The sequence below is a fragment of the Gallinula chloropus genome (genome assembly GCF_964237585.1).
Source record: "Gallinula chloropus genome assembly, chromosome: 4".
NCBI classification, from domain to species: Eukaryota; Metazoa; Chordata; class Aves; order Gruiformes; family Rallidae; genus Gallinula; species Gallinula chloropus.
The window spans coordinates 90484909-90538970 of NC_140088.1; the positions used below are offsets into that span (position 1 = coordinate 90484909).

General features: G+C 43.8%; 2 protein-coding genes across 2 annotated transcripts; one reads left to right on the forward strand and one right to left on the reverse strand.

The window, feature by feature from the left end:
* Positions 1-1297: 1297 nt before the first annotated feature.
* Positions 1298-10970, forward strand: LOC311190765 (uncharacterized protein; the record flags this gene model as incomplete). Its single annotated transcript, XM_084262788.1, has 8 exons — positions 1298-1825; positions 4568-4654; positions 4870-5103; positions 6502-6524; positions 7134-7279; positions 7870-7964; positions 8060-8161; positions 9103-10970. The coding sequence occupies 8 exons, from the start codon at positions 1298-1300 to the stop codon at positions 10873-10875; spliced, it is 2988 nt and encodes a 995-aa protein (XP_084118914.1). The 3' UTR covers positions 10876-10970.
* Positions 10971-14679: 3709 nt separating this feature from the next.
* Positions 14680-53674, reverse strand: DDX60 (DExD/H-box helicase 60; the record flags this gene model as incomplete). The annotated part of the gene is made up of 37 exons (XM_084263291.1): positions 14680-14782; positions 14875-14937; positions 16464-16615; positions 17554-17696; positions 19755-19902; positions 21866-21987; positions 22617-22755; positions 24607-24711; positions 26027-26227; positions 27159-27259; positions 27886-28042; positions 29535-29679; positions 30266-30421; positions 31534-31661; positions 32485-32613; positions 32698-32802; positions 33439-33548; positions 33732-33874; positions 34391-34506; positions 34931-35026; positions 36009-36128; positions 37094-37243; positions 38196-38348; positions 40164-40327; positions 41089-41341; positions 42283-42446; positions 43497-43612; positions 44316-44418; positions 45327-45488; positions 46302-46443; positions 46897-47055; positions 47930-48091; positions 50303-50410; positions 50824-51165; positions 51300-51477; positions 53120-53189; positions 53299-53674. 37 exons carry the CDS (start codon positions 53672-53674, stop codon positions 14680-14682), a joined length of 5484 nt encoding a protein of 1827 aa, XP_084119417.1.
* Positions 53675-54062: the final 388 nt, after the last annotated feature.

The window sequence follows — 54062 nt, forward strand, 5'->3', positions numbered from 1 at the left end:
GGAGTTCCCTAGTGGTAGGGAGCTGTGCACCTGCACATGAAGGCTGACTGGTGAAGCGCTCCCCAGAACACCAGCAAACGCAGCCTGTCAGCATCTGGTGACAGCCTGTACCCCAGGAAGGCAAGGTGTGAGTGCCCGACCTCAAGTCCTCATCCCCCAGGCCAGCGTGACATGGCTTCTGAACACCCTGAGTCTACTCAGCACAGCCCGTCCAAGGCACTTGCTACCCTTTTGCCTCTTGCCAGTTTTATGTTTGCATAAAACAGGCTTGAGGGAAAAATCCTGTCAGTACTTACTAAAAATAAACACCCTTTGTTTTTCCCCTGCAGCTACAATGCTTCCAACTCAACACACATACATTTCAGACAGGTTTTCTTTTAAAAAAAGGTATTTTCAGTACCATAAAAATAGGTATTTTCAGTACCATTGAAAAAAAACCCCACTACTATAAAAACATACAGGTATGTGGTTGCTTTTATGCCATTTGCATCTGCCCAGTTCATGAAGACAACGTGGTTCTCAGAGCTACCTTGCCTTTGCAAACGCTTTCTGTCACTAACCTGTTCATTTACAATAAAGTTAAAACTCCATTCAGGTCCCTCTTGGGAGTCTGGCCACGTCTCACGGCATTTCAGGCGAGTCAGGCCTGCCGAAGGCACAGCTCTGGATGGAAAAGCAAACCAGAAGGAAGAGCAAGGAGGCGGCGAACGCTATCCCAACCTGTCCGCAGCAGCAGAACCTCAAGTGTATGCCCTGATCTCACGGCTGCGGTCAGGGGCAGCTAGCGGCAGCCCTGCCTCAGCAAGGCGGGGCTGAGCCGGCTTCAGCCGCCCGCCCAGGGGAGCGAGGACACCTCACAGGGGCGAACGCCCGGCTCACGCGCCGCTTCCCGCCTCCCGCTCGCAGCGCGCCAACTCCAGCCACAAAATGGCGGCGGCGCCAGCATCCAGCACGCGGCCCGGGCCGCTCAACAGGCCGGGAAGGGCAGGTCCTAACGCCCTCCGCCTCGCCGCGCCACCCGTCACGCACGGGCCGCCCAGTGGCAGCGCCTCACGCCCCCCCGTCTGCTCTGAGTGGGAGACGGCGGTGTCAATCTCGCGTACTGGCCAATCCGCGCCGCGTCCCTCCCTGCTCCCGCCCCGCGGTGCGGCGTCCCACTTCCCAGGAAGTTGGCGGTTGGGGGTTTCGATTCCCCGTCGGCTCCGGCCCCTGGGCGGCGGGGCTCGCTGGAGGCGGCGGGACGAGCCCCGGACGCCCGCCCTGTCCGCCCGCCAGCTGGGGCCGGGAGCGGCGGCAGATGGAGGCCAGCCTGACGTGCGCCGTGTGCCTGTCCCTCTTCGAGGAGCCGGTGACGCTGCCCCTCTGCTCGCACAACTTCTGCCGGGGCTGCGTGCTGGAGTGCCTGGCCTCGGCTGAGGCCACCCGCCTGCAGCAGCCGCGGGGCCAGGGGCTGGCCCGGCTGTCCCGAGGCGGCCCGGGGCCGAGCGGCGGCGAAGCGCCCGGCGCGCGGGTGTCGTGCCCGCTGTGCAGGAAGCTGTGCCCGCTGCCTCGCGGCGGGGCCGCCGCGCTGCCCGTCAACACCACCCTGGCCGAGGTGGTCAAGCTCTACCGCTCCGGGGCGGCGGGGGCGGCCAAGGCCGAGGAGGCCGAGCCGGGGCCTGGCCCGCTGGCGCTCGGGGAAACCTGCCAGAAGCACCCGAGCCGGCTGGTGCAGCTCTACTGCCGGATGTGCCGCCAGGCGGGATGCGGGCAGTGCGTGTCCGAGGAGCACCAAGGCGTCTTCCACTCCGTCAACCTCATAGACACGGTGTACCAGGAGGAGAAAGTAAGCGCGGCGCTTCCCCTCGCCCCGGGGTCCGCTCGGGAGGGCAGGCTGGCTGCCGGGGCGTCCGTCCGTCCTCCCGGGCTCTGGCTGGCCCAGGAGCGCGGGGGGAGACGCAGCGCGGGGGGCAGGCGGGATGGAGAGCGCTGCCGGGAGCCGGGGTTGTTTGTGACCTGCCGGCCTGTGCCTTCCCCCGATGCCCTCAAACCTCGCCTGCCGCGTGTCGTTCCAGTATTAACAGGTCTGACCCCAGCTTACCAGAGCGCCTGGGGAGGAGAGGGTGGGTGTTTTGGTTTTGTGTTCGTTTCGTTTCCTTTAATAGAGTGACTTCCAGCCTTTGCTGGACAAGCCCGCTGATGTATCCTACACCTGGAACAGGTTTTCCAGGCTCAGAAAGGTGCCAGTCGTGCTAACAAAAGAGAAAACCCCACCCCAGCCAACCCCACAACTAAACAAACACACCCACAGATGCTTTGTTGTGAGCCTGGCCGAGCTGGCACGGGTAGCTTGGGTCACAGATGATTGCATGCTTGGGAATAGATGTTTAAGTAAGTACTGGCTCAGTGAATGTAAAAGTAGAACATGTTCCTCTCCGCCTGGAGAAAGCAAATGCCTGGCTGCTTGGCAGGCTGCAGCGGTGGCAGTTGTGGCTGTTGCGTGGGTGGAATGGGATTCTCGTGGCCGGTGGGATCTGGGTGCAGAGCAGTGTGTCATACAGCAGTTCTGCTGCATCATGGTTGAAACGACTCTGAGCAGTGAGGAGTACGGGTGTGAAAGTTTCACTGCAGCACTGACTGTTCTTCAAGCCAAAAGTTGCCTTTGCACTGATTTCCTTCCCACCAGGTTTCCCCCACCAGGTGAAGGTGGATGAGAAACTGAACGTGAGGCAGCAGTGGCTCTGGCAGCTCTCAAGGCCAAGGGGATCCTGGGCAGAGGGGTGGCAGCAGGGACAGGGAGGGGATTGTCCCTCTCTGCTCTGCCCTGTGAGGCCCCAGCTGGAGTCCAGAGCTGGGGCCCCAGGACAAGGAAGATGTGGGACTGTTGGAGAGGGGTCAGAGGAGCCACGGAGATGATCAGAGGGCTGGAGCAGCTCCCCTGTGGAGAGAGGCTGAGGGAGCTGGGCTGGGTCAGCCTGGAGAAGAGAAGGCTGTGGGGGGACCTCATTGCAGCCTTCCAGTCCCTGAAGGGAGCAGAGGAACAGGAGGGCAATCAGCTTGTTAAAGGGCAGAGACTGGCAGGACAAGGGGGATGGAGTGAAGCTGGAGGAGGGAAGGGTTACATTAGATATTAGGGGGAAGTTCTTTCCAGAGGGAGTGGTGAGGGACTGGAACAGGCTGCCCAGAGAGGGGGTGGGTGCCCCATCCCTGGGGGTGTTCAGGGCCAGGTTGGATGGGGCCCTGGGCAACCTTGTGTAGCTCCAGGCCTGGAGGTTGGTGTCCCTGCCTGTGGCAGGGGGTTGGAGCTCTGTGATCCTTGGGGTCCCTTCCAACCCATGCCATTCTATGATTCTATGAGTGTTTCTGAGGAAGCCACAGGAAAATAGTCCTTGCACTGGACTTTCTACCTAAAACTTACTGTTGTGAGGCAGAGGAAGAGGAAAAACAAGTGATAATCTTAATTTAAAACCAAAGAGGAATAACTCAGTTACAGATAGCTTTTGTTTTGTCAGCGTGAGGCATAAACAAGAAGTGAATATCCCACAGTTGCTTGTCAAACTGGGATGGTAGCATTAAAACTTAATGTTGGGAGAGACCTTATCTGTGAGAGGAGAGGGTAAAAAGTACTTTTAAAGTAACCTTAAAAGAGTTTTAAAGTAAGGCTGTAGCCATTCCAGCAATACGCATTGTCTATGAACCTGAAAATGTTACCCTGAGCTAGAGAAACGGCACAGGATGCTGTGCAGTAATCCAGGAGAGTATTGGGGGTGTTTGGAAGTGATGGAAGAGCTCTGTGGGGAAGGACCTGGGGTCCTGGTAGGTGACAGGTTGGCCATGAGCCAGCAGGGTGCCCTGGGGGCTGAGAGAGACAATGGGATCCTGGGGGGCATCAAGAGGTGTGTGGCCAGCAGGTCACAGGAGGGGATCCTCCCCCTCTACTCTGCCCTGCTCAGGCCCCACCTGGAGTGTTGTGTCCAGTTCTGGGCTCCCTGGGATAAAACAGACAGGGATCTCCTGGAGAGAGTCCAGAGGAGGGACAGAGATGCTGAAGGGCCTGGAGCATCTTTCCTGTGAGGAAAGGCTGAGTGAGCTGGGGCTGTTCAGCCTGGAGAGAAGCAGCCTGAGAGGGGATCTGATCAATGGGGATCAACAGCTGAAGGCTGGGACACAGGGGGACATGGGCAGCCTCTGCTCAGTGTCTGTGGGGACAGGACAAGGGGCGATGGGCTCAAGCTGGAGCACAGGGAGTTCCCCACCAATCTGGGGAAGAACTTCTTCCCAGTGAGGGTGAGGGAGCCCTGGGACAGGCTGCCCAGGGGGTGTGGAGTCTCCTTCTCTGGAGAGATTCCAGCCCCGTCTGGACACTGACCTGTGTGCCCTGTCCCAGGGACCCTGCTCTGGCAGGGGGCTGGACCCCATGGGCTCTGGAGGTCCCTTCCAACCCTTATGATTCTGTGATGTTTAGAATCACAAGCTTTGTTCCATATGTTGTACAGAGCATCCCGTGCTGGGGTTCCAGGTAACCAGCAAAATGTGTGTCTCTGTAAGAGTGGATCAAGTGGTAATAAGCCTCTCAATTGTCTTGCAGTTAAACTTCTTCTGCAGTCTGAAAAAAATGAGACTGATAAACGAGAAGCTGATGAATGAAATTGCAAGTCAGCCGAGTGACATGGATGTGAGTTGCAGCTGCTGGATATTGTTTTATAAGTGTTTACATACCCACATACCTGTATGTTTACCTGTGTCTTCGTTTCCCTTCTCATGGTAGGATGGAACATGTGGTATCTGGATGCTTCTCATGGCACAGTGTGCTCTGAGTGTAGTCAGGGAAGTGGCTCTGTGGACGTTGCTACTGCGGTTTCATCTGCCCTTTTGTTCTTGTGCTTCTAGATGCTGCTGAACAATGATGCAGCGACAATTGAACTGGAATTTGGAGAGATCTTTAAAACTCTGGGAATGAAGAAACGCCAGTTGTTGGAAGAGATTGAAAACCAGCGGAGTAAAAAAGAGAAAGAGTTTCAGATTTGGAAGAAAATGAAGGAGACCCACAAGAGGACCATTGAGAGCTTTTTGAAGGACTGTGAAAACCTTGTCCATGAGTGTGATCCTCAGCGGTTCCTGGAGGTGATGGACTTTCTGTCATTACTAGTTGTTTGCTAGTACTGCCTTCAAAACTCTCTCACCTTCTTTTGGGTGTGGTTTTCATACCAATTTACAGATGCTTTTGTGTATTAAGTACTTCCATTGCATTTTTAAACTTGTAAGACCAGTAAAAATGCTTTGGGGGGCAGAATTGGAGCCTGAACTGGTAATGTGTCTGTGCTGTAGAATGAGCACTGTGGTGGGGTACCTGAGGTAAGGGGCTTGTACTGATTTTGAAGCACTGAGGTGTGCAACAGAGATCCACCAGCTGATTTGAAGGCAGCTTAGGTACTCCTGACTTGCACTGAACTACGTAGGGTGTGTGTACTTGTGTATCCAAGGCCCTGAAAGCCTTTCTCATCCCATTTAAGGGAGCTGTTTCTGATTTAGAGGTAGGTGCTAGAGGAGTCCATGACACAAGCTTATTCTTTGCTGTTACCAAAGCTGCTGTAGACCTTTTCATCTCATTTATGCCAAACACCATTGCTTTGTACTTCCCAAGCACATAAATAACTACTGAATATTGCGTCACCTTGAACTTCAAGGCATCTGCTTTCCTAAGAAACCACAGCAGACCGCTGTTCTCTGCAGCAGGTCTCTTTCCTGCCTTCAGACAGCCAAGAAAATACGTAGTTTGACACAGTTTCTGGTAACAGTTTGTTAAGGAAAATGTTTTTACCCAATGTAAAAGCAGCTCCTGCTCTGGGGAGAGATATTCTGACCCCAGTCAGCAGAGTGCTTTGCCCTTGGCACCTGCCTGCCTGCGCCCCGTAACCATACACAGCTGCTTTCAGTGAGGTGAGGTTTTGCTGCTGTGTTAAGAGTCTGGTGCAGTGAGATCACAGGGGTGTCTAGTCTGTAATCCAGTCAGTTTGTTACTCCTCACCACCCATTCTTTGGGCAGGATCGCCCCACTGGGGCAGTGCACTTCATACTGCCCTTGTCTGGCTGACTTCAAACTGAAAGAGCGTATTTTTTTTGTCATCTCCCTGTAATAAGCATCCTGAGAGCAGGCAGCAGAGGCTGCCCTCCCTGAGAAATGCAGAGCAGCCTCTCATTTGAATGTTTACAAATACCACACCAGCGGAAATGGATGAGATAACCATGTGGGTCATGAGTCATGGTTTGGATGCCTTCACTTTGCTCCCAGGGACTTCTCGTTTTTTGTCTTCAGCACAAAATGTCACTGTCCCAGGCGTGCTTTTTGTAACATATATCTGGCTGTTCTTCTTCCTTCTGTTTGAGTGTTAACAGGTTTATTTCCCATAGTTCTGTGAAGTGAAGACAGGGAGCTCAGTCTCTGAAGTGTTCTGATAAAGCAATAATATCTTGAGAGTTGTAGTAAAATTCATATCTTACGAATTCTTCTTTTATTTATAGGTGGCCTGTGGCTTGAATACAAGGTATAGATATTTTTTTTTTATGCTTTGTTAATTCTCTAATATAATTTTAAGATTCAAAACGTTGGCTATGGTCGGATATAGTAACTTAATATTTAGTAATTAAGACAGCATAATGCTTTCAGACTGTGGATGCTCCACATTCCAGATTTTTTTTGGAAGTGTGTCAGGAATTTTGGTGACTTACTGCATGGGGTTAGGGATAATCAGTCTGCTGAATTGGATCCCTGACTAAAAGTGAGCGAAGGAATTTTTAATACACAGTGATTGGGAATTGTACATATCTTATTTAGACTGGGGAATGCTGGAGCATGCCTGGAGCTCTTACAGAAATCTTTAGGAGTGTGCATGGAGATTGTGCAGTGCCTTCATTTTTGTGTTTGCAGTGCACATACCCAGCTTATTTCTTTCTAAAGATGCTTAGTTAGGTTTTTTACCATTTTTAAGCAGAGTTTAATAAAGAATATTGGAAATAGGGTTCTTCAAAATACGTTCAGACTGATGTTAGTAATACCTTCTGAAGAAACAGGCTAATTCTGATTCAGGAATAGCACGAGGCCCTAAGAAAAGTGTTAAAGTTTGACTCGGGGCTTTTTTTTTCCTCTTTTCCAGAATGAAAACTCAGCTTGACCTGATGAGTATAGCGTCCAGCTATGAGAAAGCACCTGACCATACCCAAAAGAAGATGGATATCCAACCTGTTGTCAATGAAATCTCGGCTTTGAAGTTAGTGCCTGTTAATGTAGGCAGTGTTAAAGGTATGGGAGAGGCACTTAATAGAGGGTGAGATTCAGGAAGTTGCTCTTAAGAACCTACAACTTTTGAAACTAATTGCTAGCTACTAAAATGCTAATCACTAAACCCTTTGCATGACAAAAGTATGCAAATATTCAGAAGCTGAGCACATTAATGGATGATAAATTCATCAAAGGCCTTTAAAAGCCTTTTGTGAATGTGATTTCTCCACACAGTCCCCAGGCTGTGTTTTTGGAAGGTGGGGGGGAAGTATCATCATACTTTTCCCATATGGCCAGTATTGCTGTTCCTCTACTAGATGGGCAGCAGCTGTAGCATTACACAGCCATTAGCTACAATCTTAATTATGTGCTTTTACCCCTTAGGGGGAAATGATTGGTATTGTGTCTGGGAGGCCTCTCCAGGCATTCTGGAAACTTCTGATGAAGGCATCTTGCTTTGTATCACAGAAGTTTGGACGAGTAGCAGGGCCTTGCTTAGGGCTATATACTTCTGTTCTTAATTGGAATCTGTGTTTGGATGCATGGGAACCTTTCGGTATTCCCCATCCTTAATATGCTCTCCATCAGTATTCTTGTATCCTTTCTAATAGATCTGCCTTCTGGAGGAAAGGAGGACTCAGCACAAAATCCTTTCTTTAACAGCACCACAGATCAGTGGCAGAAGAACATCCCCAGCACCTTTCTTGTAAGTCCCTGAGCAGGGGGCTGCGAGGCCCTGCTGTTTGCTTTGGTTTCCCTTATCAGAATGAACAATAATGTCTGCTGCAAAACATCTTTCAGCCCGTAGCAGGCCAGGAGGAGACGCTGGCAGACGGGAGCAGGGTCTGTACTCGCCTGATGTCGGTGTCGGGAATGGCAGCGTTTCAGAACGTGAGTCACGAGGTACGACTGAGCATCTCTTGACATTACACTTCAGTTACTCTTCGGTGTGGCATGTTTTTCTAAATAAGCTTGTACAACCTTTTGCACCTTCTAATTGTAGAATGTAAACCTGACTAGGTTATTAAAGCTGTCAGGATTTTACTCTCATTTTTTCTTCGGAGAACTGGAATTTAATCTTACTACTCATTTCAGATACTTAGATTTTAGTGTGGCTTTTTGAGTCACATCTGTAGCTTTCTAATCCAAATAAGCTGCACTGTTGCCCGTTTGAAGGGGAAACACTCTGCCTGTGTTCTGTTTTCTGAAGAATTCACTCTTCTAAGACTACCTAAATTCCAGATAATTTGATGTGAAGCTGAATCCAATTCTTTTTTGTTTCATTTCCAACAAACTTGATGGGTTTTTTCCACTAAATAGCAGCTCAGCGTGGGTGGCTGAGTGAAGATAGGCAGTTGGTTAAATGAAGGAGTTGCTTAGGCCCTTTAAATATAGAATTATTTTTCTTCTGCTGTGTTATTTTGGAGAACATCTAGTTTCTATTCCCATTGAGAACACAGTTTATGTAGTTACTGCATCTAGTAAAAGAACAACCCTGCCACCTGACTGAGTTCCAGATGGTTATTTTTTATGACGATTAGAGAATTTGTCACTTAATGCCTAAGGTGGTGTTTGCAGCTATTTCTGGTTTGGGCAATGATTTTAAGTGGAGTTTTCTGTAGTCTCCTAGTTGAAAACCTACCTTGCCATCAGGGTTCAGTTGCTTTTGAAGAACTTTCTCCATGACGTGTGTTCCACCGCTTTCTAGCAGCAGTGGAAATGTAATCAGGAATGCTATGGAATAGACAAACACTTTTCTTCAGCCTTAGGATCGTATTTGAGTTCTCTGACCTCTGAATCCACAAATGCCCTTCTGCTTAACGGGTGTTTTGCTGTGATTGTAGGAGTTACGTTACAAATACTACATGGGACGTGAGAAGCTCCCTGATGAGTTGAAGACACAAACTTTACATGCAAATAAAAAGCATAAATTTGTAGCTGCTGAGGCTTTGAATGACAGGCCCTCAGTAAATCCTTTTCTAGCCTTCAGCAAAGCAAATGACACCGATAAAGTCAAGGTGGGAACCCTGCAAAAGTCCAACGGCGTGGAGAGGGGCTTTTCCAGAATGAGTCACCACGGCGTCCCACCCACAAATACAAACCCTTCTGAAACAAATGGTGACTTCAAATCAGTTCACGAGAGAAGTTCCCAGGAAGTAACAACTCCAGCTTCATCAGGAAACTCTAAAGACTCAGCGATTAGAGAAGACTCACCAGTGCAGGCATCGTCAGTTATTTCCAGTGAAACAGACAAAAATTCTAGCACATCAACCGACTTAAAACCAGCAGCATCCGTAGCTGCTGCTGCTTCGAATTCAGATCTTGTGGGTGTTTCTGCAGAGAGGCGTTCTGCTTCACCTTTTGCTTTCAGCGCATGTGACGACTCATTTCCCGGACCCATTAAAGACACACGTGGATTTTCCTGTAAAAAGAAAGACAGGAAATATGTTTTCCCTCAGTTTTACCTGGGAAAATGTGATCGTGCGGATAAAACAGATAACCAGGATGAAAGCAAACCTGGAAACCAGAGTCCTGTAACCAAAGCCACAGTTTCTGATGCTTCAACCAGTCCTAATGTAGACTCAGCAGACAGCGAGAAGCCAGGCCCTTCATTTCACTCTGGCAGCTCGGAAGGAGGCTGCTGGGGGGGGCTGGGAGTCACCAATACCTTTGAGGTTTTACCGTTGTCCTCATTTGCCAGGCAATCTGAGAAGCCATCCCACAGAAACACGTCATCTCGTGCGAGGGGGAAAACCCTTCCTGCCAAGGAAACTGCAGGATGGGACACACAGAAACCATCTGCCTTGTGGGAACAAAAAGCAAACACCTCCAAACCCAGCACGTCTCTAGCTTGGGGCACTTCAGAAACCACCAGTGCAGCTGGGGGGAAGGGGTTCTTCCCCCCTCTCCTTTCCCACGAGTGTTCTACGTTTACCTTTGGAACTAACCCTTTGCAGTCAAGGTTCTCATTTGGATGCTCTGTCAGAAATACCTCTGACTCGCTGATTTCCTCCGTGTTTCCGTTTGGAAATGGTACCAACACAGCGGAAGAAGAGCCGGTGAGATGTCATGAAGCTCCTCTGAACCTGGGGAAGGCCACGTCTTTGGAGAGCACAGAGCCTGCTTCTAGGAGTAACCACCCACCCTGTGAAGGCTCACCCTGTCCCGCCAACTCAGCTAAGGCACCGGAAAGTGCTGACCTGGTTGCTGATGGTGATTTTTATAGTAAGTCCTTAATTTCAGTGATTCGTGCAGTCAAACAGGAGAGCGCTCCTCCCCCTCAGCCTGTTGCTGAGGAAAAAGAACCAGAAGCAAAGGGAAAAGATGAAGCAAGCAGAACTGTCGCTGAAAACAGCTGTTCCTGGCCTGGGCAGGGAGATGAACCGGCATCCATCCTGCTCCAGAGCACAGCGTGTCCTGGCCCTGGCGTGAGCGTGGATCCGTCTGCAGGAGGTTCGGCGCTCTCAGTCCCTGAGGCGGGGGGAAGGCCAAACGACAGCGATCCTGACACTGAAGAGCTGAGTCAAACCTCTGTCTCCACCAATGCCAGCAGCACCTCGGAGTATTTTTCTGTTGCCAAAGATAAAATAGCTACTAGAAATAAAACAGAGGCGTGAGGAGAGAGAGAAATGTAAGATAACTATACATTAATAAATTGGAGTTAAATAAATACCACTTAATTAAAATTATGTGTTAAATAAAAGCGACTTAAATCATGGGGGTCGCTGTGATATTTACTGCTGGCGCTCTCCCTGCTGCTTGCTGGGTGAGGTGTATCGCAGAACAGAGTACTACAGTTCGTTTCTACTGTGAAAATGACTGAAGAAACAACCAAACCTGAGGTGTCTGGTTAGAAAGGCTGATGGTTGGCCACATGTGCTGTATTTTTAAGAACGCAGACTGTCTGTGAAGTGCCACTGGGGTAGGTGTGGGTGGTGGGGGACTCTGGTGTCCTGGGAAGCAGGGGGAAGAAGGATCTTGGTGTTTGGGTATAGCAGCACTTGCACTTGGGTTAAAGCCACAAGGAGAGTTGGGACAACACCCTTCACCTCCTAGGCAGGGAGGGAAGCAGAGCCCCAGGGAAAGCTGGGGCCAGTGAAGGGCATAACCAAAAACCTTGTATCTCACTTTGGCTGTTTCCTTTTTTGGTGGTGTTTGTAAGGTATATTGAAGGTGCAACATCTAGTATACATTCAGTAATTTCTCTTAAGTGTTTCAAACTGAAAAATCCACCTCAGTGTTCTTGTTACACGCTGCAGGAAGGTGTCAGCTCTGCTTCCGAAACGTCACCCTCGTGAAAAGTAACCGGCACGATTTTCAGTCCCTCTGGGCAGCAGGTGCAGGACTGGGTGGGCAGATATTAACTTGCTGTTTTGATGGAAGCAGTGGGGGAATCTAGCTTTTACAACACCATCTCATTTCAAAGCACTTCTCATCCTTTCAAAAGAAGGGGAAAAAGCACTTCTCATCCTTTCAAAAGAAGGGAAAAAGCACTTCTCACTGGAAGTAAGTGTTCACAGGCTAGAGCTCATTGGAGGCTGTTTGAGAGGTATGATGCAAAGGGAGGGTTAAGACCAACCACCTTTTTCAATTTATTAACTCTTTTGTTGTATCAGAGAGAATTGTGCATTCTTGCACAGTTTCAGATTAAAGTTCTGTTTCATTTAGCTTTCACTCCAGGAAAAGCTGCTGCCAGATTTTAAAGTAATCCTGCATTAGATAACATATGTCAGCAAGCAAGTATTAGATCAGAATGCTTCATACCCCTTTCAAATCGTTCACTGGCAACTGGAGACACAACTCTAGCCTTTTTTTTTTTTTTTTTACTTTTTTAAAATTTCCAAAATATCTTTAACTTCATAGGAGAAATACCCCAGTTAAATCTCTATGAGGCTTCACCAATCCACTTACTGTGAGACAATACTGTTATTCTTGGTTCAGGAAGTGTTGACCTAATTTTAATTTGATTTCTGTTAAATTCTTGGCCTCTGTTTTTCTGTGGTAATGCATTCCTCTCTTTAATCTGCTGAAAAACAGTCTCTAGGATTTACAAAGCTTCCTAATCTTCCCTTTGCACCTGCATTATAGTAAGGAAGGTGGTGAGAGTTCTGCTTTACTGTATTCTGGTTTTCTGCTACTGGTTCTGCTTTTCTGTCTAGGCATTTTTTGCTCTCCTGGTGTGTTTGAAAGGTGTTGAGTGGAATTTCTGGAAGGCAAAGGCCAAGCGTGATGTAACAGCTGAGTGTGTCATAGATTGAGGTCGATCTCACTATAATGAAGATGAAATGAGACCATTTTAGAGAGAGAAGGCATCTGTACAGTCTCTTGCCAGAAGGCTGTGAAAAATGTTTTCTGCTAGAGTGACACAAACCCTTCCTAGTGAGTTAGGGCTGCTCAGAAACCCTGCGGAGGTCCTTAAAATTGCTTCTTTTTGACCGATCTTCATTCCTTGTAGTGTTTCATGACAGCTTGATAAAGTTAAACTTCAAAGCAGATACTTCTTTCATTAAACAGGCATCATTGTAAAATGGTACACTCCAAGCAAGAATTGGTGGGGGTGAGTTCAGTACAGGCCTAGGACAGCTTTTTGGGCATTGCAGGCTGCTGTCAAAGGGCTTCATAGCTCAGTGTTAAGGTTTTACAGGGGAGAGGAGCAGCAAGCAGGATGTTTTATTTACAAGAGAAAGATGAGCACCAGAGCTGATGGGAGGAAATGGGATTTGGATTTGTCCTTGCTGCGTGTTTTGCTCGTTACCCATGGAGAGTAGCATCACCATCTTGGTCATCACTCTAAAGCCATACGTGGGCATGAGGACTGTTGTCATCACAGCCTCATTCATAGAATCACAGACTGGTCTGGTTTGGGAGGGACCCCAAGGTCCACCAACCTCCAGGCCTGGATCTACACAAGGTTGCCCAGAGCTCCATCCAACCTGGCCTTGAACACCTCCAGGGATGGGGCATCATTGCCTTAGGTTACCTGAGTGTTGTGCTGTGTGTATCTATATTTTTCAGACAAATAGACTAATATTTAGTGCTAAACTGAGGAATTTTCAATAAACTTTGCTCTTTCCAGGAAAGAAAAAAGTAAACTAAATTTGTATTGTAAAGAACTTAGTGATGTGTGTGCTAGCGGTGTCCTGGACCTTCTGACTCCTAAGGATGCAAGAGGTGACAAATGAAGCAATTCTACGTACGGTTGAAGTATTTTATTAATCAGATTTCACTGTAATAATGTAAAATCTTCTTTATACTCAAAATCTTGTAAAGTAAAATTGCAGACCAGTTTAAAAGCATCTATAAGGGTTCCTGAAGGTAGTATGTCATAGCTTAAAGCAGTGGAAGATAATCAGAACAATACATTTAATTATAATTACCAAAGTGATTTCTGAGCATCCTTCACAAAGGGGCTGGAAGGGGAGGCTGATCCCACCAGCTGCCAGAGCTGTGCCATTTGGTGAGGGCATTTCTGAGAGCTGTCCTGACGTGGGTATCCCTGCCTCAGAAGTGCAGGGGGAAGAGGGGTGCAACAACCTGGGTTTGGAATCTACTGGAAACAATTATTTAGTTGACAATGGAGCTACTGAAATGTCCATGAGCAAAGATTAAGTAAGTTTTGTGTTACTAATATTGGATATTACTAAAGCTGTATTATGAAGCACATCTGATGACTCAGGTCTAGGCCCTTCCTAACTGACAAGGCAGCTGATCCGTGCGGTATTTATATAGGACCTGGGGGTCCTGGTGGGTGACAGGTTGGCCGTGAGCCAGCAGGGTGCCCTGGGGGCTGAGAGAGCCAATGGGATCCTGGGGGGCATCAGGAGGAGTGTGGCCAGCAGGTCACAGGAGGGGATCCTCCCCCTCTGCTCTGCCCTGCTCAGGCCCCACCTGGAGTGTTGTGTCCAGTGCTGGGCTCCCTGGGATAAAACAGACAGGGATCTCCTGGAGAGAGTCCAGAGGAGGCTACGGAGATGCTGAAGGGCCTGGAGCATCTCCCCTGTGAGGAAAGGCTGAGTGAGCTGGGGCTGTTCAGCCTGGAGAGAAGACGACTAAGGGGGGACCTTATTGTTTATGAATATCTTAACTATGGGACACAGGGGGACATGGGCAGCCTCTTCTCAGTGTCTGTGGGGACAGGACAAGGGGCGATGGGCTCAAGTTGGAGCACAGGGAGTTCCCCACCAATCTGGGGAAGAATTTCTTCCCAGTGAGGGTGAGGGAGCCCTGGGACAGGCTGCCCAAGGGGTGTGGAGTCTCCTTCTCAGGAGATATTCAAGACCCATCTGGATATCAACCTGTGCAACATGAGCTAGGGACCCTGCTTTGGCAGGGGGTTGGACCCGATGATTTCTGAAGGTCCCTTCCAACCCCATGAGTCTATGATTCTATTTACATAGTGCTGCTCCTCTTCCCTGCTCCCTTCATCTGACAGAATTCAGTTTCTTCTCATAGATTTCACCCAGCTGCTGAAACGCCAGCAGAACGTGATCGTTTGGATCATCACACAGTTCACTCAGCGATGTTCTGTTTAAAGAAAAACCCAAAATGTTTCATTTCAAGTTGTTTTAAAGACAAAATAATGTATCCTATATTAAAAAGCACAAGTTTTATCATACCCAATAGACTTGATAAGGAGTGAGAAGTCCTTGAGTGAGTAGTAAGCATCGCCTTCGTTTAACCTAAAGAAAGAAAAAAATCCAAGTAGCTGGGCACTGTAAGGCTCTGCTTTGCCTTTAGTGCCCCCTGGCACCCGGGTTGGGTAAGGACATGGGGAGCAGGGTTCCTGGCCTCAAACGCTGTTAGCTCAGTGGGAAGAGCTGTGGAGTAACCCTAAGAGTGAAATAACAATGCTGGCGAGGCACATGTTTCTATAGTGATGCTGACTGTGGCAGCCTCGCCAGCGGTACTCGGAAAGGCAAGTTACTGGTGGGGGTTTTGGGAATGCGGTTTCTGCTGGACCTGTCACACTCCCCGCAGCACTGAGCAGGACACCCCATGAGCTTCCTGCAGGTGAAGAGCACCCTATGTTTTGCAAAAAGAACTAAACTCCACTCCTAGTAATGACAAATACCATGTTTGTAACAAATTACCATCAGTTTTGTGTGGAAAGGAATATAGTTACAGCCAGTTTGGGGCTGGAAGGGACCTGCCGTGGGCAGGGACATCTTCCACTAGACCAGCTTGATAGAACCCAGGAACATGTTAAAGTCAGAGAGAGAGTTTACTCAGCTCTTGGTGGTGTGGAGCTCGTGCCAGACTCTGCTGGTGTGACCGTTAATGGTGCATGGACTGTGTCATCTAATTGTTCCGACGAGAATCTTCCCGGAAGAGCTGACAGAAATGTAGGTACCACCCTGTGCGCCCCACAGCCCCCTGAGGGAGTGGAGTGGGGTACTGCTCAGGTTATTTGGGGGTCTGTCAAAGGTCTTCAGAAGGTTTTGGGTTGTTTGGGTTGGTTTTTTTTTCAGTTGTTTTCCCAATCAAAAAGATGAGGCAAGTCCCTAATGTGAGGGATGAGGGATTTCAAGGACTTGGTCAAAAAATAAGCACAGAAACAGCTCAAAGGAGGAACTGATGAACAGTGGTGAAAGCAGCAGGCAAGAGAGCACAAAAGATAAGATTAAAGCTCCAGCCCTGGAAAAGCCAGACTGAAAGTGATGCAGGAGCCCATGGTACGTGTGACTTTCCTCTCTCAAACATGAAAGTGTGATGTGGTATGGCAGCTTGGGCACAGGTTTCAATGGGTGGTTTTGTTTGTTTTTTTTAAAGAGACATTCTAGTGTCACTAAATTACCAGGACAGGTTGCTAGGCGCTTATAAAAGTTGAGGAAAAGAGGAAGTATGGAAGCAATGCTGACACAAATACTGAATTGCTGGCAAATTTTGCTTTGCTGCTGTAAAAGTCAGGTTTCTGAGGTGACAGGTCTTCCTGCACCAGGAAAGAGGTGATCGTTTGCATGCAGCATGCAAGGAGAGCGTTTGAGATCACACTGTCACACATGATAACCTGTGCTGCTGAAGTCAAGACTTCCCATTTACAGTGCCATTTTCAATGCCCAATTAATACTTGTGCTCCGTGTTTGACCCTCATTAAAATACTCGGTCTAATCCTATTTAACAACTATTCCATCCCTAAAATGTGGGCTTTAAAAAGATGTCCTAATGTACCTCGTTGTAAACAGGGCTGTGGTTAGACCGTACGTACCAGTTGTCGGTTGTCAGTGCAGTCAGACAGCCGTGCTTATAGAAGTCCAGCGCGTACGCGTTGAGCGGCTGCCTCCTGCCTTGGTTATCGTACTTGTTCAAATAAAGAAGGGGGCAGTTGGTGATGTTAACTCCCAAGGAACGGAAGACAGCCTGAAAGAAAAGACAACCACCACCAGGAAGTATCTGCTGAGTAACTAGTGTGGTTTTGTTTACGTGTCTGTTTGGTCAAACCTGCGCTTTTATCCCCACAGCTGGAATGTTTCTCGCTTCTAATCCTGGGCCACTCCCAAGACCTGCCCAAATCCATGGACGTTAGAGACACAGAGGAGAGTTTGTTCACCAGGTGCCTGCCAGTGCAGCTCGGGGCCATCCTGAGTACTTTAAAGCTTGATTTCTCTTGGGCTTTAGACAAGGATCCTTCCATGTACATAGATTGTGTGTTCAGACTCTCGGTGATGCTCTGAATGTATTAACAACCCTAAGCATGGAGCACTGTAGGCGTGAAGGTGAATTTCACATCACTAGTTGTAGGATTGTTTTCTGTTACAGGGTTGTGGATAAATCACAGATGCCACAGAGCCAATGTAAAAGATGGCAGGAAAGTGCAAACTGAGAGTAAGTGTGTCAATGTATATCACAGTTACACTAATTCACACGCTGTGTAGCATCATCGCTGAAGTCCTAGCTGAGAAGAAATGATCAGTGCCATCATGCATCCTTTTGCTAGGATCCTGGAGGCTGTATGATTGATTTGGGGGAAAATCAAACCCAAAATGAAACTCCCAGTGTGGAGAAAAACTGGGGCATGGGGTTTGTGTCTGAAATCTTAATTTACTTGTCTCTGAGTCAGCAGGACCAGAGGCCTCGCAAGAAAGCAAACTTCTTACAGATAATCTATTCCTGCATCCATTCTGATTCTTGTGCTGTGGCAAAGGGTGCTATTCAGAGCTGATGATTGGGTTATTTGAGCCTCAGAGCTGTCAATTTACAGAGAAACAAGAAGATTGTAATAAAATAAAAAAAATTACTGAACTGTAATAAAATCCTACACCCCCCCCCCCCCCAAAAAAAAAAAATCAAACACTTACTTTATTAATGATCTCCCCATGAAACAGACTGTTGTCAACCACTCCAGCTAAGCAGGCGAAAGGCGAGATGGCAGACACGCGCTTGGTGGTGTCTATGAAATGGGATGCTAGCTGGGAGCCGTGCCAGCTCTTGGGTGTGAAGTCTGGGGAAGAAGGTTTGGGTACAAGGTAAGCTGAGTGGGTCCCAGCTCCCTTTGCAGCTCAGCAGGCAGCAATAGGAAGAGGAGTTAAGCTAAACATAAATCCTTGATATGTGTTTGTGTCTATTGTTCATAGAACCTTTATGCAACCGAGCCCAGTGTTTCCAAAAGCTTTCTAGTGGGGAGAATCATTATACCCCCACAGCCCCACTTTAACGTTTCTCCTTGACTCATTGGTAGCCACAATTGCTAGCACAGTGTTGTCCCAAAACCAAAGGCACTGTTACTACTGTAAGTCGTATTTTACCTCCACCTTTTACTCTGTCCACTGCTGAAGAAAACCTAGGGGTTTCAACCTGTAGTCACAGTTCTTGGTAGCTTAACATCTGTTGGTTTTGTTCCTAGCCCCTGGACTCCCAGGCAATCTTCTTCTGGAGATGTGGGGCTCTGAAGAGTGACTCTGCTACCTAAAGGCCATTGCTGGGGCTTAAGTGTGAGAGCTGTCACCAGCAGAGGACGCATTCCTGCTCTTACCTCACCACAGCATTTCAGTAGGCTTATGTCACTTCATTCACCCTCTGTACCTGTGTAGTCCCAAAGTCATTTGAACTTTGGATTTTGCTTTTCTAGATAGAAAGTTTCTCTTTCTCTCTTTCCCAATTATCCTTAGGCTGCAGCCTTTCCTGCTCTGTGTTCTGCTAAGTCTGTTGTAGTTCAAAGTTGTGGCATTTGGAAAAAGAGCTCAGCAGCCTGACCCACGTTTTGTTTTTGCAGTTTTGCCCCAAGTTACAGCAAGTCCAAAAGTCTCTCCCACCTCTGGAAATGGAGGTGAACTGATCTCACATTTCTTTTTCTGTAAGTCTATTGGAAAGCATTTCTTTCCAAGTGAGCTTCAGCAAAATGGGTGAGTGCAACCATGTTACAGCTCCTGTTTAAAGAAACAGCTTTCCCATTCACAGAGAGTAGGAAATTCAATGCCCACAGCTCCCATGCTGGGTAGAAGTATTAGCAACACTGATATACATAGAAAGGGATGTATATCCTGAAAATGTAAAGCAGTTCCTGCATTGCTCTTCTAATGTGGAACCCCAGCATCCTGGGATTTACAGCTCTGCCTGGCCTATGTTTTTCAGGTACCGTATCCAGGTGTGAGGCCCCTCCATAGTTGGAATAAGCAATCTTAAATTGAATGTGAGAAAACCATGATTTCATCAAGTATTGCTAATGTTACCCCACTACCCAGCATGTTTCAGGGCTCTGTACCAGACATGCAAGTGGTTGTTCACCATCTCCAGCCACAGGTATTGTTCAACTTGCTTTGCAGAGACAACAGAAGCCCCTGTACCAGCGTAGGAAGGAGGCTGAATGAATAAATACAGTTGTCTGCTCTAACTACAGGGCTTCCTTACCCAAAAAATAGTGGTTTTGAAGTGTGTCAGTTTTAGAGGAACAGAATATATTATGTTGCTTTTGTATCTCTCTTCCAGGAGGTAACATGAAATTATGTAGCAGTGAAATATTTTTCACCCAACAGCAATCCATACTGATTGGAAGTTTTATAGTCATGCCTTTTCGTGCTGCTTTGGTCACTGGACATCACTCCTTGGCAGAAGTAGCTTGGTAGATTAATAAATGGTACAGTGTTCTTCTGTCACTTCACTTTTAAGGCTGTTAAGATGTTGAAAAATCTAACCTTTATAAGACTGAGGGCAACTCAAGTAGCACAGACATCTGAAGATCCATAAATGGATTGATGGTTAGATTAAAAATGCTTTTATTCAATAGTTACACTTAATATATATTCCTTTTATAAAATATTCCCTTTGATTTTTATTTCCTCTACAAGATAATAAAAGAATAGCAACTAAAGCCATCCTTTTCCTGTACAAGATATCTACCATATACAGTATAACCTACAGTGCTTGTAAAACAAAAGCCAACATGTCTCTGCTTGCATGGCTTAAGTCACAATTGTTTCTTTACCAAATCAGAATTAAGCCAAGGTTCCCAATAAAATCAATTTCACAAATTACAAATATGCATTAATTTTTCACTCCCTACCTGTCTTTGACAGTGGAAGCCTGTATTCCTGTTCCATATCTGCCAGCTTGGCAGTTGACAGAAGGAAGTGAGCAAAGTTCTCCTTCACTGTGGTGTTGTACTCTCTTACAGCATCTGCAAAGTCTTTTGGCAGATCTTCCAGAAAGACCTGAAATAACAGGTAGATTTTTCAAGAGGGATAGTTGTAGACTGGCATGTACGTGAAGCATTGGTACACACATAGCCTGCTAGTAGACAGAAGGAAAGAAAACAGCTCCAAACTTGACCAAACCCATCAGACTGCCTGGCCATCTACAACCAACAGATCTTAAAAGTGAACACAAATTTCAAGCAGGAAAAGGCAGGGGAAATAAGTATAAAACTCCTGGATTTTTACTTACAAAATACTTGGCAAGCAGTGCTATTAAGGACATTTCAGTCAGCTAAAAAGGGGCTTTTGAAGGGCTGCCTTTCCCAGATGGTGTTTCCTGTATCTTGGTGTTCAGCAGGTCCCTACCAGCACCACATTAGCCATGGCAGGCCTGGAATCCTCCCTGCATGACTAGCCCCTTTTCAGAAATAAATTACATTTTTCCCCTTGGAATGCTTGCTGGGAACCAGCCACATCTTCATCTGAACAAGATTTCTTTGTTGTTCCAGGCATACCTGTGTGCTCCAGAATTTTAAGGCTTGGCATAGCAGAGCCAAGAGGAGCACATGATGAATGTTTCTCCTTCTGCCTGCACACAGGGTGGGTTACACTGCACAGCTAATGTTAATGTTAGCAGGGCAAGCATCATCCTACTTGTGGAAAAAGCCCTAAGCCCACAGCATCACATACCACAGAGCATGCTGGTGTCCCCATGGGTCACTGGTACGTGTTGGTAAAAGCTACAGCTCCTTAGACTGAGACAGAATCCTAGCAGAGTAAGGAGACAAAAGTAAACTGCCATTTGGGGAAGAGATGCCCCAGTTGTGTATGAAGAGATGCTGCGTGGCTCATATACACCTACACAGTAACTGTGTTACCATCTGTCCCTGCCGAAACATACCTGAGCAATCCAGGACTCATTTACCCTGACACTCCAGTGCTGCTGCTGCTGTTAAATCAAGGCTTCAGTATTTTCACCCAGGAAGGACTTCTGTTGTTATTCTAGTACTTGTGTGTAGGTGAGGTAGGTGAGGTAGTGTTGGTGGGAGGGGGAGCTTGGGAGAGGGTGTGTGGTTCAGAGTGGGCTGCTGTGAGAAGAGGCCAAGGGCTGTCCTGTGACAGACATGGCCAGCTCCACTGGCCCCACCATGGGACAGAGCTGAGCCCTCAGGTTCAGCACCTCTCTGAAGACTTAAGAAAGGTCCAAAATACCACACAGAGAGTGAGAATCAGCAGCAGTAATGCAAAGATCAGAGGAGGATGGGGGAGGGTGCTCCACGTGGTAGAGCTGAGATTCCCCCACAGTCTAGAGAAGAGATCACTGTGGAGCAGAGGTTTCCCTGTAGCCCTCCCAGTGGAGATGGCCATGCTGGAGCAGATGTCCACACTGGAGCCTGTGAAGGACATCCCACACCAAAGCAGCTGGATGTTTTCTGAAAGAGCTCAGCCTATGGCGAGCCCACACCAGAGCAGATGTATCCTGAAGGACTGCAGCCCATGGAGAGGACTCACTGATGCAAGGATGAGGAGGGAGCAGTGGCAGAGCAAGCTGGGAATACATTGACTACAACTCATTTTTCATCATACCTGCACTGCTTGGGGCAGGGGGGGAAGAGGTAAAGAGGTCAGGAGCAACAGAGAAGCCAAGGACAGAAGGTGGCAGTGAACTTCTTTTTGTTTCTCACTAACAAAATCCATTTTAATTGGCAACAAATGCATTTTCCACAAGTTGAGGCTGTTTTGCCTGTGATGATACCTAATAAACAGTCTCCCTGTTCTTGTCTTGCCCTGTGAGCATTTGTTTCCATCCTGTTTTTCTCCCCTATCCTGCTGAGATGGAGGAGCAAAAGAGCAGCTGGGTGGGTAGCCACCTCCTGGCCCACCAGACCACTGTACCGTCCCAATGACACCAGTCTAACTGGCCAAAGAAAAGCAGCTCAGAGGTGGTACACAACATGAATTACAGTGAAGTTTTCTCTACCTTTGACTGGCAAAATGTGTTTTTATATTTTGTTGAGCAGGCTGGAAGGTATTTTCTCCCAAACAGGTTGGCTAGAACAAGCACTAGCTTTTCCAGGACATCTTCTGAAAAATTAGTTGAGCCTGTGTCAGAAGAGAAAGTACTTGGGTTAAATAAAGTGCAATTAAAGAAAGAAAGAGAAGATTATTTTTACTTAAAATTAACTACTCTCCAGGAGTTTCCTTCCCTGCTTCCACTGTCATCACAGAGATTATGGAAAACTGTTGGATAAAGATCAACTCTTTACATCCAAATCTCTCTGGTAATGAAGCAACTGTCACAGATAAAATAATGCTGTGTTCCTGTATGTTCCCATTCTGCAGCAGATGACAGCACACTCACATAACAAGACATTTACAGCACTTAATTTTTTAAACTTGTTGCTATTCAGAGTGGCCATCCATCTTATGTGCTGCATGGCACTCAGACCTTGCTCTGGAGTTCGAATTATTGGTTTTTCCACGTGCAGCAAGCTTTCTGACCTCGTGAGAATGCCTGCCAGACAGCCAACTCAGGTTTGTGGCACTAGCGCTGCCACAGCGTGCCCTGGCTGTCTCAGGCAGAAATAGCAATGCGGGTGGGGGCAGAGGCAGGGGTGTGAGGAGGAAGGTGAGCAAAAGGTGGCAGCAGCAGGAAGACATCCAGAAAGTTTCCTGCTGGGGTTGCAGAGCCTGTCACAGGCAGCAGTTGCAGTGCATGGAGCCTTGCTTACCTTTAATTGGGCGGCAGAGTTTGTGGAATAAGCCTTTCCTAAGGAAGCTCACCAGAACAAAATTTGAAGGTTCGTAATAGTACAAGTGTGAGACAAGCCCAGCAAATCCTCTGGGGTGCCCTTTCTGGTCCAAGTAGCACTATTTAAAAGCAAAAAAAAAAAAGCAGAGTTGTGAAAAATGAACTTGTATCTGACACAGAGCCAGAGTGCTGGCATTCAGAGCAGACATTCAACTTCATGAACAGGTACTGATTGGGACCATTCCATTGCCACTGAAAGGGAAAAAAATTGTCCTCACTGAAAAACACATCACCAAATATTTGAGGAATTCCATGGGAGATCTCTAGCTCCCTGTTCAAAGCATAGATCTTAACTTCTTTTATGAAAAGAAACCTATTAACTCAAGTGTCAGATGGAATAAAAACAGAGCAACCAGTGATCTGTCAAACATGCTGCTGCAAGATGTTTGGGTGTTAGAATCACAGACTGGTTTGGGTTGGAGAGGACCTCAAGGATCACCTAGTTCCAACCCCTTGCCATGGGCAGGGACACCCTCACCAGCCCAGGGTGCCCAAAGCCCCATCCAACCCGGCCTTGAACCCTGCCAGGGATCCAGGGGCTCCCACAGCCTCTCTGGGTACCCTGTGTCAGGGCCTCCCCACTCTCAGAGGGAAGAATTCCTTCCTAACATCTAACTCAACCCTGCCCTCTGCCAGCCTGAAGCCATTGCCCCTGTCCTGTCACTAGTTTCAGAAGATAACAGGACAAACTCCTGGAATAAGCTCCATTAAAGGCTCCAAGTTCTAGGCCACATCTCCTATCAGCAATCACTGCATCATGCCCTGTAAGTGGAGTATCCAGAGAATTGTCATTATATGGTTACTCTTTACATATATATGTACAAACTTCTCTTCAAGGGGAGTATGGGACTTGTGGTCTCACATGTGTAGGACACCCAGCAGAGGAGGCAGCAGCAGAGGTTAGTGCTCCCCTGGGAACAGGATGGGGAAACCTGGGCAGGGGTGACTTGTTAATGGAATCACACTACTGGTGCCTCATACTGCCCGTGGCTCTGGGCCATAAGCCAAAACAGTTCTCTATGCACAGAAATACCCCAATGCATAGAAACACCAAGAGGGTACCTGTCAAATTGATGCAATTACTATGGAGACACACACCACTAATTTTCAGTCTTCTCCAAGACCCACTTCCTAAACTTTTCTTAGAGATATAATTTCTGCTAGTGGTTCAGAACTTGTATGACACACAGCATGTTTTAAAGCCCCATCATTTCACATGTGGGCATTTTCGTATGCAGCATAAACACACTACTCTTACTCCTTAATTAACTTGTATTCAGATAGACAGAGTTGGGGTGGTTTAGCCTGGAGAGAAGGCTCTGGGGGGAGCTTATAGCCCCTTCCAGTCCCTGAAAGGGGCCTGTAGGAAAGCTGGGGAAGAACTGTTCCCAAGGGCATGGAGCGATAGGATGAGGGGTGATGGGTTTAAACTGGAAAAGGGGAGATCTAGGTTGGGTGTCAGGAAAAAGTTCTTCACTCTGAGGGTGGTGGGTCACTGGCCCAGGGTGCCCAGAGAGATGGTGGAGGCCCCATCCCTGGAGACATCCAAGGTCAGGCTTGCTGGGGCTCTGAGCAACCTGCTCTAGTGAAGGTGTCCCTGCTCACTGTAGGGGTGGGACTAGATGGCCTCTAAAAGTCCCTCCCAACCCAATACATTCTATTGTTCTGTGATTCTACACTATAAAGATTTTCCCTAATGAATTTATGCCATAATATAAATAGATCAGAGTTAACCTCAGACTTAAAGCATTCTGATTTTACCTGTTTCCTTAGATTTCTAACAGAAAGAAGTCGCCTGTTACTGTGGAATATAACACACATGGTTCTTTACACATAAGCATGCTAACACAAGCAAATGAGAACCTGGAGATTTAACTACCACCACTTACAAGGAAAAGTTAAAAACCTACCTCTTTGATAAGAAATTGCAAGGAAAACATAAAATAAATTTTTAATATTTCAGCATTCCTTTCTTTCCTGAAAGACATCAGTGAGTGCTGCAGCACCGACAATGCCTGGACAAACAGACAGAAGGAAGAGACAGACATTAGGAATCCAAGGGAATGCTGATCTTGTAACAATATCCAGCTTTTACACGTTTTTCATCAACTCATTTTCAGGGTAAAAACGCTGGATGGGGATTTATGTTGTGTTTTAGTTTCAGCTGAACACCAAACTCCTGGAAACGCTGTGAAAAACTCCATCCTCCGGATTGCTGATGTTTGCAAAGTTAATTACATGAAATTCATAGAGGGATCTAGAAGACAAGGATTTAAACATCATTCAACTAAAAGCAGGAAGTTTTGCATTATTCCTTACACTTTAATGCCATTTTACTATTGAACACAGAAGTCTACCAATTCCTTGCATCTGAATTCCTCCAGCGAGTCCTTGAAAATGCATTTCTAGATGCTGAAGTGGATGTGCTTATCTGAGGGTCAGAGTTTCTTCATAATTACAAGGCAGTTTCTTAATAACGACAATAATTAATAATATCTGACCAATTTATAATCATCAACACAGGTTGTTTACTTAAGTGACTGCATTAAATGGCAAGAATAAGAGTTCTTCGTATCAAGAGAGTTACTATGGGGATTTAAATGAGTAATATGTAGAATTTTCTCATAGTTTCACCTGTGATAGCAGATCCCTATGAAAGTGTCTGTTCATATCTTTTCCTCAAATAAAGCTGAAATTTTAAATATTGGAGACTCCTGATTCTCCAAGTCAGTGAGAATAGAAGAGAATCAGTAAAAATACTTTCCTGATAGTAACATTCTTTCTGATGGTATTTTTGGGAGACCTCCTTGCTCTCTCCAGGTCCCTGAGAGGAGGCTGTGGGGAGCTGGGGCTCAGCCCCTTCTCTGATATACCCAGTGACAGGATGAGAGGGAATGGCTGTGAGCTGTGCAAGGGGAGGGTCAAGTCAGAAATGAGGAGACATTTCTTCTCCCAAAGAGCGGTTGGGCATTGGAAGGGGTTGCCCAGGGAGGTGGGGGAGTCACCATCCCTCAGGGTGTTCAAGGAGAAGTTGGATGAGGTGCTTGGGGATGAGGCTTAGTGAGTCATATGGGTGGCAGGGGGACAGTTGGACTAGATGAGCTTGAGATCTTCTCCAACCTTTATGATTGAGATGTATTGGAAGGAATAAACACATGAAAAGGGGCAGAACAGTCCTGTGGGGAAGATGGCACTGGTATTAGAAGCAGTACAGTGGAGTTTGAAATTCATTTGGAGGCAGAGTGCTTACTTCTGAAGAGCTCCATTTTCAGCTCATGTTCAGAACACATTCTAATTTAATTAGACTGATATTAAGAAAAAATATCAAACCTTTGCTCTGGCATCTGCTTCATCATCAGCCTTTGCTGTCAACAGCATGAGTCTCAATATTAAGGAAACAGTCAGAGGGAACTGGCCTTTCAGCTGAGGCACGTTGGATTTCATAAGTCTCTCAACTTTTGGCAGTGGGATATCATAGAAGAAAACGTTTCCAATCAAATCTCGCCCCCGCCTCCCAGCACGTCCTGACATCTAAGAATAAATTATTTAATAATTATATTATGACAACAACAAAGAAATTAATTTTAAAATAAAAAACCCCTAAGTTGTATGTTACTGGTGCCATCTATGTGGTATTAATAAAGAATTTTTGCAGAACTGTTAAAATGACACGTGCAAAGTGTTGCACCTCAAATACAGCTCGTTTAAAACTATGGTGGGTTTATTTACTTTTTTTAATATGAACTCCCAAATCCAATAAAAGCCCTAAACGCTGGCCAGGATACTTACACTCTCTCACATGCCCCTTTAACATTTATATTTCTTCCAGGTAAGTTTTAACTTCACTTATACCTGTCCACCAGCTTTGTTTTCAAGATCCATTTAGCTCTGAATTATTTCTGGGTAGATTTGAGGCAGAGGCAGTCTTAGTATGAATGAAGAGCAGAGAGTATGAATGAGGGACGGAGAGAAGCTGTCATTTATGTGCAGCAAAAGGGAGATGCACATCTACGGAGGAGATCCAGTGGCTTTGAGTCTGAGAGCTACCTGCCAGTTGATGCCATCAGCTGTCTCCAGCCTAGATGGCCGCCTGAGCCAGGGGCAAGCTGGCAGTACTTCAGGTTTGACAAGCAGCTAATGAAGGGAGCTAATGAAGAGGTGAGGTTGTCTCACCGCCCATAAGATTGTGCCACAGAGTCATTCTGCTTCACTGCATCTGCAACCTCATCTCCACACTGCTGTGTTATACTGTGTGGAGTGCCACTTCCCAGATGGAAGGAACTCAAATCTCCCTATTAATCCAGTCAGCAAGTTCCCTTTTCCTTGTTACTGTCACCAAAACAAGCAGCTTAAACTCAGAACATGCCCAGACACTCATGTAAAAGAGCTGGTTTTGAATTTGTGTGAGATGACAGCTACCTCTGTACTGTTCTTGTAATAAGTCAGTGTTCTAGTTCCATACCTGTCTGTAATTTAAGGCATCTAAAAAGACAGAATCTTCAGCAAAGACAACAGATTTACACGGCATGTTGATTCCTAGAGCAAGTGTTGAAGTAGCTGTGACTACCTATAAAATATCAGACATGAGGATGTTGATTAGAAATGGCAAAATCCAGTTTTTAAACATGAGTCTAATATCAGTGTAATAACCAACTCCCATCAAAAGAAATTCTCCTATCATTTTTCATATAGCTAATCTCAGACCTGATGAGTTTAACAGAGCTAGAAACATGCATGTATTTCACTTCTCACTCAGTTCATACAGTTATGATATATGCATATTAAACTTTTGCATCCCAATAGATCTTTTATGGAACACAAATTGCAATAGCATTACAACTGATTTTACAACTCTACTTCGAACACATGTAGATGTGGTGCTCAGGCCATGGTTTAGTGGTGAATTTGGCAGTGCTATGTTACCAGTTGGACTTTATGATCTGAAAGGTCTTTTCCAGCCTAAATGATTCTACAATCCTGTGATTCCACGATATGCTCATCTGAAGGACAGAAACACTTGGTTCTATCAGTTCGGGTTGTTTTACTTGTTTGGAAACCTTCCTGGCAGCATTTTTTAAGTGACCCTGAGAAAGTCAATGCAATATATTCTAACCTTGTGAAAGGTACACTGTATTTTTTAAATACATGGAGAAATTAGAATTTAAAAGAGAGGACTGATCCAAATTTACCAACCTTGATATATCCCATCCTGAAAAGCATCTCCACCACTTGTCTTTCCTTGATGGACATGGAGGCGTGATGATACCCAATGCCCCTCATTGCCATTGTTTGCTGCAGAGCGCGTTTTCGCTCAAACCTAAGTCGATGAAAAATCTTCTTCAAGGTCTACAAATAATGTTAAATATTAACAGCAATCAGGCATTGTTAATGAAAAATATTATCTGATGAAATTCCAGGCACTAGAGATAACACAGCTGGTTATGAGCTTCAGCAAACCTGAGGCCCAAAGCATACAATTGTCATGTACATCACTTGTCATTATGATGACAAAGCAGAAAGTATTCTTCTATATTTCTACTTTTTTTTCCACCTTTGCACCAAATGCCATTACACCAGCCCCAATCATACCATGCAGCTAGACACAGCCAGACAGTAAGCTTGCATGTTCATGACATCTACTCAAAGCATGGCCTCATGTCCCTGTACCACATGCAGAACAGCTTCCTAAATAGCTATGTGAAATGAATACTCTTTTGTCATCACTGCCTGGTACCACCATCTCATCTCCCTACATAGTTAAAAGCTTCCCCTTCCCACACTGAAATAGCCCTGAATTAAGCTTTTTCAGTATTTTCTGAACTTTACCCTACAGCTAAGTGTCCAAGCTACTTGTTCAGTGCCTTAACCCATGTGCAACTACGGGAGGCAGCGTTCCTTCCGTGCTGGCTGACAGCAGTCCAAAAACGCCATTGGGATCCCAAGTTCCCAGGGTAAGGAATCATGAGAATATTAAAAAGTTTGGTTGCAGTCACAGAATTTTCCTCCCTTTCAAGACACCACAATAAGCAGAAAGCATTATCAAGATACTACAGTCAAGATTTTGAGCACATTTCCTCTCAATTAAGAGCTGTACCACAGTTATTTTTTTGTTTAAAAAACTCAACCAAACCCAGCTATACAAACCACAGTCATGTTTTAGGAAATTTGGACTAAAGGGGATCTCCTGAATCAAAGCCCAGTCACCCACTACTGCTGGAAACCATGCCATACATCTCTCTTTCCTAAATTGCTCCATGATTATTTGTATATCAATATATACATTAGTATTTCTCATGGACATCTGAAGACAGTGAGTGCTTTTCTCACCTTTTATTTCCTCAGGGGGCATAAACATGTTGAAAGACATGGAAAATTTTGCATTGTGGAGATGAAAACTTTTGGAGCCTAAAATAATTTATCACTTAGTCTTTTTACGAGATATGAAGGGTTTAAAAGTGATTTGATGCTAAGCACACAAAGGTACCACATAGCCTATGCTGGTGACTCAGAAAAAACAGGAGGCTGAGATGTGAATAAGTAACAGAACTGCACTGCTGATAGTTCATGGAAATGAATTAATTGTGGTACACATCCCAGGACTCTTACCCCAAGAATGAGTCAACGCCTTTTTATGTGACAAAGTTGCTCATACATCTTAAAAATAAAAGTTAAGATTCAGACCTGGTATCAAATTTGAACTGGGAATGTTTGGTATGTTCCAGGAAGTCAATGAAGCCACACTGCATCACACATTACCTGAGCTTTATGTATTCATGCACAAATTCATTTTAGACACACGAGCCCAAAACCATATTAGAATCATCCATGAGTTACTTACATCTTCATCCACTGCTTTAGGATCAGCATAAGTACACTCAGAAGGGACAGCAGTTAGCCTTTTAAGTTTTTTTTGTAACTGTTGCTTTGTGGTCTTAAGACAAACCATGTTTTCTAACTTACTGGGGCTCAACTTTTTAGTATCCCTGCATAGAACATATGATAAAAACAATTAGTCCTGTAATTAATGTACATGTCCAGATATTTTAAAATATTCTTTGGGTACTGAAAGATACAGACTCATTCCCTGTAGAACTGCAAGCACAAATATGTACCCAGGTCTGTTAATATAAGTTTACTGCTAGCAGCTTCCCCTGTATCATAGCTTGTACACAAGTAGTTCTGTGTGAAGCAGACAGGAGGAATTATGATGATAGACAAGACTGAAGGAAGATGAGAGCAACTCTAAGTACCTCATTTAGCAAATTAGTAGGTGAACAAGATTGCACAGCAGTAGAATTAAACATTTGTTATGGATTTTCTGCCAATAGTGATACAAAGATTTAGGACAGGATTTGAAGAGGAGGAGAGAGGGAAAGCTATTAGGAGGCAGATTTTCAAGCTACCTCAGTGTCTAAACGTGTGTCTAAATTCCTACTGGATTTTCAAGTTCTCACTATGAAACTCAGCTAACTTAATTCTTTCATGATATTACGTCCAGAAATAAGTTATCACTGAATTACACTGTCACAATACAGAAGCTTTTTAATACCATATAGTTGTAATACTCACTGAGGGTTGAATTTTACTAGCATTTTTTCCACTTTCCTTAGTTCGTCTGTTAAACGTTCTTTTTCCCTCCTGGTATCGTGGTTTTGTTCTTTCTGTTTTCTCATCAAATTGAGGAATACATTCCTGGCTGCACGTTCCACTGAATCCACCTTAAATCTTCAAGTAATATATAGTATACATCAGTTAGGTGAACTGGAACAGAGGTTTGGGTTGGTTTTTTTTTACGTGGAATGTTCAGTGAGCCTTATGTGATAGCCAGCAGAATCTAATCATTAGAAGCAGATGCCTATTCCACCTCCAAATCATAGTCTGCATTCATGTTCAAACTGCTATTGTTCCAAAACTGAGCAGTAAAATGGTTCTGCCAAGAAACTGTCTATAGACATCTCTACCATGCCCTAAAGCACGCAGATAAACACGAATTGTAGCCGAAGTAATTTTAATTCTTCTCAACTGCCCAGGTGAGAATCAGTGCCTGTCTGAATTCTACACAGTTGTTCTTCCTCATATAGTTTTTTCAATATAGGACTGTTTGGAGTTTAAGTGGGATGGAGACTTCTCCAGCTTCTCTCTGAGAAGCATCTGTTATTCTTGTGGCAGCAGGCAGACCTGGTTAACAGCACACAAGGTGTCAGCCACACATGGGAAGACTGCATCTCAGTCCATGCTTACTGACAAGCAGCAAATTTTGATTATCATGTCCAGCATTGAGGCCCACACATACTGTACTAATATTGGCAATAAGGGTAGTGTCAGTAGGTTCTGAGCTGTAATTGCATATCAAACATGCATATCTGATTGACACATGTTGCTGGATGCAAGATGAGGTTGGGAGAGGCTACGCAGTGGAACCATTGCCATATGACAACGCAGGCATTAACAGAACTTTATTTCAGCCTTTTCCCTAGCAGATCTGCCCCTACATATACCAATGGCCCCTCTAAATAAACAGCATATGTTTTCCACAAGTTTTGACTATGCTGGGACAAAGCAGATGAGAATCTGACTAATTTTCTCAGACTTCATGCAGGGAATCTACCTATTCCACACAGTAATTAAATGCTCCTGGTTTTATTTCAGTTAAACCTTTAGTGCCATAAAGATGCACAAGCTGAAAGAGCATGTAAGCCTTTATGTCATGTGTTTCAAAGCAAAGGTGACAAATACCATGTAAACAGCATTTGTCAAGCCATACCCATGTTTGTCCCTACACCCCATTTAGCTAATATAGGCAATACACCTGTGATACATGCAATGGAAATACTTACATAAAAAATATGGCAGGCAACTTATCCATCTCATACAATTTATCAACAAAGCTTGCAAAATAATTCCACTTTTCACGTTCTGAACATTCCACAGGATTCGGTTTCAGCTGGTCCAGTAGCTCATTCACCTGGCCAGTATTATTGTGGAGATGTTAGTGGCAGGAACGTCTGGCCAGAGGCTAACAAATACAAAGATTCCACTTTGCCTGTGCCAACTTCTATCAGCTCAATTCTTTAAAATCACTCACAACTGCAATAGCCACATATAGTTTACAGACTAAAAGGTCTGTAAGTTATCAACTGACTTTGGTAAGAGCTCAGAATGCCAACTGTTCTATAAGCCATTGCTACCATCACTGTGCAAATAAGAAAGTATCACTAACACACTGTTTATGATATATTTTCAGATTGAAGTGTCATATTTCAAGAAACTTGTTTCTTCCCCAGATATTGTTAATCTTTTTTTCCCATTGCTCTTAATTCACCACCTCCTCATCTTACATTTTATGATGTAGGAATAGGTGATCTTCAGACAAGGACTTGATTTTCTACTCACAGCTATAATGTCTCTTTTACATGGAAGCATGCATACTGTCTGTCATTACACAGAAGGTTTAAAACAAGCACCAAAAAACTCATGTAAACTAAAAACATACAGTGCTGATACAATATTTCCACCTCCCTCTCACTAGGAGGTGCCAAGAGGAATCAGAAATTGAAGTCTAGCAGTGCCATCAGAAGTCTTATTCCCAGTCAAGCTGTTGTGAAAACATCACCTTGCAAATGCTTATAGAATTGCCAGAAATATTAGTGCTTATCTTTCAAGAACAGCAGCAGGTAAACGTAATGAATAATTGTTATCAGGGGAGAAACTCCTATATTACTCCATATAATTACAATTATTGTTTTCAAGCTGTACCCATTCTTAAAGCACCCTGTAACAGCTGTTACCTTCTGTCTTCGGCCGAGCACAATCCATTTTCTTAGTTCTTTCTTCAGTTCCTGTTCATATTTCCTCACATCTGTCTTTTTTATCACTATTTTATTCTTGAAAGATACAAACTCCTCAGGATCCAGCTCCTGGAAAACATCAACGTAAAACACTGCAGCGCTTTTTGGGGTCTGGTTTTTGGATATCTTGTGCCCAGAGCTGCATATACCCACCTGTGCTCTCGGCCACTTTCGCCAGACTTCTACCATTGTGTCATAAAGCTGGATGCTCTCCCGTGGAGACAGGGAAAGATCTGAAGGAATGCCATACTTCTCAATCTGCAAGGAGGTTAAACAACAAGAAAACCACACAAAACAAAAGAGGAAACATTTTGATGGAATCCTTGTTGCCTGAATCTAAACAGTGGTGATTGTCCCTCCCTACTCTGCCCTTGGGAGGCCCCAGCTGGAGTCCTGTGGACTGTTGGAGAGGGGTCAGAGGAGCCACGGGGATGATCAGAGGGCTGGAGCAGCTCCCCTATGGAGAGAGGCTGAGGGAGCTGGGCTGGGTCAGCCTGGAGAAGAGAAGGCTGCGGAAGGACCTCATTGCAGCCTCCCCGTCCCTGAAGGGAGCAGAGAAACAGGAGGGGAATCATCTTGTTCGAATGGTAATTAGTGGCAGGACAAGGGGGATGGATTAAAGCTAAAGGGGAGAGGTTTAAATTAGATATTAGGGGGAAGTTCTTTCCAGAGAGAGTGGTGAGGAGCTGGAACAGGCTGCCCAGAGAGGGGGTAGGTACCCCATCCCTGGGGGTATTCAAGGCCAGGTTGGCTGGGGCCCTGGACAACCTTGTGTAGCTCCAGGCCTGGAGGTTGGTGTCCCTGCCTGTGGCAGGGGGTTGGAGCTCTGTGACCCTTGGGGTCCCTCCCAACCCAGACCAGTCTGGGATTCTATGATACCAGCATTACGCTTACGTGATTGACTGTTAACGCAGCACATGGATGATAGTGTTCAATACTGAAGTCACCATCCTTTAGAGAACACACATACTTCTCCAAATCATTGTACCTTTCTTCATACAGGACTGTAAAGAGACAAAAATGCATTTGGCTGTTTTAAAAAGCAAGCACTTAATCCTGCAAGGCTTGGTTTTTTTGTTTAAAAGAAAAAAACCCAATATACACTTCAACTCCTACACCATGATTAAAGCCCTTGCAGGAATAACACCAACATTTATTTGTTAGTCACAAAATATTCTGATACACACCCAGTCTAACACGATATGATTTCTTCTGTTGTACTTTAGATTTCCCTTGATATTTTCTTGGAGCATTCTTTTCAGAGCCTATAGAGCTTCTTTCTATTGCACTCTCAGCTCGTTGCCAATACCTTTTCACAGACTGTAACCACCTACAGTGCAAGAAGAAGAGCTGTAAAAAATATTTTAAGAAAATTTCTACAGCTATAATAGATGAATCAGTAAAATCTGCTCAATTTCTTCTACAAGGTTTCTAGTCCCCCCTCTCATCATCTCCAGTGGCGTTTTCTCCAGCTTCATCCAGGGGGCAAATAAAAACAATGTGAAATAGCACCATATATATGTGTACCTGAAGAAAATGCAGGTGTTTTCTCTGACTGATGATGGCCAAGTGTGCTTATCAGGCTTTGCCAACTCCAACAGATGTAAAAGCCCCCTAACTTCCTCTGCACAGCTCAGCTATAGGGTCTGAAGGATCAGTAGTGTGTGTTCTCATTACAGAGTTAAGAACTACAATAGTGTTTTGTGTCAATGAATGGAGTAAGAACAGAATAATACATATAGCAGTAACTCCAAATCAGTTGCCTTCCAGTAGCAATTGACTGGTCTTAAACCAGCTGATATCCACTTTAAATGTGCTCTTGTGAGCAAGAAGATCCCACACATACTCAGTTAGGTGTTCTGGGTTACTGACAGTAGCAGAGAGCGCCAGAAATGGACACCGAATTGTTACCAGAAGATGCTCCCAAACCTCTGCTCCAATTTCACCGCCAAGACAATGGACCTATGTTTTTGGAGAAAAAGATTAAAAAGAGAAGTTTTCCTTATCAAAGTGCACCCATAATAGGAGTTTAGTGTTTTACAAATATCAAAAGTTTGGCAAGATCACTACTGAGTAATTCTTATGTTGTGGCAAGTGTCTCAGAGCCATATCAACTGTCCAGTAAATCCCTCTCCAGACTTCACTGGGTAGAAAATTATTCTAAATTTCACTCAGTGTGTCCTCTTGAGGACTAGCAGAGTTTTAAGATCTCTCACTGGAGTACATAAACACTACCAGGTGATGGGAAAAAAGCAGGTCTGAAATAGTATTTCTGAAAGTTGATTTACCAGAAATAGTGTATGCCATGAAAAACTGAGTCACTGGCAATTTTCCCTCAAGGTTTTTCATATATTGGTTAAATTGGCTACTATTAAAAGACACCTACCTCATCAAATATAACATACTGTATCCGTTTGGTCCACTTTTGGCAACGAGGAGACAGCATCAAGATTTCAAAACATTGAGGCACAGTCACTAGTATCTAAGAATAAAATTTTGCAAAGCATTATTTACAAGTAAACTAGCTTATCAAGTACAAGTAGATCCTGTATTTTCAAAGCATAAAAAAAGATTTCAAGGTAAGCAAGAATGAGTGATTTGTCACTGATGTCTTCAAGAAAGAAGAGCTAGGAAACTACAGGCTGGCCATCCCCACCTCAGTCCTTGGGAAGGTGATGGAGCATCTAATCCTGGAAATTATTTCCAAGCACATGGGGAACAAGAAAAACATGTGGAGTATTCAACATGAATTCTGAGGGGAAATCATGCTCGACCAGCCTCAAACAACTCCTGTGATGAACGACTGGTTTGGTAGATGAGGGGAGAGCTGTGGATATTGTGAGGCTTTTGACCATGTCTCCCACAAAGATCCTCACAGACAAGCTGCTCAAGTACAGGCCAGATGAGCAAAGTCAGGTGGACTGAAAACTGGTTGGAAGGTGCCCAGGGGGTTAGCAATCAGTGACACAAAGTCTAGCTGGAAGGCAGTAACCCAGTGGTCAATGGTGGGTCTGATTCTGTTTAACACCATTAATGATCTGGTTGATGGGGACAAGAAGTTAAACAGAATGATCACCACCAAGTTCTCTGTCCAGTTCTGGGCTCCATACAAAAGAGACCAACCTAGTGGCTTTCTTTGATAGAATGACTACCTCAGCAGACAAGGGAAGAGCCACTGATGTATTCTATCTGGACTACTGTAAGGCATTTGCTATATGCTGGAAATCAATGTATCTAAATGTTTCTTTATTTTAATCAGAGCAATTAATCAATTGGATGTCCCTTAGGATGGCTAGGTAAGGTTGAACACCATAGGCTGCTTCTTGTAAGCACTACAGGTATGCTTGCATTTTTCTATTTAGTAATGACACAATTGCTAGAGCTACAATTTGCAGAAGCCAGACAGAATACAGAACTCTTCGTTATTATTATTATGATGTGATAGAACCACCATACAAATATACCTGAGAATTCAGGACATCATTGCGATAATCTCGCGTGAAGACTCCACACACCACCAGCCCATCCGGAAGGTTCTTGGAGAATCGACTGTATATAGTCCCCGTCACTTGGTTTACAAGGGCCTTAAATGAAGCAGGTCATTAAAACTAGACAGTGTATAGCTAAAAGCATTCAATTGTACTAGACTACAATGTATTATGTAATGTGCTGTTAAGTCTAGACTGTGAGCAATGTTAACTTCAAAAAGATACAGTACTTGGTTTTCAGTTGTACTCAAATGCTTTCCAAGAAACCTAGTGTTGGGGAAGGGGAGCTATGCTTGAGTTCTGTATTTTGATTATTTTCTAAGCAGTTAAAAGGAGATGCCATTCTATTGTATCTACAAGCACTTTAATGAGCTCAAAGTCCTGGGTCTGCTGGTATAAAATACAGTTCTGCACCCAGACTGAAACTCAAATGAAAAGGTGGATGCCCAACCTGAACAACAACAAAAAAAAAATGACAGAATAAGTTGATTTTTTAATAGAAAACTATTCATAGAGATTCCTATTGAGTAACAGCACATGTAATTCAATAGCCAAAAGCTGTATCACTGAACATTAAAATGAGTATTGGAAGGAATCAAAGCATTGTGCTTCAGCACTTTATTTTCTAATTATTAGGATAGAACTCTCATTAAAAAAATATCCTAGTGTCTAGAGTTTCTCAAAGCATCTAACAGTGAACTCAATTAGAAGACAACTTGACTTCTTGGTCATTGTTTTGGTCCAAAATTACTTTACCAGGTCAGTAGGTTTTTGGTACTCTCACCATTTAAAATGCTACTTATGGCAGTTTTGGTTTATAAACATTCCTGACCTTAAATTAGTTTTACAGCTATTAACAGACAAAACCTCTACATGAGCACAATATTCTGAAGATTTTTTGATAAACATGCTGTTTCTAACAAACGTGAAACAGAATGTAAAGATTCCATTTCTAACAATTAAAACCACCCATCAGCTAAACTGGTGTAACAAGTTCCCTTGAAGAGCCTCAGAATCACCCTGAGAAACAGCACAGGACATGAAGCAGGATGCAGCCTTACCTTTGTAGGAGCAACATACACAACTACTCCATCATTGCTTGTTTTCAGAACTTTCTCCATGCAGTAGTATGATGCATATGTTTTCCCTGATGAAGTGGGAGCAACAATCACCGCAGACTCATTATTATCTACAGCATCCAGAAGTTCTCGCTACGAGAAATCCAGGTACTTCAGGTCAAAATGTCTTAAGTTCTTATTAGTAAACTATCTCCTCTTGTGAAAACATCTCTTACTTTTGCATGTAGACTTCACATGCAGATCTGAGACTACAGAAAGTCAGAGCTAACCTAGTCATGTTATGACTGTGCCCTTTTCTCTTAAGCTGTTAGTAGAAAAATCCTGAAGTCAACATTATAACTTATCCATTTCAATTATTTGGTCTCAGCTGCTGATACCAGAACATTCTGGGTCCAAACCTGGATGTTTTTAAACTTAAAGTGAAACCAGTTAGCTCAGCAGGCTAGAACTTGTGTCCACAATCTTGGTTTAGAAGGCAGTATTTTTTCCCCCTGCATTACCAGTTAGAGACACCATCAAAATCTCACTTCTGCTCCAAGCACACAGTGCTTATCACTGTTTCCTTATTGTCTTCCTCCATGCTCTCACCTCACATATGTTTATGAAAGGATGAGGGAAGGGGTAAAGAAGAAACAGAAATAGTACTTTATATTTATCAGCACATGTGCCAAATTTCAAGCTGCTTTTCAAGAAAGCGGCTGTTTTGCAGAGATGGACACGCAAAGCAGCAGATTCAGCCAAAAACATCCTTTCTTTAGGCAGAAAAGTTATTTCTCAGCCTAAATTGTGGATAATTCTTTAGGGGTAAGCAGAGGATGAACACTCAGGGATTATTCGAATGGGGCGTTACCACTATCAAATATGGTAATAAGGCAGGAATTTCAATAGGCTCAGCATTTCTTATGTTGAATTCCTTGGGTCAAGCTCTTGGTGTAGAAAGGTCATGGAATCCAGTCCAAAATAGTCTGAATTTGTTAAACTTGATAAAAATGTAAGTTTGTTAAACACCACCATTTTTGACAAGTAGTATAATACGTATTTTTAATTTCCATTAACTTTACACAAAGAGCTTGTGTTTCATTACCTGCCATGTGTCTGGTATGAAATGCTGCACTCTGGGATCTGGATCGTTTCTCTCTTCTCTGAGCAAGTAATAATCCATGTACTGCAGCTGGAAGCGAGCGGGACCCACTCCGACAGCATAACTGCTTGTGTTCTGATCATTACTTTCTCCTGCCTGTAAGGTCAAACAAAAACTCAAGTTTGATTGAAAGCTAGGTAAAGATTAAGGAAATAGCACATCTTTTGCTCTGTGGAGCTCTGCAAGCTTTGAGAAAACCTAAAAGTGCAGGTGATTTTTAAATATTTCTTGCAGAAATCTACACCACACAACCTTACATCAGGGTTATGCTTGTATCTCTTCAAAGGAGATGTCTTCTGTAGCCAGTGGTCATGTTGGCATTGATTTTGTCATCAGAAGAGCTAGGAAAACAGGTTAGCAGGCAAAGCTCAGCCTCTTCAACCTACTGCCTGCCAGACCCTCCTCATCCTATAGCTGTTTCTCATTCAGCCTGCCCTGACCCCCTGTGCAATGAATCGCAGTTGCAAAAGGAAATTCAGTATCAAGATGGAGCATGATCCCAATTTTTTTTAAAGCATTATATTTTTAAACAATGCCTATATACCCTAGGAAATCCCATATTTAACATATGTGGACACATTTGGTTACAATGGCTGATCCCGAAAGCTGTACAGATAAAGCTTTACAACACACACCAGAAAAATCATGTAATAAATTTGATTGTCAGGGATGTCTGGATGTCAATTAACCCAACTCACTGCTAGAAGCAGGTGTGATCAGATCAGGTCACTCAGGGCTGTGTTCAGCCAAGTTTCTACTATCTCCAATGATGAAGATTTCTCAACTTTGCCACTTTCTTGAATGAAATATTTTCAGTTATTCCTGAAAATTTCAGTTATTCCTAAAATTCTCCCAACTTTGCAAAAGTTCTTGAGATCCGTGGATCCTACAGTTCCTGAAATGTTCTACATTCTTTGGGACACCAAACACCTTTACAAGAGCAAACAATCACCCTACACCAGTTGAATTTCCATAGAAAGAGAGACAAGTTTCCAATCTTCAAGGGAAGGAAAATTCTCACAAAATCACTTCCTCCTGTGCCTCTTAGAAGACCCTCAAGGGAGGATGAAAAATAAGCTGCCAAAAAGTCTTAATTCCACTGTGCCTGAGACACTGAAGTGACTGATACTGGTTTTAGAGTTCACTGCAATCTTCCTTCCTTTTGCTACTGACTCCATCTTCTGCAGGCTGAGTTAGAGAACCACTTTAGCATCCCTTCTCCCTAATAACATCCCATCTACACACCAAGGTATCAAACAGCTCTTAATGTTAAACCAGGCAGCAGGCAGGCTGCTAACAGGCAGAGGAGCATAATGCCAAGCCTTAGAGAAACCACTTCAGAGCCCGGCACTGGTGGCCTCAGCTGTGCTAGCAAGGACAACCATCTCAAACTGTTTCCTTCAGAGGTAATACCTTACGGACAAACAGAATAGTCTTTACCCACCTTCACAGTCTCAAAGATTTCCTTTGCTAAAGCAGCTCATCTGGGCCTGTGAGAGAGCAGCTGCTCACCACTGGGCTCTATCAGTTATTTTTTAACACTCAGAGTTCAACCGATGTGACAAACTGAACCAGCCAGTACCTCTAAGATGCCCAAAGCCTCAGGCAGACACAACTAAAACAAATCAATCACTCAATTTGCATTTCAAAGGCTATCTTTGCAGGCATACAAAAATTTTGCTTACCAAAGGGGAAGTGGCCTACTGTGCCAGCTATCCCTCACATCAAGGGTATCCATGGGACTAAAAACTAGTATCTGAAGCAAGAATAGGCAGTTTCCAATCTTTTGGCACAATAGAAAATAAACTAAGCTCAATATAGCTCTACACACTATACAATGCTTCAGAAAACCCTGTTGATATCCAGCTACAGATGGAGTTACAGTAGAATCACCACTGTCTATGAAGTTACCGGGCCAGACAGAGAGCATGCCAAGTTCTCAAATCCCAGAAGTCGTAGGTATCGGGTCAGCTTCTGCCAATGTGATTTCTCCAGAAGATCTGGATATTTTTCAAGGAGGATATGAATTCTCCTCATGACTTGAACAGCTTTGCTTAAATCTTTAGAGTTTTTACCTGTTAAAAAAAGCCTACAGTTATTTTTTCACCATTAAGTGTCCATTAAGTATTTTGAGACCTTACCTGCCCAATCACAACTCTTAGAATTTAGAAACAAGTTTTAGACAACTAGATGAAGACAGCCTACACTCCTGTGACCTCTATAAGGACTGACACTGAAGACCAAGCACCTGAACAATTCTCTCTGCTTCTGCACACTCAGCTATAAAAGGGAATCACACTCCTGACATTCACATAAGAGCTCTCCCATTCCACCTTCCTGACCCACAAAGTTGTTAATCTCATTAGCTACATATTTTACTCCAATGTTTGTAACTCTCCTCAACACCTCTATGTATGTTTGGACCCCCCCTGGCTGAGGGGTTTAATTTTGGTGAAACCCGAGGCCACTAACCATGGCAGCACAGATTCCATCATTCAGACTGTGAGCAACCCACCTCAGCCAATTAAGCCATCCACTGTAACACAGATACATTTTAGTGTGCAAAATACATAATTATTCAACATACATACAATCAAATACTCTGTTTACAAAGCAGGAAGAGAGTTACAACCTGATGTCATCAGATACTTTCCAACTGAACCAAAGGATCTTGTCACAGCAGAAGGAATCCAGAGCCTGATAATACTTAAAAATGCCTTTCATGGTCCTGAAACAGGTGTTATTTACACATCTTTACCCCATCTGAGAGTACCCAAAGTCACTCACTCTCCTGGTCAAAGGGAGTGGAAGCTGAACACTGCACATGAGTTCATACCTTGCTCTCTGCAGTGTTCCTTCCACACTTCTAAACATGCAGACAGTCCAGTCATTTCTACACTGAACTTCACAGATTTACTTTTAAGGGTCTTGAGAAACTGCTCCATTTTATTTATTCCAGCAGTCAGGTTTGCTTTTATTTCCTTTTCAGTTGATACACATAAGGTTTTCCATTGCTCCTGTTCTTTCTGTTCTTCTTTCATTTTAAGTCGCCTGTTGTTTTCCTCTGCAATTGTTTCTGCTTTACTTTTCTATCCAATAAAACAAAGATATTCAGAATTAACCATCACTGCATGCAAGCATCATCCAAAAAAGTTAATCTATAAGCTCAATCCCTTTATAGTTTTCATCTCTGTGATGCATTGTGTTTTGGGAGTTCTACTTAATTTTGAAGGAAATAAATTTTATGAGTCCAAATATGTTGCTCAGAAGAGCTTCCCTAACCTTGATTTTAAGTCAGTATAAAGCTTCACAAATGGTATAAAAAAGCACAACATGGAAAAGAAAATAGATGTTTGAAAGTAAAATGTCAAGCTTTTATTTTATACATGGGCAGTAGCAATTCTCGTTGTATTGAGATGCTTTTAAATAAATTAAATAAAATTAGGAGCTAAAGTTAAAGTTAGTTTACATACAGCTTTCATGGGTAATTAATCAGGCCATAATTGATAACCTGTAGTACAGACCATTATGAAGTCTTACTCAAATCATGACTGCTCAATGTTAAGTCTGCAAGTACACGCTCCATACGCTGTGATGCTTGACAATGATCTCACAGTTAGGATTGTTTCCAAATAGTGCAGGGAAATAAACAATCAAATAATTTTTTTCCAGTATTTCTTAATAGTTTCTTCAAGTAAAATGAACTACAGTTTCCTTGCCAATACACTATAATACTGGGCATAAGCCAAAACCTGTTAGTCTTCATAGAGTTGATATTTATTAATTCTATTTAATTTTTACTTTCTTGTGCCTGTTAACATGTGTAATTCCTCAGCAGTATTCCTAACTAGGAACAAATGTACTTTTGTCAATTAACTAAATAAATTTGAAATATAAAGGTGATTTAAATGTCTTCACCCAGGAACTCCTAGTGCATTCCGAATACAAACCTTTACCCGTGGGACTCAGTCAAAATCCTTCCCTGGGTAACAGAAAAAAGGTTAGGAAAGAGCAACTGGAATATACTCACATGGTTTTTTTGTGTCTTCTTGGCAGCAGTTTTAGCATTCCTTGACACATCCTCTTGACGTACGATGAGCTTTGAAGTGCCCTCTTCCAAAGTGCTGCCATAAAAGTGACGGAAAGCCTGTAGCTTTTGTATTAGCCTTCTGTCCTCTGGATCTTTGGATTTTGCTGCAAACAAATATAATTTATTTAAAAACCACTCTGATAGGATTCCAGCCTAATCTATTTCCAAGAAGAGATACCTGGGTAATGGATAAGTTTAAAAAAAAAAAAATCCCTCATTGACCAAAAGGTCAAAATCAAATTTTGGAAGAGGCTGGCTACTAAGCCTTACTGACATCCAAGAGTACTTGGAATTGTCTGCGACAGGAGAGAGGCTCAAATTCAAACTACTTGAATTGAAAATAATATAAAACCTAACAAACGGGATGTCTGGAAGGAAATAACAACTGTCTGAGAAAAACGCCTGGACTTCTCACACAGTCCATGAAGATAGGAAGGTGTATTCCAAAGAATTCAGATCAGAAGAGAGACCTGTTCCCTATGAAAACAAGGCTGTCATCAGCATATAATGAAGCTGCTGGAAGAACACTTATGCTAGCCAGTGGAAGACAGAGAGCTGAGCAGATGGATACTTCCACACTCAAACCCTAGGTGTTTCTCTCTGCTCTAAAATCAAAATGACGAGTCAGCTTCTCAGTGTGAAGTCCCACCACGGAAGATCTTTCTGGGTTTCCCATAAAGACTGAGATGACACACACCGGCATGCAAGGCACAGGAGAGGAGGGGGGGACCCTCTCTTCAGCTGGAGTGGACACAAACTTTCAACTCCAACATTATGGAAGGTGCTCTAGCTACTCTTCCACAGGTTACACTCTCCAAAATTTCCACTGAAGACACAGTGCACGGAAGAACGAAAAAACCATCCTGTCAGGAAGATGAGCAGATGGACCCCTGGTTTTATAGGTCAAGTGGTACAGGAAGCAATACTTCTAAGCAGCTGAATTCTGTTGTAGTCCTTAAAGCTATTTCAGATAATACACAATGCATATACATAACAGGCACAGCATTTTAAGTACAATTTAGCTATTGCAGGAGCTCTAGTTTGGCAAGTATTTATGCAGTTGCACATATATTCCAAATGAGATGTCCTTCTCCAAAGCCACAATAACCTTTACGACACTGTTTTAGCCAACACATGGACTTTGATGTCCTTACCATCAGCTCTGCACCATACTTGCTCGTATTGCTCAGTCAAGGGTCTGTTGGAATGCCAGTGACGAATCTCATGAAACTTCTTGTATTTAATAAGTGATGTAACTGCAGGATCGTTACTGAAATACACAAACATGAAGCACTGGGGAAATTAAGTGTCTTCTGAAATCTCTAATGAAACATTTAAAATAGAGTATTTATCAAAACACAGTTTTACTGTGGCAGAAAGCCAGCACAGGTTTTAATTCTATTCCAAATAGAATTTCTCAAGATAGTCTCAGGGTTTGAAAGAATTACTGACAAACAACATAAATCCCCCTTCCCCCCCCCCCCCCCCCGCCCCCCCCCCCCTTCTTTCCATGCAGATTAATCACGGAATGCAATGTAACTATATAACTCACACACTGGCTACAAAATACTTGTTGCACAGCTCAGAACCCACTTCAACAAGTGGCAGAGCAAACATAAAGGATAATCTCTTCTTACTTGATTTTCAGTATTTTTATTTAATGCTTTCCTTATCCTGAAATCCATCTTTGCCATTCAGGCTAAGGCCTTTCAGATACAAACTGTACATTTAGGAAAACAGTTGCAGAATGCAGAATAAAAAAATAAAACTCTGTAAGGCAAACAAATAGCTGTATGATAAGATTGGACTTCCTCTCAGTATTGACACATACACATAAATGGGAAATTTTACCCAGCCCCAGCAAAAGCACTTCTACATTTCTACAAATTGAGCATAATACAGATGCAAAATGCAGGGGATAGAAAATAAGCCTGCATGAGGTTATTCTGGTAGAACAAAACTCATATAGGTACCTTGCCAAAATAGGTAGGTCTTTCAAAACATCACCAGCATATGCTTCAACAAGATCAGATTCCACTGGGATTAGTCCAATGGTAGGAATTTCGTCTTTGTAGTCTGTACAGTGTAAGAAAGAATTAACACTGCTTAATTAGGAATATATATTTCCATATCATACTTGAAAATTCTGTCAAGTTACATTTTGAGCGAAATTCTAGAAAGTAAAGTTTGCTAAAAGGAAGCAGCAGTTTACTAGTTCCCCTTTTCCTGTTTCTTCTCAAGCATATGAAGAAAGAAGATGACATTATTGATTTTGAGTAGATATTCTCAATATCCCTTAGACACCTACACTAATTTTTGAATGCTCCAACCTGCCCCATCTCACAGGCATCTACTGATTCCATAAGACCATTCAACTGCACTTTGGTTAGATGACTGAAGATGGCTCGTGCATCATTCCCTAGCCACAGCTTCAGTCTTCAAGGACTCCAGAAGAAATACAGAAATCAGCAACACAAATGCTGTGCCAGAGGGTTCCTTAATATCCCAAAGATAATGAAGAAACAGTCTTTGTTGCCTACTAGAGCTGACTTTGCTATCTTTGAAAGTGCTCACAGCTCCAGTAGAATTATATTCCAGCCTTTACCGAGTTTCTTACCAACTCTCTCTTCTAAAGATTTATACAACTTGACAAGTTTAAAACCATTTGAAAGTTACAACAAAACAACATCTGAAGAAAAGTCAGGGATCAGGCTAGCAAACAGAGCTAAAACCAACTCCTACTGACACCAGTAACACTATTTATGCTGTCTACAGTGGGCTCAGAATTTCACCCATAAGGCCTGGTCAGATTTCTTTTGGCAGCAGCTGCAAGTTTTGCTAGTGGGTTCAAAGGAAGGAGGAAGCAATCCGCAAAGCATGGGTTAGATTTGTGATCAGGATAAAATCAGATCACCACTTCAAGAAGTTTTAGTGATAGTCATGAAGATCATGCTTCTAACTCTCTAATTTGGAGTTGTCAATACCTTTAAATAACGTTGACTCTTCCTTGAGAAAGAGTTGGGAGGTCATTCGTACTGGGAAAGCATCTCCAAAACTGGGCTTCACAGCCAATTTTGTTACAGTGTCCCATAAACATTGGTATTCAGTCTCCAGTTCTTTCCCCAATTCCTTTTCAAACTCTATTCCTGCACAGGGAAGAAAGAAAGAAAAAGGGAAAAAGAAAGAAATTGCTGTATAATTAAAGGTTTCCTCAAACAGAACCTACACATTCACTTCTGCAGCACTGGGCCCAAAGATATCAATCCTACCCAAGGCCTCTGGTCATTAGAATAAATCAGAACAAAATGTTGTACATTCACAGTTTTTAATAAAGAAATACCTACAAGGGTATAGATAACTTAATAAATAAATAACCCCACCAGATTTACTCTTTCTGTGGAAGACTGCGAGCTCCACAGCTAAATACGTGTTTCTCTTACCGTTGCCTGCTACAGGGTAGGCTATAAAATGATAAACTTTAGTGCCCAATGATAGCTATTATTAGAAAAACAAATGTTTCAGTGTCTTATATTTCCTTTAAAAATTCCTCTACCTGTGCTTTACTAAGGTGCATACAGGACACCTTGTGACTAGACTCACAGTGAAAGGGTTCCAGTTTACTATCAGACTCATGGCAGAGGATTTCAAGTAAACAGAATTACTCTGAAAGAACATTTGTTAAAAATCTTTCTCCATACTTCCTTGCTCTGTCAGCTTTTGTAACTTTTTGTGAATCTTAACACATCTGAAAGCCTTTGTAAAGCTTCAGCTCCCAATTTCACACCTGATTTTCTAGACTTGGGTATAGAAAAAAGTTTCCCTATTATTCAGTTATAAGTATCCATTATTGTATGGGTAATTAGAAATCTCTGCTCATTTCTGCTTATACAAGCAGTTTTGTTCTCATTTTGTAGTTTAAGATTAGAAATGTAAGAAAGCAAACTGTTAAAGATAAATACCTTTAGTGCATTCGACCTCATAGTAATGTGCAAGATTTATGAGCAGTGAGTCATCATTTAAGTCAGGCAGATAAGTTAAATCCAGTTTCCAATCATCTGTATCACTGAGCTGTGTCAGTACAAAGTGTGTACACAACTGTTGCTGTTAAAAGAAAGTAGACAATTAATTCTTATGGAGCACCTTTTCACATTGAGGGACCAAAGCATCTCCAAAGCAAGGCTAACAACCCCAGATTTTTGGCATGAAAAGCACCACACTGTTACTTGACTTCTGTGATGAGGAAGCTGCCTTCACTGTTCTCCTTCACTGTAATAACCAACATTAAGCACTAAAAAGGCCTCCCATCAACCTTCCTGTGCTGGATGAAACCAAAAGCTCCATCTAACCCAGTACCCTAACACCAACGCTGGCTAACTGGACATGTTGAAGAGTTTCAGTAGAGAGATACTACCCCAAAAGTTCTCCTAGCCCCACTAGCCAGGGGAGGTTTTTCCCCAGCAGGTACATTACATTCTTTGATCTCATCCAATGACTGAAGTAGCATATAAAAGAAAATGAAACCTGCAACCACAGGAAGCAGACAGCTGCACATACCATTCTTATTAATGGTAAAACTTGCTGTGTCCAGCAGTATTTCATGATCCTAAGCTGAGCCCTCTGGGAAAGAGGCATATGAAGCAGAAAAGCCACTGTAAGACACTGCAGTCTACAGAGGTCAGCTGCTGCTTCTGGAGACAGGGGGTTGCTGCTTTGCTGTTGAGAGATAACAGATAAAAGGTTGAAAACAGCCTTCAGTAAAGTAATTGCGTTCACCTTTAGGTAATCAGTGCTTTGCCCTTTGTTAAAGCAGCTAACAAATTTGATCAGTTTAAACAATTTGTGCATTGTAATTATTCATGGATACAATCACTTCAACAATGAATATTCTTGCAGCACTGTTACACAGACCAGTTATAATGTAAAACCACCAAACCCCCCCCCAAAACCAAAGTTCCTCCAAAAAGAATCAGACAAAACTTAAACCACCTGTCAGTCTGTCTGGCTAGGAATATTATTTTAGGAGGGAAACTTAATATCTATATGTAGGCCTATGCTCTTTTCTCAACTGCATTGCAAAGTCTGTACAGAAATCCACTCCCCTGTGCTAGCCACTCACAGCTATCCTGCAGGCCATTGAATTCATGCCTCAAAATACTGCTGATAGGTTGTGCCTGCGTTCGCTTGGTGAGAAGACACCACTTGTGGTATGGTCACAAAACTGACATCATCACCACGTCTGGAAAGAAACCTCTTCTCTGAAATGTCTTGCCACCATGAGGAAAAGCTACTAATCAACTGAATGTTAGGAAAAGCAAAGTGAGTGCAACTACGTTCTCAGGTAAAATGCTTACAGAGCTGTTAACTAAGGTAAAGCTTTTCCTTGGGGACAAGGTGCCACCTGCAGACAGATCACGGTCCTCTGGAAAATGTGTGGCCGCAGTAGTTACCTGAACCAGACCACTTACAGAGCACAGTCACTAAGGAAGCAGCTGGGCCTCCCTGCAGTTTCACATCTAGGACAGCCTCTTCTGGGAGCAAATTGTTTGTGGTCACAGTGCTAAAAAGATATTTAAAAAATACATCTTACACTTGCTGATTTCCCTGTCTTTGCTCTCCTGGAAGCATTTGCTCCTTCCAGCATGGTGCTGTATATTTTCAATCCCACGGCACATGCAAGAACACAGACCACACGCCGAATGTCAGATCCTTCAGGCCACAGTTGTTTCAGTAGACGGACAGCCTGATGAACCTGTAGCCATAACATTACCAATAGCACAAATGATCTCTTATAGTAAAAATTCCAGAGAAAGAACAAGTCTTATCCTTTACAGAGTTGCATCAGAGAAGGGGAAAAAGGGATATGAAAACTACAGAAGGAAAAGTGGGCACAGTATTACAATAAAAATAGCTCTTTTTTGCCACCCTGTGGGCACCAACAGCCCAGACTGTCCTTGGCCAGCCCCAGAGCCCCATCTCAGCTCATCCATGCCATCAGCACCTGCCCCGGCAACCCTGCCAGTCTCCAGCTTCTGACAGCCCAGCATACTGGTAACCCTGTCCGGCCTGAGCCCGTGCCCAGGGAGGTGCCCGATGCCAAGGGTTTCAGCTGCCCTGCTCCTGCCTGGTGCAGTGGGACAGACCCTGGCAGCCAGGCTGTGCCCTGTCACCTCCCAGGCAGCTCCCTGGACCCCCAAGGAGCAGACACCTGTCCTCGCTGCACCCTGATGTTTTTCTTTCTGAGGCATCAAATCACAGAATTTGCTGCAGGGAAGTTAATCATCAATCAAAAGTATTAGCAGGAGCCAGCCATGTCTCTAGTGACTTTAACACACTTTAAGCAACACCATTTTTTTCTGGACTGGAAAAATTCAGCTTGCCAGACCAATATCATTCTGACTGGAGTCCAAGGAAGCCTTGCAGCTGTTCTCTGCAGGAACAGAAGTACAGTCACAACACTGCAGGGTAACTTAACACACAGGGAAATGGCAGGGGTATATTACAGAATCACAGGGTTGGAAGAGACCTTTAATATCAAGTCCAACCGTCCCTGTCCTGTGCTGACTCATATCACTGAGCACCTCATCTCCCCTCTGTTAAACACACCCAGGGGTGGGGACTCAGCCCCCTCCCTGGGCAGCCTGTGCCACAGCCCCACAGCTCTGCCAGGGAAGAACTTTTCCCTCCCATCTGAGCTGACCCTGCCCTGGGGCAGCTTGAGCCCATTGCCCCTTGTCCTGTCACCTGAGCACTAAAGGTATAACACATACATAAAAATACCAAATTTTTAAGGTTGATGTGCTGTAAAATGGGTGTCATGACTCCATTGCTTTAACCACATGAGCGCAGACCTTGCAACTGCAATCAAGCTCTTAAAAGTAAAAAACAACAATCCCAGATCATGAATACTTTTACTGCTAAGAGCCTGTGCAAGCCTTGGAAGCTGCAACAAAGTGAATTAGATTGAGATGTCTCTACATACAAGGCTGCTGCTGGCAGGAGCACCAACTCTTGCCCGCCAGCATGTACTTTCCCACACCCTACCCTCAGGAGGCAACTGCTAGTTGGGGGAAGAGGCAGTGGTCACCATGCATCTGTGGGGCAGCACTGGTAAGGGTGCAATTTATGCCACAGATGGTCTTTTCTGGACTGGATCCATCTACAACACCAAGGCAGTTACCAAGATGGAAGCTTCCCTTAAGTGACATCCCACAGATCAGCTTCCAGCTGAACCATCTGATTTTAGTGAGCTTCAAAGGAATAAACAGCTTCATAGAATCATGAAGGGTGGAAAAGACCTCCAAGCTCATTTAGTCCAACTGTCCCCCTACCACACATATGCCTCATACCACCTCCCTGGGCAACCCCTTCCAATGTCCAACCACTCTTTGGGAGAAGAAATGTCTCCTCATTCCTGACCTGACCCTCCCCTGGCACAGCTCACAGCCATTCCCTCTGTCCTGTCACTGGGTATCTGTGAGAAGGGGCTGAGCCCCAGCTCCCCACAGCCTCCTCTCAGGGAGCTGGAGAGAGCAAGGTCTCCCCTGAGCCTCCTCTTCTCCAGGCTGAACACCTCCAGCTCCCTCAGCTGCTCCTCTTCACTCTTGTGTCCCAGACCCTTCACTTCCTTCGTTGCCCTTCTCTGGACAAGCTCCAGGGCCTCGATGTCTGACTTGTAGCCAGGGGCCCAAACTGATCCCAGTATTTGAGGTGGGGCCTCAGAGATGAGCACAGGGGGATGATTGCCTCCCTGATCCTACTGGCTATGTTATTCCTGATACAAGGCAGGATGCTTCAAGCTGCTGTAAAGAGGATGGGCACAGAGGAGACTCTCAGACTCAGGGTATCACTTCAGGGTAAGAGAGATACAGTTCTGACTAGGAAAGAATTTCAGGAAAAGTAATGGAGGAAGACAGTCAATCTGAGGAGAAAAAACAGAAGATGATCAAAGAAGTCCAATTACCTCTTTTTGTACATTTGGCAAGGTTATCTTGAGGTGTTTATATAGACACATGGATGTTTCTTTGTACCTGACCAGGGCTTCACAGGCATGCCTCAGATGTCGTTGATTCTAAGTGCAGCAGTCAAAAGAATCAGAAGTCAGTAGATACAATGCATCAGGGACTGCTACACACTGACAGAAACTGTTCAGATACATAACTACCCTCAGCCTCTGAGAAACACCTGTGCTAAACACAACTCCTTTAAAAATCACATCCCTAGCCTAAATGCTAGCGTTTGCTGGCATATTACAAGTCAACTAAGAAATGAAACTATAGAGGACAGGGCTGGGGTTTGACACCAATCACAAAGACTGGTTAAAGATTCCAAGACTAATAGATCAAAGATACATAAAATGAGGCATTTGTCAGTGCTTTGTCACTTTAATATGTAAAATATCTCAAGGTGAGTATCTTTTAATTAAATCTGCTAAGTGGAACTAACACCACTGTTGCAAACCAAACACAATGTTGTGTAACTTACCTTCTGAAAAAATGCTTTGTGTTCATACATATTCTGAACATGGTATCCATAAACTCTAAGAATATCATACTCCTGTCCTGAAGCAAGCACAACGTTGAGTTTCTGTGATAATGAATGAGCGATTAAAATGGATAAATAGTCTGTGTGGAGAGAGGTCAGTCCTATGTCAGACACGATGATGAAGTAAGGACAGCTGTTCTTCAGGAAAGTCTCCCACTGGGACGAGAAACAACTGGAGAATTCTGTATGAACAGCAGCGTCTGTGTTATGCCTCAGGTGGTTTATTAATGCAGTACGCAAGAAGAGGTAGTGGGGATATGGAAAGTACATCTGCTCTGCATCCTGGGGGAAATAAAACCAATGAAATTGCTATATTTGTTGACACAATTAACAGCTTCCTAATCCTGACTAGGAAGCAGTTGGTTTTCAAGGAGCACAGAGGTTTAAACAGCAAACAATTGTTACTCATTCAGTACCTTGAAGAAAACAATGATGTATTTCGCTCCTTTTTCAGTGAAATCCTGCAGGAAGCATTCGATTTGATAGAAGAAGTTTAGATACTGCACTTTCTCATGTAAAAACATGAGTAGCAGGGAATCCCCATCTATCACAAAGAATTCAGACTCAACAAAATCTTTTAAGATACTGACATAGCTGAAAAAGAAAGAGCATGTACATAGCATTACTGCAAGAAAAGCTGGGGATGTGGGACAGAATAAATTTGCATCCTAATAGATTGTTAAATACATCTTTTTGTTAAGTAAATCAACTAAACATTAAACATAGAAATTAAATTATCTTTCTTGGATCTAGTGTTAGTCCTAAATAGCTTGCAGTCCTGTCAGTCATTAGCAATATTCTCCGGTACAACTGCAGATACTTTGTAGTACCCGAGGTTTCTGTGACTCAGTGGGGCACCTCTTGTCTGTCTGCTTCTGGAGGAAGTGGTTATCTGCTCTTTAAGAAATACCCCACAGGAATAACCACAAAATGTATTTTGAGAGCCTTCCTGCCTGTGCTTCCACCCGAAAATAGTAAGTGGGTTATCAACAACTATCATGACAATGACAACTACTTCCCTCAACCAAGGGACAAGGAACACACCTCCACAGCAAGAGAATACATGCCTTCAAGAAGCCAAAGAATTAAAAGAACTCCCCATCTTCTTTGAATTTCAGAAAACTATGGAAGTTGATAAAATTTGTATTAATCAATATTAGGTCTTGAAACAACTCATCTTCCCTGAAGACAGCAGGTATACCTGCTACTGGCAGCACCTCAGTTGTTTTTAATACATCCCAGGAATTGACTGGGCTCTCCAGCTCCTTAAGAATCTGTGAAAGCCCAAGGACATGATATTTTACCCAGGACAGACCAAGTAATCAGGGGGAATTCTGCAGGTCCAGATGAAGAAGAGGCAAGCCCTACTAGCAAAGGTTCTCTGCTTTCATGTTTGTCTATTACAACTACACTATTACATATTACAGTGCTAATACATGTTATGAGAACATCCATACTCCAATGGTAAGGATGTGCCTGTTTTCATCAAGGCTGTCAAAAATGGCTGATACACATCACCTTAGATCAACACCCGGGAAGACCCAGCTTTCCTTTCTGGTTGGGATCAGCAGTCTCTGGTCTATAGTCCCAGTTTGTCATCTGATGCAATGGGTAGCCTTCCACAAACAAAACCTATGTAAACTCCTGTCTCATACATTTAAATTGTCTGCCTTTGATTAACACTAATCTCTTTAGCATGACAGCTCCAGAATGAAGAGAACACACTTCACTGTCACCATGAAGAACACTATCACTAATCCTTTTCTATATCAAGCAGGGAAAGGAATCAGAATCAGAAGGTACAGAAGGATTATGCATGAGAAATGGCATGCAAAAGCACAGAAGCTGCAGATGAAGAGGAAAATTTTGTAGCCAAGCTGTTTTCTATGCTGTGACAGTAGCATAGAAATTAAAACACACTCAAAAAAAAAGGCTGACAGGGAATTTGAAAAAGAACAAATAGCTGTAGGTAAAATTGTCGATCAGTTCCTAAAACAAACAGATAATTCATACTCTTTGGGCAGAGTTTCTACTGTGTTCAGAATCTTCCTTCACGTGGCCAGGAGAACTATGAAATCCAAGCATGCCTTAGGTCTCCTGGCTTTCCACAAACCTAGGTGACAAACACATAGAATCTTCTTCTAAGGGCTACTACACTGTGGTGTCTATTTGGTTCAAAGCAGCTAGTTTTACTACCATTTACTACATTTCTTTCCACGGACCCCATTGTACTTACTTAGCTCTTGATAGGAATGCCCAAATCCGTAGCCTCAACTTCTGCAGAAATTCATCATGTTCTCTTATTTCTAAAATAACCACATATATGTTTATTGAAAGAGCCACATAACCACAACTCATCAAGTAATTAAAATACCCTCAAAAGGTGAGGCATTGCAAGAAAAGTCAGCTCCTCACCAGGGCTTTGGGAACCATGCTGGAGAACATTGAAATCCTTGCTTTCAGTTTGCGATGCCCATTGTATCACCTCTTCAGTGGTTGAAAAACCGCGAATGTTACTGTAATCTAGGTCTTCAGCTTTTCTTTGTCTATCTTCCTCTTCTTTAAGCATCCGCGTAACAGCTGCTTCTGCTCTGTCACCAGTCTCATCCTCCTTATCAGTATCACTTGTACTCCCACTGTCTTTATCTTCCTTTGTTGGAAAGAAGCCTATTTTCTCACTGTCACTACACTCACTATCCTCATCATCATCACTTGCATCCTCAATTGCACCTTTGTGAAGAGGTCTCTTGAAGTGAGCTGCAGAATCCATCACAGATCTTGAACCTGGCATCCAAAAAAAGAAAACTCTAAGCAATCAAGAGATGATTTGCAGGAAATATGGTGTGCTCTGAGGCTTCAAACATTAAACGATCTAGTTCAAAATCACACTGCACTAAAACTTTAAGAACAATCAGAAAGCCTTTTGTGAGCATTCTTTATTTTCATTTTAAAATCAGCAAATATTTTAATCAACTGTATAGAAAACATCAACTTCTGTCTTTAAGTTTACTAGAGGAGCATTACATACCTCTCTTGCTCTTCGCACGAAGGGACCCTTTGAGGGCGTTAGCCATACTTTGCTGTATTAGGTGTGTCTACATGACACACTCCAAGGAATGAATGGTTCGTGTTTCCTGGTACAAGTGACTTGTGTCCAACACAGCTCACACTAGGTCCCA